Genomic DNA, 72,089 nt, shown 5'->3' on the forward strand with positions numbered 1-72,089 from the left:
AAAATTGTGATGCCCTGATGCAGCATTTCCCCTGGATTCTCCCATTTCAAAGCAGAGTAGATCAAGGAGCACTAGGAAACTTTTAATACAGGACAGTTGGTGTGCAGCAAGCTAGTGCGCTGTAGATTTACATCACAGCTAGCCCCACCCTGTTTGTCTAGACAAACACTCTGTATGAATCCTGAGCAAACTTTAATAATTCAGTGATTTGGTTTGAAACTTGTCCAGTCCCTTTTTATAGCTAAACTGGGCTAGAAAAAGATCATTTAACAACACTTTGGGAAGTACAGAGGCTGCTGAAAATGAAAAAAATACAGTACCCAATGTGCTGGGGTGTCCACAGGACTGACAGGTAGGCCAATTAACTCCACAGGCTGTACCTGGAGGAGGAGCCAGGGAGCTAATGAAAGCTGGGCAGGAAGAGGTGGGGCCTATAAAGCCAGGAAGCTGGCAACAGAATGGGGCTGCTGCTGGGGAAGGGCAGTTACTCTCTGGGAAAATGAAGTGTTTGGAGGCTGCAAAGCGGTATAAGCTGTAATAACTCCCTGGGAAGAGGGAGGAGTGCTTGGTGCTGGTACACCCAGAGAGGGGAGGGGAATCAGAGTGTAGGAAGCAGTCCAAGGAAGAAGCAGTGAGGGTAGAGAGGAAAGCTCAGAATTGCTGCACTGAGGGTCCTTGGAACCCGGAGTAGTGGATGGGCCTGGGTTCCCTTACTAGCCACCCAGGGCATGGCATAGACCAGAGACAGTGAATGGGACAACTGCCTAGGACTCCTGAAGGAAAGACTTTGATATACCCTGGCTAGGTCACTCAGCATTTCCCACTTCCAGGGGACTAAGTCTGAAGAAGATGCTGCAGTTCCTGGAGTGAGAGAGGGAGTGCAGACTAGAGTCTCAGAATGACTGCATGCAAACCAAAGAAGGGGGGGCATTGCCCTCAAGAGCTAATCCACAGAGTACTCAGGAGGAAGTGCCAGACCAGTGGTAAGTGGAGCACCCTGTGACACCAACCATTATGGAATCTCAGAAGAAGTTAGGTCTCAGAGATTAACAAAACAAAAACAGGGCCAAAACTTTAGGCTTCACTACTAATTTTTTTTTAATTCAACATGATCAAATAAAAACAAACAAGGGCAGTTAATTATTAATACCTAACAAACAGAATATTGTGCCTTTGTGTTCCCTCTGCTGGTTTTCAGCATTGTCATTGCCAAGTTTCAGTAGTCATGAATCAGGCCACAAAAATCATGAGCTATTAAATATTTTGGATTCTTTTTATTTGCCTCCTGTTTTGTTAGTGATTAAGAGCACTTGTTTCATGTTTTCAGACTTTTTTCTGCAACCATGAGGGCTAGAAACAAAAGCTGAGACTTTCCTATAATCACATGCTTCCAGGACCTGGGGCTTTAAGAAAACCATCAATTATTGTGAGATAAAATCACTAGAGTTGGCAACTTCATCAGCTATCTGCTGCAGAAACCAAACTCCAAGCCCCATTCTTGCTCTCATTGAAATAAATTTACACAATTTCTGTTGACTTCAGTGGGAGCAGGATCAAATCTGATGTAGAAATAAGTAAATAGATAAAACTGTATTTAACTCCTATATTTATTAGACATAACACCAAGTGTTTACCAACTGGGGAAAAAACCTAAAGGCTGGTTCCTACCCTCCTCTAAGTAAGGTCCGAATCCTGCAACTGTAATAATGACTTGTCCTGATGTCTGCTTTAGATTTTTCCATTTGTCAAATTTCAATTCCCTTTCTCTCTCCTATTTCTTAGAAAATAAATCTATCTTTCAAAGATAAGTACAACAAAGCAGTAAGGACACTTCTATATGAATCCATTGAGAACCAGATTCTCAACTTGCAGAAGTTGCTGTAGCTCCATTCAATCAATAGCGCTATGCTGATTTACCTCAACTGAAAGTAAAAAATTCTCATGGACTCTCGCATGAAAACTTTAATCATTTTGTTTTGTGTCCTGCTTCCCCCAAAAATGTTTTATTGGGGAATTTTGACAACGTGGCTATTTTTTTTCACCCCTGACAACTTGCTAGAAAATTCAAATTTCTGCATGTTTTTCAATATAGAACTACTTTGTTTTAAAAATTGGCCCCAAAGGGCTATTTTTTCCGGTATATTGTACATAAGTGGCAGGTTCCAAAAATGTGTGTATTGTCCACTTATACTGGAAGAAGGATATGAGCCATGGGATGGGGTTTAATTAGGCTGCAACTTTATTCCTAAATGTCTGGGAGTATCTGGCAGATAAAATTGTACAATGCAGGTAAATCCATAATCATTTACCTATACCTGGGGGCAGGCAGGATCCTGTCAGGCTTTTCCCTTTAGCAATCCTGGTCCACAGCCAACTTATGGAATCCTGCCTTCCTGCCCTTCCTCAAACAGGGGTCTATAAAGGAGCAGTGAGTTGACTCCCTGCTGTACCAGTCATAGGAGCCCCAACTGTTTCTGATTCTTCAAAGAGCACCTCCTTTAAATCCTTTACCAATCCATTTTATCTGATCAGTGTATCCCTCCCCTATTGAGTACCTGCACTCCACATCCACCACAATGAGGTGCCAGCAATTACCTTGGCTGCCTCCTCCCCATACCTAGCTGGGTTCCCAGACGTATATTAATGCCCCCATTGATACTGGCCGAAAATGTCAGCTACCAAGTCTGAGAAGTGGACCCCAACCTGCCTAAATAATTCCGGTGCTCCCTATGCTATGTCTGAATAAGAACTAACTGGCTCCTCTCCCACCCCCACGACACCTATGAATTTGGCAACTTCCCTATTCACATACCCTCCTAGTCTTATTAACCTGATGGGGCTTCACAGCTCCCCCCTCTGCCCTGTGTTACAATATATCTGGGAATAGTTCCAGAATCTGCCTCTGGTTCCTCTTAGCTCTGAGGATTAAATCCAACCCTTTACACATTCTCAAATCATTTGCCCCTAGATAAACCACAAAATCATATCTGGCACCAGAAGAGGTGTCAGCTAGTCCCATATCGTGCCCTTCCTCCCATGCTAGCTCAGGACTGTTTCACCTAGGGTGACCAGATGTCCCGATTTTATAGGGACAGTCCCAATTTTTGAGCCTTTTTCTTATATAGGCTCCTATTACCCCCCCCCTCCCCCGTCCCGATTTTTCACATTTGCTGTCTGGTCACCTTAGTTTCACCACAGAGGCCCAGTTGAGAACTTCCAGACAACCTGGAAGGCTGCCTATGTGCCCAGTAAACGATACTGTATCTGTAGATCCACACCTGCCTGGGCTGTCTGCCAGCATCTGGAATGCAAACACAAAGGAAAGTTAACACTGATTCCCCACCTGGGGTCTTGTGTGTTCTGTATGCTCCAGAATACCAATGCTCAATGGCCTAAACTGTGCTAGCCCCTAGGTCCAGCTGGGCTGCTGCTGTTGACACCCCTGTCCTGCAGGGCCGCCCAGAGGATTCAGGGGGCCTGGGGCAAAGCGGGGGAGCTGCGGCGCTTGTACTCACCCAGTGGCAGTCCAGGTCTTGGGCGGCATTTCGGCAGCGGGGGGCCCTTCAGTCGTGCCACATCTTTGGCAGCACTGAAGGGCCCCCTGCTGCCGAAATGCTGCCGAAGACCCCGACCACCACCAGGCCAGGGCCTGTGGGACCCCTGTGGGGCCTGGGGCAAATCGCCCCACTTCCTCCCCCCCCCCCCGGCAGCTCTGCTGTCCTGAATGAATGGGAACCAAATTCATATGCTGAAGCCCCAAAGTTGTCAGTCCACATCTTAAAACTGCAACAAACTGGGGTTCTGTGAGGAGATTCACATCACCGTGAATCAAGAGAAGCCCACCCTCCCAACCATGGATATACTCTGCTTAGCTTTAATGGAATGTGGCAAGAACAGCCCCTCCATTACCTTAAGCGTGACAGTACTATGTAGCAATATGCATTGGAAGGGCCCAATCCTGTTTAGCAGCTATCAGGATTTGATTGTATTTTCCCATGTATTCCAACCGAATGCTGGAAGCTGTTGGCACACCTGCTAGGGAGAACACTTTTCAAAGCATTACATGGGGCTTTAGACATGTGGCTCCCCTTAATATTATGTAGTGAAATTCCAATGCAGTATTTTGAGAATTTACTTCCTCAGTGACTGCCACTATATTTCACATAAATTTCCCCTCAATGTCCCATGGCAAGTCTATCATTGTTTTATACTTTTCAGATTGTTTCAATCATACTTATGCAAAGATTATTTTTGTAAAGAAGCAGTAATGATGCATTTGACAATATACACCTCTACCCTGATATAACGCAACCCGATATAACACGAATTCGGATATAATGTGGTAAAGCAGTGCTCTGGGGGGAGGGGTTTGGGGCTGCACGCTCCGGTGGATCAAAGCATGTTTGATATAACATGGTTTCACCTATAACACGGTAAGAGAGTGTTTATATCAAGGTAGAGGTGTATGGGGAATGTCTTAAATTCAGGGATCCTAAAATGATCTTAAATTGTAGCATTGTTTTATTATGTTGGAATTAAAATGTGAAATTATTAATATGAGAAATCACCAAACACCAATTTAACCATAAATTCTTCTATTAAACCCAAAGGCCAAATGGTACTTTTATAGAGTTGCTCTAAACATGCCTAAAAAGACTAAATAATAAGCAATTTACTACATCCAAACAGTAACAAAATATGTATAAGCATTTGATCAAGATACTCACAAATGAGATAAACCCAGGGGTGCTTAGAACCATATTGGTTGACTCCAGAATGGTCAGGCAGTTTTAGCAATGAACCTTTAACAGTTGACTTTTTATACCTCTTAACAAACAAGTGCTGTCATTGCCAATTACTAACTTCAGTTAAAAACCAATTTGAGACAGTTTACTCTTATTTTCAGTCTTAATCCAGATCAGATTTACAATCTCCTTTCTCCCCAAAGCCTTTCCTCCTCTCCTCCTTGCTGTCCAACAGTTGTTTTGTTTTATTGCACCTGAGCTCACATAGGAGATAGCACTGGTATGTGGGATGGGGAAAGGCCATGTTGGCTCATTTTAAAGCAGATTTTCTGATTCAAAACCATCTGCAATCACCCCTATGAGTCAGAGGCCTTCCTTTTAGAAACTTTCCCTTATCTCATTACTTATTCTTTGAACCAGACATCCTCCCTACTTCATTCCTTTTGGCCTTGTAAGTCATTATTTTCAAGGCCTTCCTTCTACTTGCTAGTCAGGGCCCTTCTTTACGACACACATACATTTCCTTAACCAATAAGCTAACTTTCATTCTTTAATTGTATACTTATCCTGCATTGTGTACAAAGTTCTTGTGGATTCAAGCTGTAAAAACGAGACAGGGTGAAGGTGGGTCCATTCCCCCTTCATGCCAATCAGAAGTTTCTACACATGGAAAAGGCTTAACACCTCTCAAAATGCCACTACTTCACTATGTGATTCACGGGAGCTCCCATGAAGAATATTTTGGAGCGAGCCAGAGTTCGTCACTACTACGGCTGCTGACGTGCATCTCTCTGCAGAAGACAGACTGTAGCCCTGTACTACAATTATACATTTTGAGTTAGTTTTGTAACATTTATTTCTTAATACAGTTGTATTTTTTTTAAATAGTCGGGAAGATGAGAATAGACTTTATGGCTGAAGTCCTATCTTTAATGAAGTCAATGTGAGTTTTGTCATTGACTTCAATGGGGCCAGGTTTTCACCCCAACATTTATTTTTAACCCAAAATAAATAAATAAAAAATTATGCCACAGAATTTTAGCATTTCAGCTGTAATTACTTCAATGCCCAATGACCTTGTATTTATTAATTTCCTGTAGTAGGAAATTGAAAATGTGACAAATATAATTATAAAATGTAGATTTTTAAACCCTCTTTTGCATTAGTTTTGTGTGAGTGACACATTACTATTAAGGCACTTTAGTCATTATTACTATGTGCTCCTCTTACAGTCACCCCCTATGGCAATGAAAACTTTCTGCTTTGAATTTTTTTCTTAATATTGGCTTAGACACAGTATTACAGCAGGTCTGAAGGGAATCGTGTTTTCATTTGGATTTCGGAACAATAATAATATTTAGAGGTATATTATGTGTCTTGGAGGCACTGGAGAAGTCTCCATTTGTTTTATACCTAGACTATTGCAGTTTGTGATGTATATGCACAGGGGGAGATGCAAATAGTTAAATTCAAGTTGTGATTCATTTGCATTGTCTATTAATGTGGCTTCTACGTGGTAGAATCCAGCTTAGCTTGAAGCAGCAGTACAATTCAAAAGTAAAGAGTAGCACCATCATAGAAATGTAATGCTGACAGAGCAGAATTCATCTGGTCATATATATATATATATATATATATACTAACTGTGAACAAAGGTTATTTTAAGTCATTTATCACAGAAGCAACAAGAAAAACTTGATTCTGCTCCCACTGAAGTCAATTGGAGGTTGGCCATTAACTTCAATAGGGGTTGGAGTGGGCCCAAAATCTTTAGAAAGCAGTATCTAATAGTAATAATAATAATTAATAATATTTTGAAGTTCTGTATTGTGACTAGGGTACTACACTGGGTTTTAGAAGACTGGGATTGAATTCTTGATTCTGCCGCTGGTTTGCTTGGTAACCTTGGGCAAGTCACTTCCCGTCTCTATGGTTCAGTTTCTCAAACTGTAAAATGGAGATAATTATATTGACCTTCTTTGTAAAGCCCTTGAAGATGTACAGATGAAGAGCATTATATCGGTGCCAGATTTTATTATTTATTATTATGCATTTAATTCTCCTAACTACTCTGTATGGTATTATTTTATTGCACTGATTTCACAAACAGATTAATTCTTTGGGTGTGTCTACACTGCAATTAAAAACTTGTGGCTGGCCCATGCCAGGTGACTCAGGCTTGGGCTAAGAGGCTGTTTAACTGAGGTGCAGACATTCAGGCTTGGGATGGAGCCCGGGATCTGGGCTCCTGCAAGGGGTAATATATCTTTAAGTTTGAAGATGTGTATCTAAATTCAGAATGGATGAATCTGAATTTGCTATTGGAAATTCAGCTCAGCTCCACTCAGTTTTATCAAAAAGATCCAGTCAAAACTTCATTCTAAAAAACAAGGATCTTAGTAAACACATTGTATGTTCAGCATGAACAAAAATGGCTGTATTAACAGCAATTTGTTGTTGGGAGATTTTTTGAATAGATTATTTTGCTTCTAAATAGTGATGCCCCTTCTGATGATAAATGTAGACAGGAAAGTATTTAGGCCCAGATTCATTCACCTACATTTCAGTTTTAGGCTCCACTGCCATCCACAAAATTTCTGCTCAGCTGCCACCTAACTCTGTAGGTGGCTAAACTCATTCAGCACCTACGTGTTTGCTGTAAAAGTTCCCTAGTTGCCTCTGTTTCTGCTTCTGGGCATGAGCACCAGTACCGGGTTTACCACGGCGCTGAGCCCATGCTCTAAAGGGGCCCCGGCCCGGCCTGCTCTTCTTTCCCCCCCCCCCCCCGCAGGGGTAGCAGGCAGAAGTTTTGATAATGCTTTTTGAGGGGAAAAAAAACTAAAGATAGTTTTAATTGATACATTATATCTCATCATGGGATTATAAATTCTAATTCTATAGTTTGAGACAATATAGTCATGTAATGTGTAAGAAAAGTTTTGTAAATGAGTTCTAATAGTTCATGGATTAGGGACCCAATTTTATGGGGTTCCACAAGCTTTTATATAGATTATTTAGGTTAATCTTTCTATCTATCCAATGGGACTCAGTGCTCAGTCTAGAAGATCCCATCAGAGATGCTTAGTTTTGCAGTTCTCAAACTGTGGATTTGTGTCTCCGGAGGTAACGTGCTTGTTAACAGCAAAAATGTTTTAAATAAATATATAGCGGTGAGAAATAAGAGACCTCAACTCTATTGTCCCTCTGCAAATTTGTGTACACAGAGTCAATCCCTTACCTCTTTCAAAAGAGAAGTTTCAAAAAGTTCAGTGAATAGAAGATTGTTGGGGGAAGAATAGATATGGACAAGGAGAAGTCTGGAGATAAATGTGAGAAGTGAGGGACATGCTTTTTTGTTAAAGTATTATGTTTGCTGTTGAAGAAGAAAACCAGAATACGTAATGTTCTTGTTTTAGTCTGTAATGTCTGTCTGGTGGTGATCTCCTAATACAGCATGGCAAGAAAATCCTCCAAATATTAATGATTAACCTGTTGAATTGGAGATAGTTCACCTCCCAATGACTTCATAAATATCTGCTTCAGTTACCTTTGGTAAATGAAATAACCAAACAATCATTCATTTTCTGATATAGCTGTAAAACTAATCTGAACAATTTTCAAAATAAATCACTGTTTAAAAATTTATAGTGTGTACCTTCTAAAAATGAAACCTACATTTCTCTGAGTTGTGAAGAGTATGTATTAAGGTTATAACAACCAACAAGAATGCACTTTTATGTAGAAAACCATGATTAAATCGAGTCTTCTGGACTAGTGATTTCAATGCTAAATATTTTAAATGAGCTGTTAGTTCGTTGTGATTGGTTGAGTAAGTCACATGATATTTTTTTTCCATCCTGTTTGGAGGAGCATAGTTCTTATAACCAACATGGAGATCTGAAGAAGACTCTTAGGCTGTGAATTATTAATGAAGTTGTAGCAAGTAGTGTATAGACAAGAAGGTTTAGGAAATGTTAGAAGATAGACACCTTTTCCTTTCAGGGTCATACAGACCTTGCTCAAGGCATGAGCCCTAGAAAACCTAAGCTATTGTAAGATACATTGTCTAGAAACTGTTTAGATTTCATTTTCTGCCATCACATTCAGTAATTTCATGTGCATATATAGTCCTAGTTGTATAAAGTGTCTTCAAATCCTTCTGTCTTATTTAATGTCTTTGTATCAGGGCTTTTGATCAGGGATTTGGGGAACTCTGCTCCCCTGCTATGTTAGAAGCAGACTGAGCAATCTGAATGGAGTGCTTGTGTACTGAAGTACTTCTCAACATGAATAAGGATATTGGAATATGGCTAATCAGTGTCCTATCCCCCTACCAAATATTCTCAGACAAACTGCATTAAGATGGAGTTAAGTCTAAGAGTACCAATCAATAAGTGAAAAAGAGAAAAAAAATTACAGGGATGATGTAATTAACCCCAAACCAAGCATTATAAACACAGGAAATTAAATTTTTAGGGTATGACTAAAAGAAATGCAAATGTTTTGAGATCACATGTACAGTTAAGGAACTTGGAGAATCTTAATTTTGCCCTGCTGTGATACCATACTACAACTACACAATTATGATTACAGCATTTTACTGTTGCTGATCCATATTAGATTAAATTGATTTTAAAGACCTATTAGATTTTTTTTTCATATTTTTCTCCCCTCTTGCCATCACTACAGGGAAGAATTAGATTTGTGGAGGATGTGCTCTATTTTCGATACAACACAAAAATTGAATCCCTGTTTTAGTTTAAAACAACACTCAGTCTTAACTATGGAATTGTGACCAGTGCCTCTGCAAAACTACTTTTGATGTGGTTAAGCTTCCACATCTGAGTTTAAAACTGCACAAGTACCTCTTCTGGCTGGCTTGGCATTACCTCTCCCTAGCCAACATCGCCCTGATTTTAGTGTTGTTCTGGGCCCGTGGTAGATTGCGGCTTGCAGGAAGCTTCTGCTGCTGTTCCCATGCTCCAACAGACTCAATCCTCTGGTGGCCTGCAACCTAGGGAGTGAATCTGGTACATTTAATTCAGTCTCCTTGTGCATATTTAAGATTCTGTCTTATTGCATATGCTGATATGTTAAATGTCTTAAAGTATGTGGGGGCAAATTCTGCCCTAAATTACATGCATGAAACTCCATTGAATCAGTGAGGAGTCTGAGTAAACAGTGAAATTAAAATGTGATGTTGTATGTACAGGGGCATGATCCTGGCCAGAAGTAAGCAGGCCAAATTGGCATTTCTTAACTAGCCTGCAGTGTATTGTAACATGTGGTGATCTAGATAAATGCATGTTTTTATTAAAATATATCTTAAAACCTCACAAACCAGTGCAACGAGTGGAAATCATATTACTATTTCTAAATCAAATTTCTTCATTGAAGTCAAAATCTGCAGATGGCTTAAAATGTGATTATAAAACAATATAATACTGGATTTTCAATAGTTTTCTGTGGAGTCATATAACAGATGAGACCCTGTCACAGCCCCTGGGTCCTCTGAAACTATTTACCAGTGCCTTGAGTGCACACCGTTCAAGTGGCAATCCCATTCCACCACGTCTTTTTGGGGTGGGATCCCATTGTGACCAAAGAACCCCTCAATGCCAGAGTTTGAATTAAAACAGGGATTCAAACCAGTTTTATATCAAACAAAAGCTGTTTTTTCACCTGTCTCTCCAGTATGTAAATTAAGCAGTATAAACCAACACAATGGAGAGTGACTTTACATATGAAGTCAACGAGGGGGATGTGAAAACAATAGGAAGGCTGCACATCATAGAATAAGCTACATGGAGGTTATCCTGACTCTGAGATACAGACAACGAACTTTGGGAAATATAAAGAGAAGGCAAGGAAGACATCCTTTTATCCTGCACCTAGGTGTAATTGGGCAGTGTGATTATGTTCATGAAAACTGGATCTCAACCAGGTTTGGTAGAAAACACTGCAAAGGACATTTGGTATGAGATGACTTCTTTAGACAGAATGTAAATCTATTAAGCTAAGTTTAATCTCAAGAAATAGTTACGATTGTTATGTGTAACCCTGTTTCCATTAGCCTTTCTTACTATCTCTTGAATCTTGAGCTTCTGATGATAAATGTATTGTTTTCACTATAAACATATCTCACACTGTGGTGTTACAAGGAGTTGATCCTGAGTTGAATCATTCAGGCTGGTGTGTACACTGTTCCCTCTAAGGACAGCAGACCTAGTATTTCTGTGAGTGTTCAGTGGATAAAGGTTTGGACACTACAGGGTCACACTTCAAAGGGGCTTGGAGAGTGGGGTACACCTATTGTTAACCTGCAAGGCAAATTAAGGGCTGGCATAGTCTAGAGGAGATTGCTTGGGCATCTCACAAACTGGTGGTATCAGGGAGCTGACACCCAGTTAAACTCAAGCAAATCTTCCTCTTGCTGGAGGCAGGGGGGTAACAAGGTGCCTCTCAGTCCTGGTTTCAGAGTAGCAGCCGTGTTAGTCTGTATCCGCAAAAAAACCAGGAGTACTTGTGGCACCTTAAAGACTAACAAATTTATTTAAGCATGAGCTTTCGTGAGCTACAGCTCACTTCTTCGGATGCATAGAATGGAACACACAGACGGGGGATATTTATACATACAGAGAACATGAAAAGGTGGAAGTATGCATACCAACAGGCAGAGTCTAATCAATTGAGATGAGCTATCCTTAGCAGGAGGAAAAAAACGTTTTGAAGTGATAATTAAGATGGCCCATAGAAGGTGTGAGGAGAACTTAACATAGGGAAATAGATTCAATTGGTGTAATGACCCAACCATTCCCAGTCTTTGTTTAAGCCACAGTTAATAGTATCTAGTTTGCATATTAATTCAAGTTCAGCAGTTTCTCTTTGGAGTCTGTTTTTGAAGTTTTTTTGTTGCAAAATTGCCACCTTCAAGTCTGTCACTGAGTGGTTAGAGAGGTTGAAGTGTTCTCCCACTGGTTTTTGAATGTTATGATTCCTGATGTCAGATTTGTGTCCATTTATTCTTTTGCGTAGAGACTGTCCGGTTTGGCCAATGTACATGGCAGAGGGGCATTGCTGGCACATGATGGCATATATCACGTTGGTAGATGTGCAGGTGTATGAGCCCCTGATGGCGTGTCTGATGTGATTAGGTCCTATGATGGTGTCACTTGAATGGATATGTGGACAGAGCTGGCATCGGGCTTTGTTGCAAGGATAGGTTCCTGGGTTAGTGTTTATGTTGTATGGTGTGCGGTTGCTGGTGAGTATTTGCTTCAGGTTGGGAGGCTGTCTATAAGCGAGGACTGGCTTGTCTCCCAAGATCTGTGAGAGTGAGGGATCATCTCTAAGGATAAGTTGTAAATCTTTGATGATGCGCTGGAGAGGTTTTAGTTGGGGGCTGTAGGTGATGGCTAGTGGTGTTCTGTTATTTTCTTTTTTAGGCCTGTCCTGTAGTAAGTGGCTTCTGGGTACTCTTCTGGCTCTGTCAATCTGTTTTTTCACTTCAGCAGGTGGGTATTGTAGGTTTAAGAATGCTTGATAGAGATCTTGTAGGTGTTTATCTCTGTCTGAGGGATTGGAGCAAATACGGTTGTATCTTAGAGCTTGGCTGTAGACAATGGATCATGTGGTGTGTCCGGGATGGAAGCTGGAGGCATGTAAGTAAGTATAGCAGTCAGTGGGTTTCCGGTATAGGGTGGTATTTATGTGACCATCGTTTATTAGCACAGTAGTGTCTAGGAAATGGACCGCTTTTGTGGATTGGTCTAGGCTGAGGTTGATGGTGGGATGGAAATTGTTAAAATCTCGGTGGAATTCCTCGAGGGCTTCTTTTCCATGAGTCCAGATGATGAAGATGTCATCAATGTAGCTCAAGTAGAGTAGGGGCGTTAGGGAACGAGAGTTAAGGAAGCGTTGTTCTAAGTCAGCCATAAAGATGTTGGCATACTGAGGGGCCATGCAGGTACCCATAGCAGTGCCACTGACTTGAAGATATATATTGTCCCCAAATGTGAAATAGTTGTGGGTGAGGACAAAATCACAAAGTTCAGCCACCAGGTTAGCCGTGATATTATCGGGGATACTGTTCCTGATGGCTTGTAGTCCATCTTTGTGTGGAATGTTAGTGTAGAGGGCTTCCACCTCGATAGTGATCCATACAATCCATCAGTGATCTTCCAGAAAACACCATTCTGGCCACTTATCTGTCTTATCTGTGTCCTTGTTTTACCCTTGCTGTGTCCTTTAACAACCCCACTTGATAGCCTCCTTTGGTTTAACTCTATGCATTCGGACAAGAAGTAATATGTAACTGAACTGGGAAACCATGTCATAACTAATATTAATAAAAAACCAGACATTCTCAATTTGTTACAACCATTATAATTTTACCTGAACACCGATATAACACAGATCATAAAATTTCACCTTCTTACAGATATACTAAGCAGAATTAAACTCTGGTGTAATTCCACTGACTTCACTGTATTTACACCAGGCATGAATATGACCTAGTAGCACAAAACAGTTGGGCCTAATCTTTGTCATTACATCAGTGTCTACTCTTCAAGCTGGGGGTCTGCCGAGCTCCAGGAGACATACTCGCACTAGCTTTCATCAAGTTAATATCTTAAAACTAACGTGTAGCAGCAGCAGCTCAAGCGGTGAGGATGGGCTAGCCATCCCAAATACCTGCCTAGGGTCTCAGAGCTGGGGTCCATGGTGGGGTGCCCTCCCACTGGTCGTGCTGCAGCAGGTGCACTCTATTTTAGTGCAAGTCTGTCTCCTCAAGCAGGGAGTCAGACCCCAGCTCTAAGTGTAGACATACCTTCTGCTGAACTCAGTAGAGTTACGGTAGTGTAAAAGTAGTGTCGATGAGATCAGAATAAGGTCTTCTCTCTCTGTGCAGCAAAGAGAAATTCTGTAACGAAGTCAATATCAAAATGCCCATTGACTTCAAAGATATGAGGATCAGGTCATTAAAAAAGAAAGATCTTAAAAAATAAAATAAAATAAAAAAAAAAGAACTTGGACTCTTTCTCCATTAGTCAGCAAAGCTGGGCTGATCTTGTTATTTTATAATATATTAATAGCTCCCTATATCCTCAATGAATGTAACTGTGTGTGTCTATACTATACAGTATTAATCATGCTACTTGGGCATGTGGGGTTGGAGGAGGGGGTCATGTGCTTACTCCATACATAGAACAAAAGCCATAGGAAAGAAAATTCAATGTTCTGAAAGTATTGCTTTGCATGGGGTGTATTTGTTTTATAATAAAAGGCTTTCCAAAATGCCATAACTCTAGCAGGAATGTTACTCCTAATCCCCTTCATATAGTGTCAGTGCTGGTAGTAAATCCTGTCAGTACATATAGGACTCACTGGATTTCAGTACATTTGCTTCCTGCAAAATCTAATCTGAGAGAGGTTTCTTACAGAAGCCTCTAAGGCTCTGTCAAATCGAATAAGAATCTTTGTACAAAATTGTAACTAAACATATTTCATCTAATGTAACTATCTGCTGGTAGCAAAAATGCTAAGATACTTTCAAGGCCTCTGGTGACTCCTAATGGTCTTGGGAGTCATAGAGAAGTTATTTTAGGAAAATCTCCCTGCTCCCACTATTACAGGATATTTTTGTGATGTATTTCATAATGTGCATGAGATTATAGGGCCCCAAGGGATGATTTGTCATCCATAGAGTGAAAATGCACAGCCCAAATTGGGGAAAAGCCAATGAAGATGCATTGAAACCGCATAGCACACAGCTTTAAGCAGAATCAGAATTGTCTGCCAGAACCAATAACCTGGAGCCTGATCAAACTCAATTGCAAAACTCCCATTGACTTCACTGGGTGCAATATCAGACCTTTGGTGTAGCTGTCACAAGTGAAAATAGAACAAAAGTCTGCTAGCTTGCTTGCACTGTGGAAGCCAAATCCTGCCTACCTTAATCATGTGACTTGTCCCATTTACGTGAATAGGACTACTCAGGTAAGCAAGGAATGCAGGCTTTGATCCTTTATTTGTAGTCAAGGCCCTGAATCTAATGTGACACATTATGCATATATTATGTGGCAGGGACCTGGATTCATACAGCACCATTCAAGCCTTCTCCCACTGAGTGTGAACACAAGATGAGACACAGAGCAAGAGTTCAAAAGAGGGAAACTGTTTAATGTGCTGGTAAATGAGATGTGAGGACTCCATGTTTCTTAAGCTAAACTGGATCTCTATTCAGATAGCTATTTACAGTGGTGCTGCAAATGCAGTTTGCATTCAAGCCATGTGCACACAGACTGGCATTCTGATGCTTCCTCCAACCTGTACTGCTCGTTCTTCCCAAGGTCAGGTTGGGATTTTGTGAGGTGGTAGATGTCTCCTTTTGTTGTCAGTCACCATACTCTTTATACACCTTGCACTGCTCCATGTATGCACTCAATTGGGAATTCATGTCTGACATTTCTCAGGCCTGCCTCTATACCCAGGTGTGAAACATGTATCCATCTCATTGGGTCAGCTCTTAAAGCTTCTGGGATTACTATTCAGTCACTTTTACACAAAAATCCCACCTTACACACACACCTCATCCCTCTTCTAGTAGTAGGGGATAATGTCCTGTAGCACTTGTACCTTTTGATCTGGCCAGCCCTGGAGTGAGAATTTGTTTTATTGCCTTTAGTACTCCATCCTGTTTGATGCTTTGTTGGGTTGACTGGAGCCTCCCATCAGAGGCTATATCTACTCTATGAGCTCGTGGACACATACTCGTGCTAGCTCAATGAGAGGTAGTGCACATATGAATAGCAGAGTAGCCATGATAGAATGGGCAGTGGCAGCAGAGACATGGATGAGCTCTATCAAGTACGTATCCACTGTTTTCAGGTGAGTCTGTACTCTGCATGGCTCAGCCATGTCTCTGCTGCCACTACCTATGCTACTGTGGTTACACTGCTATTTATAAGTGAGCTAGTTCTCATCCAGCTAACACGAGTATGTATACACGCAGGGGCGGCTACAGGCCCCAGCACACCAAGCGCGTGCTTGGGGCGGCGAAATGGCTAGAGGCGCCCCTGTATACACGCACAGGGGAATCACACCCCTAGCTCATAGTGTAGACATGGCCGGAGATACAAAGGTATTGTAGCATGCTGTTAGACTGTGTGGTACTCTGGAAGGGATGCTCTGCCCAGTGACCTGCCACCAGTAGTGACTTTCCTGGGTAGGGCCTTAGCCTCACATCATAGTGACGCAGTCTCGATAACTTATTTTGTGGTCACTTCTGGTTTCTTTATGATGTTTGCTATTGACTTACGATCAGACTGCACGTCTGCTGGTAGACACTTTTTGCCTTGGATAAATCAGATAGTATATCCTCAATCACTGATAATGGGTAGTGACTTCTTTTCAATGCTTAGTTCAGTTGTTTTGGATCAGTGCGGCTCCTCAGTTTATCTGAAGGTTTTCTCACCACTGCCAGACTGCTGATTCACTCTGCAGTAGTTTCAAGGGCTATAATGATGCCTCTTCTTTGCAGGACACTTTTTTCTTCTGTGGCTTCACCAGGGCTACTGGAACTCTGCGTTTTAGTAGTCCGACAGGATGCATGTGAGGGTCTTTGTTAGGGGGCTTATTCCTTCTCGCATGAACAGAGAGAAACAATACCCAAAGTCCAAAGGTGCAAACAATTCAATGTTTATTGGGGTGAACTTCCAGCAAGCATGATTCCAGTTTCCTTCCTTAGTGTCCCCCTTCCCAGCTCTGACACCACAGAGCCTTCCCTGTGTCCCTGTTCCTGTTCCCATCCCCTGTTCCCATTCCCCCTTTAGCAAAACATGATCCCAATTCCCCCATCCCTAGTCCCTGTTCCCATTTTCCCCCCCACACTTCCTGATTGACTGCAGACTATATAGTAAAACTTGAATTCTGCTTAGCTATACCTTAACCAGTCATTTTACTGAAATTTAACTAACCAATCCTAACATATTGTAACATGGTTATTTAACCAATTATATTCCACCACCTTCATTGGTTTATACCCAACAAAATTAATTATACAGCAGACAGAAACAATTACAGAACCAGACAGAGACCATGCAAATAAACATACAAAACAATACAGAAGTGAGGATTTCACAACTACATCTATACAGACATAAGGGTTTTCCAGCTGTGTCTATTGATAAGTGAGTTCTTGCCAGACAGGATGCTATCAAACTAAGTTTCCTTTTACATCTACAGGATTGTATTCCTAATAGCCCAATAGCACCTTATTTCAATGTGACTAGTTTGGAATGTGAGGATGTGACCATACACTTCCCAGCTTATGGCTGCCTAACTACATCTTAGCTGACAGCCTTAGCCTGTCACAGTAAGAAAAGGCCATTCCACAGACAGTAATTTTGATTCTTTCTTTTATACCTCTATAACTAGCTAAGTGAGAAGAATACACCTAAATTCTTAAAGTATAGGCCTTTGCAGACAGGCATGAATATCTATATCCTAACAGTCTTTGTCTAACTTCAACTTGCCCTTTAAGTGCCCATCTCCTTTAAATATGTCCATACATTCTGTTCAAATGCTGGACAGAGCTCTTGGTGTCTGTTCTCCTTCCACTCTCACCTTGAGGATAGTCTGGTGTTTTACTGTTTTACCTCCCAACAGCAGCTGGTACTCTTAAATCTCAACTACTATAATCTCCACACAGTAATAACTTTTTTTTCCCCCCATGGGTTTCTTATCGACAGCCTGCCTTCGCTCACTGGCCTCAGAATGGTTTTATTTTCCATCATCAGCACCTGGCCACAGTTCTCCAGACTAATATGCTATTTATCAGTGTTTCTGGTTTCCAGTGCAGATAGCTCAGTAATCCAGATGCAATCAAATTAGTTTTTTTAGCTAATAGCATAGTTGCAAATATGGCAGTTGAATGTGTGACAGCCTTCTTTTGCTGTGAGTATACATTGGAAGTCTTTGAATCTGCTAAAATCAAACTGCAGCTACCCTTGTCTTCATTGGAAGTCGTTACATCCTTAATCACTGTCTATATTGCTGATTTTTTTTCTTTCTGGGGTAGCTGCAATATGGGGACATAAAGTGGTTCCATTTCCCTCACATCTTGTGCTATTGCTCATAGTCTGGGCACTTTTCTTTCTGCCTTCTAGTTTGCTTTCCCCTGTAGATACATTAGACCATAATTAATGCATTGTTGGTTAGTCTCTCTGTCCTGCTTCCTGGATTCCTTTAGCTTGAATCTGTGTATTTGTTCTCCATTATAGGCTGCAATTGTTTTGAACCTTTCCCTGGATAGTTCAACTGCTGAGTCTATTTGGATACATTTCTCTAGGGTTAGATCTGTTTGTCTGAACAATCTCCTGTAAGCTGGAATCATGTTTTCCACAAACCAGGGAATTTTGACTGTCTCCGAAGTTACATATGGATGCCAGAGTAGATCTGAGCAAATAATGGATTTTTCAGTTTGCTGGCAAATTAGCTAGGTGCTAATCCAGGATGTGGGAGACCCAAATTCAAGTCCGTACTCTAGTGACTAATTATTTATAAAAAGTGGAACCGCTTAAAGAGGAAAGACTCTTCAGTTTTGGTTTTTATTTTGTCTAAAATTCCCTGGGAAATTATAGGTGTATATTACAGAAATGTGTGTGGACGGGGGGAGGGAACTGGTGAAAATTGGTGGGGGAAAAAATCAGTTTTCTGGATAAATATCAGGGTTAATACTGTGGAATGGAGAACGGGGAAAAAACTACAAAATAGACATGTAAGACTTTTTTTTAATACTGCGGTTTGTTTAATAAAACTGTACATTAACAGTGTGTACATATGCACATGTATCTTCTGCTATATTGCCTTACGTAACACACATCCTTGCATTTACACTTAGACTAATTTATTATTAACATAAACATATCTACCTAATTAATGTATTGGGTTTTCATTTAACGTAAAAAGTATTTTCCTGTACTAGAGAGGTCTAAAGTTCAGGTAAAAATTGGTATAAACCAAATAGCTTTTGTAAAATCTGGGAATTGGTAAAAATTGGTAAAAGCTGAAAACTGAGGGTCTTACCAGTAGGGTAATGTAGATGATCCCAGTTCCCATCCCTTCTCCACATGAGATAGGGTCGGGGGAATGAAACTAGGGTCTCCCACATCCCGGGTGAGTACTCTAACCCCTGGCTAAAGGTTATAAGGCAGACACATCCTCCTCTGGCCATTTTCTTAACCTTTTTGCTTGCTTTTGTCAAAATGCTTGAAAGTTTAAATGAAATTAACAAAATGTTTCAATTTTTTTCAGTCCAGTCTATACAGTGAACTTGACATGAATGTGCAAGTAACTGCATTTTTCAGTGAATAAAATATTTGTCTAAACATTTTCACCTTGCTCTATGCCAGAGTTCTTAGTTGGGTAACATAAGTCTCCATTTCCTCTTCTGTATTTTTGCCTGAAAACAAGAAGCAGTATCTCTCTACAGCCTCATTCTGTCTGGGGTCAGAGTACTGATCACACATCTTTATCAGCTTTTCTAATGTTGCAAGCATTATTCCTGGCAACAGTATCTTACTCACTCCTTCTTTCCCAGCAATAAGATGGTAAAAAAGCTTTAATTTTTTCTCTTTATCCCCTATGGCCAGTTCTGTGTATAGACTCAATTCTTCATTCACTGTTTCCATGCTCGCACAAGGATTTTTGTCTGGAAATTCAGCATTTCCAGTTATTTGAGTCTCTCCATGCTGCCTGTTTGCTCTGTTTTTAGTAGCTGCTTTCTTTTCCTGTTAATCCTAGTTTTCTCCTTTCTGTGGGTCTCATTAAACCATGTTTCATGCCCCATTTGCTGGCCAATGCCATGAAAGGGCTACTTGTTTCTAAACTAAACTGGCTCTTTGAAAGAGAACTATTTACAGGGATACAGAGGCTCCTGATACCTCCTCCAACAGCCTGGGCTCCTCCCTCCAAGTTCCATGCAGATTGCTACGCAGACCAGTAAATCACAGTACCCTGCTGACTTGTTTGATACAAAAGTAGCATTTGATTTGTTGACAAATTATTGACCCAGGAAGGCTTATGTGAAAAATAGGTCACTTCAGAACAGACACGTGGACCCAGATCCACAGCAAACCACTGACACTGAGCTTAGTTTCAGTGCACTCCCAGGATCAGCTTCGTGAGGGAGAAGGGGGTTCCAGAAACTACATAGAATGTGTAACCTTTTGCATAAAATTAAGGCTGACCTGCTGATTCTTTCTGACTCTTGTGTTCATGATTGAGACCAATATGGTGTGTGGGGTTGCTTTTTTGCTGGCCTGTGATGGGGTGCCTACCCTACCCCAGGCTTGAGTATAGAGAAAGGGCCAGTTAACCCATGACAGGCTTCACCTGGAGGAGAATCAGGGCTGTTAAGCTTTTAACTGATGAAGCCCAGCTAGGCAAGAGGTAGGCTACGCTTCTATGAACCCAGGAAGTAGAAAGTAAGAAGGGGGCTGTAGTGTGAAGGCCTGCAGTCAATCTCTGGATTTAGAGAAGGTAACAGGGAAACCGGGGGTAGAATAGAAGCCCTGGGGTCCTGGCCCTGAGGGAAGGGCATATCCAGTGGATGGTGAAAAAGGAGCCTGATTAAGGCAAAGTAGGAAGCAGTCATGGGAAACAACAGCAAAGTTTGGGACAGTGCAGACCTTGGCCACTGATTGTAGGGTGACTGGGCTGGAAACCAGAACAGTGGGTAGGCCCGGGTTCCCCTACGAGCCACTAGGGAAGTGGCACAATGTGGACAATGGAATGGAAAACTTCCTGAGACAGATCAAGCATGTGGCACTTTGATACCCCAGAAGGGGAGGACTACAGTGACCTGGCTGGAGGGACAAGCCATGAAGAGGTGTGTGATGAAGAGGGAGTAACCAGACTCCAGAAAGAGAGACCATGGGGTGAGACACCAAAGGAGAGGGCATCACCATGAACTAATCCCCAGGTGTGGCCATAAGGAGGTACTACAGCAGTGGGTAGAGTAGTCCGTTACATGGCCAAACACAACATTAAACTCTGTCCCAGCCCCCCAGCTCCTCCCAAGCTATCAACTCACATTCCCTGGGCTAAAGTTCTGGAGGCTCTGTAGCAGGTCATGTGATGTTTGCTCTCCTCAATACAATGCTTTGAAGGTAAATGTGAAAAAGTGAACACAATAATAGGAGCAAGAGTGAAATTCTCTAAAATTCTAATACAATTATTTTCAACATAATTGTCATGTCACCAGGTTAGATGCATAATTTGTATCATATGGTAACACAGCATAGTATATGCATTATGTATACAAGGTAAAATAATGCCAAATTGTGTTATGGTATTTGAGAAATAACATAAAATGATACGACGTTTTGAGGAATAAGAAAAATGGGAGCTGAGTTACAGTTGGGTGTGTGATTGGTTTTTTTTTTGAGTGGCTTCTACAGTGGTAGTTGCAGCCATGTCAGTCCCAGGATATTAGAGACAAGGTGGGTGAGGTAATATCTCTTATTGGACCAACTTTCACCAACAGCAGCTGGTCCAATAAAAGATACTACCTCACCCACCTTGTCTTTTGAGTGGCTTGCATCTCAGCTATAATGGCAGTAGGTTTTTTGCATGGAATTTCCTCCTCTTTGTAAAATGGCATGAAGGATTAGAAGTGGTTAAAACCTCAGTTTAGAGCTCATCTTCAAACCTTTAAAGATCTTCCCTAATATCAAGCTGGAGTGTTAGTTCATTACCCTCTCATATGGAAATGTGTCATCTGATGAACCATCAGCACCATTTCCTGTAACACCTGACTCAGTCTTACAAGTCCTGTCCCAACTCCACTTATGAGTTCTGACAGAAGCACATCACAAGGTGTTATGGCTGCTTGTATACGAGGCAGTAAGATGCATCTCCATAATAAGGCCTTGATTCCAGTATTGTCAAATCCAAGTGTGCAAGAATCATGAGTCAGGCATAAAAAAAAATGATGACATTGTCTTAGAAATCATAAGCTTAAAAAGAATGGGAGTTCGTCTTATGGCTTTTGAGCCTTTTTAGGGTGCATTCTGGGCACATTTCCAAGTTTGTTCTCTGCAACCATGAGGGCTAGAAAACTAAGATTTTTATGTAATCAAATGGAACCAGGAAATGGCGCTTTAAGAATGCACCAAATGTCATAAGATTCATGATAAAGTTATGAGAGTTGGCAATACTGCAGTTCAGAAAGGTACTTAATCCAAGCACTTAAAGTTAAGTATGTGCTTAAGTACCTTTCCGAATGGAACTTAAAGCAATAAAACAAACACTCACAGCTCAAGCGGAGTGGAACCACCCATACCTTATAAAACTGTGTGCAATTTAACGTGCCTCATACAAATATTGGAATCCAAATCTTTGTGTGAAATCAAATATATTTTATTTTAAAATCAATCTCATCTGATATTAAATTGTGACTATAAGTCACTGACAGTATATATAATTGAATTCAAAGTCCTCTCATTTGGTATGCTTAGTTTCCTTTCACACTCCTCTATCTGTCAGCTGGAATGCTCATGAGATCTTATAATTCAATAATTTGTACTTCATAGTCACACAAAAGTGTTGCTTAAAAAGAGTTTAAATAGCACAGCAGAGGAAAACAGCTCAAAATATTTTATTAATAAGGCTGGAAATATTTGTCAAGATCCATGACAAAATTCCTTTTGCTTTTCATCATGGTACTATGAGACCGATTATTTTCTCCTTAAATTCTTTGGTACCGAACTAAAACAAACCTGCTAAACATATTGAGCCAAATACATCCCTTCTGTAACTCCACTGAGGTCAATGGAGTTACCCCCAAGGATGAATTTAGTCCATTAGTACCTATCTTTTAGAGCTGTAATTCAAGTGTGTCAGGGCTGTGGGAACCAGTAGTATTTTGAATGGAAATGTTTGTTTTATATGAAAGGTCTTTCCTTATGCTCAGTCATTTTACTTTTAATAATATATAATGTCTCAAGTCTGTTTTAGTTCGAGAATGCATGGTATCACTCCATCTAACTCTTATACCAAATGCATTTTTACACTTAGAAATAAAGCCTTAAGTGGGATTACTTAAACACTTGCCAAGATGTTACTCCAGACAATCTTCTTGTCAACATTTGACTTTGAAAAATTAAGAGTTCAGAATAAACTGTCTCTGTCTTTTCTGTCTTTCTTTTAGAGTGTAGGCTTTTGTGGGCAGGAACTCTCTTCATTTTGGTGTCTCTTTTGGAAGTGCTTTTGAAATGAATAAATGAAGTACGAATGAGAAATATTAACATTTCAGGGTGAGATTTAAAGGAAGAATCTCTGTCATTTGTTTTGCTCTGGAAACCCTCAGAATGATTTATGGGGGGATAGTTTGTATAAATTTCCACAGGCATCCCTGGATATATAGGCATCCATAACTGAGTGACATTGTCAATGAATTCAGTTCTTAGAAGTCAGTTCAGAAAGATACTTTCAATGGTAACATGGATGCTCTTTAGCAGTGGTCCCCAAACATTTCAGGATCGTGCCCCCCCGTCCCTCTCCGTGCATGCCCCTCCCTTCCCCAGCCAGGGTTGGGAGAGGGGCTGTGGCTCTGGGGGGAGCACATGGACAGGGGCAAGGGGCCAGGAGTAAAGCTGGGTGGCGCTCCCTCCCCACCTCCTGTGGGAACTGCCCCAGCCCCAGAGTCTCTTTCCCTCCCCACCCTCACCCCAAACAGTCCTCCCTGGGGACCTCTGCTTTTGAGAGTAACCCCAAAATATTATCATTTAATATTTATTTATGGTGGGCCCACATTGTGCTAGGCATCTTCCAGACATTCAAAAAGGGATGATTCCTACCCTGAGGAGCTCAAAGTCTAAGGGCAGGTAGGCAAATAGAAGTTATGGGAAGGAAGCAAAAAATGGGGATTTTATGTTTGTCAGCTAGATTCAGTATAGGCAGTGCCACAGATGTAGCTCTTTAAGAAGAACTAACATGGACAGTGTAGGGGGCTTGCAGATGAAATCAGGGAGGTTTTACTAAGCATAAAGGGCTATGTAGAAAAAGGCATGGAAGTGCCTCTATAAATACGTCTACACTGCACACTTTTTATGGCTGTGTGTAGAGTATGTACATGACTAGCCCCCCTAGCATAGATATAAACATAGGTCCTGGAATTAAGGGTATGGACGGTGCTGCTACACCCCCTGGCTTGAAGTGGTTTCCATTATATACAGGGTTTAACAGTTTGGTTCAATGGCTCTCAGCACCCCCACTACAGAAATTGGTCCAGCACTCCTGGGTATAAATAGCAATGTAGATGGTGAGGCACAGCTTAGGCGACTATATAGTAAGACCATAAAAACAGCCATATTGGGTTAGACCAATGGTTCGTCTGGCCCAGTATCCTGTCTTCTAACAATAGCCAGTTCCAGATGCTTCATAGGGAATGAACAGAACAGGGCAATTAAGTGATCCATCCCCTGTCCAGTCCCAGTTTCTGGAAGTCAGAGCTTTAGGGACACCCAGAACATGGGGTTACATCACTGACCATTTTGGCTAATAGCCATTGATGGACCTATCCTCCCCGAATTTATCTAATTCATTTTTGAACCTAGTTATCCTTTTGGCCTTCACAACTTCTCTTGGCAATGAGTTCCACAGGTTGACTGTGCATTGTATGAAGAAGTACTTCCTTTGTTTTAAACCTGCTGCCTATTAATTTAATCAGATGGCCCCTAGTTCTTGTGTTATGTGAAACGGTAAATAACACTGCCATATTCACTTTCTCCAAACCAATCACGATTTTATAGGCCTTTATCATATCTCCCTCTTAGTCATCTCTTTTTTTTAAGCTGTGTAGTCCTAGTCTCTCTAATCTCTCCTCATATGGAAGCTGTTCCATACCCCTAATCAATTTTGTTCCCCTTCTCAGTATTTTTTCAAATTCTAATGTATTGTTTTTGAGATGGGGTGGCCAGTATTGCACACAGTATTCAAGGTGTGAGTGCACCACAGATGTATATAGTGGCATTATGATATTTTATTATCTATCCCTTTCCTAATGGTTCCTAATGTTCAGTTAGCTTTTTCTGACTGCTGCTGCACATTGAGCATACATTTTCAGACAACTATCCACAATTACTCCAAGATCTTTCTTGATGGTAACAGATAATTTAGACCCCATCATTTTGTACATATGGTTGGGCTTATTTTTTCCAGTGTGCTTTACTTTGCACTTGTCACCACTGTAAAGACAGGCCTGAAACCTGTAGGTGTATACTTGGGTACATGCCCTACACAGCTCTCTACAGCCCAAGCTGTGCATCCCTTAACTACACTGCTGTTTTTAGCAATAAAGTGTCCACAGGGAAAAGCTTCATCAGTGGGAAAAGGATTTGGCAGTGGGGAGGCAACGGGGAAAGACTCCAGCAACTCCCTGCTGCAAGGTGAGGCTGTGGCAGTGGGGAAAGGCTTCTGCATCAGGAAGGCAGCAAGGAAAACCTCTGCTAGCTCCCCATGGGTGAAGCCTTCCCCCACTGCCTCCCCTGCCAGAGTCTTTCACTAACACATGTAGTTATACACCACAGTGTGGCCACAGCCAGCTGTTCACTGTGGCATGTAGTTACACATAACCTACATGCTGCTGACAGTGATTGTGTAGATGTAACCTATGAGAATTTGGACTAGACAAAACAGTTTTAAACTACCTGCCCATCTCACTCTCCAGCACTCTTTGAATCATCATTAGAACAAAACTTTCCTAAGGTATGGAACTGTTTATCCCTTCAGTTTCTAACTGGGATAAGAAGCTGAAATGGTAGAAATTTCAAAAGAAAGCCAGTACTCATGAAATTTCCAGCCCGATTTCTCAGACTCAGGTTTAAATATTTTGCCCACTCAAACTCCAGACCCTTTGAAATATAATTATTAGGGCTGTCAATCACAGTTAACTCACGCGATTAACTCAAAAACATTAATCAGGATTTAAAAAATTAATCGTAGTTAATCACACTTAGAACAATAGAATACCAATTGAAATGTATTAAATATTGTTGATGTTTTTCTACATTTTCAATATTGATTTCAGTTGCAACACAGAATACAAAGTGCACAGTGCTCACTTCATATTATTTTTATTACAAATATATGCACTGTAAAAATGATAAACAAAAAAGTAGTATTTTTTCAATTTATACAAGTATTGAAGTGCAATCTCTTTATCGTGAAAGTAAACAAATGCAGATTTTTTTGGTTGCATAACTGCACTCAAAAATAAAACAGTGTAAAACTTTAGAGCCTACAATTCCACTCAGTCCTACTTCTTATTCTGCCAATCGCTAAGACAAAGAAGTTTGTTTACATTGACAGGAGATACTGCTACTGCTTCTTATTTACAATGTCACCTGAAAGTGAGAACAGGACTTCACATGACACTTTTGTAGCTGATGTTGCAAGGTATTTACATGCTAGATATGATAAACATTCATGTGCCCCTTCATGCTTTGGCCACCATTGCAGAGGACATGCTTCCATGTTGATGATGCTCGTTTAAAGAAAAAAATGTGTTAATTAAATTTGTGACTGTACTCCTTGGGGGAGAATTATAAGTCTCCTGCTCTGTTTTACATGCATTCTGCATATATTTCATGTTATAGCAGTCTCGGATGACGACTCAGCATATGTTAGCTTTAAGAACACTTTCACAGCAGATTTGATAAAAAGCAAAGAAGATACCAATGTGAAATTTCTAAAAATAGCTACAGGACTTGGTCCAAAGTTTACGAATCTGAAGTGCCATCCAAAATCTGAGAGGGATGAGGTGTGGAACATGCTTTTAGAAGTCTTTAAAGAGCAACACTCTGATGTGGAAACTACAGAACCCAAACCACCAAAAAAGAAAATGAACCTTTTGCTAGTGGCATCTGACTCAGATGATGAAAATGAACATGCATCAGTCCGCACTGCTTTGGATCTTTATCAAGCAGAACCCATCATCAGCATGGACGCATGTCCTCTGGAATGGTGGTTAAAGCGTGAAGAGGCATATGAATCTTTAGCGCATCTGGCATGTAAATATCATGCAACACCAGCTACAAGAGTGCCGTGTGAATGCCTGTTCTCACTTTCAGGTGGCATTGTAAACAAGAAGCAGGCAGCATTATTCCTGCAAATTGTAACCAACCTTGTTTGTCTGAGTGATTGGCTGACCAAGAAGTAGGACTGAGTAGATTTGTAGGCTCTAAAGTTTTATACTGTTTTATTTTTGAATGCAGGGTTTTTTTAACATAATTCCACATTTGAAAGTTCCATTTTTATGATAAAGAGATTGCACTACAATACTTGTATGAGGTGAATTAAAAAATATTTTTTTTGTTTTTAACAGTGCAAATATTTGTAATAAATAAATATAAAGTGAGCACTCTACGCTTTGTAATCTGTGTTGTAATTGAAATTAATATATTTGAAAATGTAGTAAACATCCCAAAATATTTAAAATAAATGGTATTCTATTGTTTAACATCATGATTAATAGCAATTAATTTTTAATTGCTTGACAGCCCTAATAATTATTAAATAGACTGTTTCATAACTATTAACAAGATACCTTGTTGTTCTTTCTGAATATCACAATGGAGTGTGCTTAAAAATAAGAATGAATAGATTAAAATGAATGTTACAGGATAACATTTCCCAGAACAATACAGATTTAAAAGTAAATTTTAATCCTAATGTGAGGAAGTTATGCATGTAAATCTTTGCAAAACAGGAGAAAGATACATTCTCCAGTATACAGAGTACTTCTCTTTAAGTGGAAGATACAAAAAGTCTTAGGAACTTTACTCAATTCCTCTTTATTCCAGAAGCCAGTGCTCTTGGAGTTTCTTGAGCTGATTTCAGTGTGAAAAAATACACAAATAGTAAGGAGATGGTGCCTCTCTGTGAGAGTTTAGAGAGACTAACTTCTCCAGTTCCTGGGAGGGGGGTTCTTGATCCCCACTCCACCCCTTAGCCCAGGCCCACATCCTCGCCCTGCCTCTTCCTATCCTTCCCCCACCAATTCCTACCCTTCCCCCAGAGCATTCTGCAGGCCTCTGAACAGCTGATTGTGGTGGGCGGGAGGTACTGGGAGGGAGGGGGAGGAGCTGATCCATGGGGCTGCCGGTAGGTGCTGTGCACCCACTATTTTTATTCCTGTGGAATAGTATGACATGAGGCCCTTCCTTTTCTCCTTGGGCTGTGTCAAGGTTCCTTCCCCACTCTGAACTTTAGGGTACAGATGTGGGGGACCTGCATGAGAAGCTCTAAGCTCAATTAACAGCTTAGATCTGGTCTGGCTGCCACCACTCCCAAGCACTCCCTTCCCTGTGTAGCCTTGAGAGACTCCTCCACCAATTCCCTGGTGGATACTGATCCAAATCCCTTGGATCTTAAAACAAGGAGAATTTAACCATCCCCCTTCCTTTCCCCCCACCAATTCCTGGTGAGTCCAGATCCAATCCCCCTGGATCTTAAAACAAGGAAAAATCAATCAGGTTTTTAAAAAGAAGGCTTTTAATTAAAGAAAAGAAGGGTAAAAGAAAACCCTCTGGGAGAGATTAGCATACCAGCTACTCTCACAGACAACAGATTCCAAACACAGAGGATGTTCCCCTGGGCAATACCTTAGTTACCCCCAAAAAATACCCAAATACCCAATTTGATTCTTCCTCTAATTGCACAAGACAGGTTACAAAGAAATAAACATAAACCTATTTATTCCTTTCTAAAACTTACTACTCTGATAACAGGCTGGTTCCTTGATCTTTTTCACTCCGACTGAAACTGAAAACTGACTAAACAAAGGAAACTTCCCTCCTTCCTTTGGAAACATCTTGTTCCCCCATTGGTTCCTCTGGTCAGGTGTCAGCTAGGCTAGGTGAACTTCTTAACCCTTTACAGGTAAAAGAGTCATTAACCCTTAATTATCTGTTTATGACAGGCTGGCTTCCCATACTGGGTAAATCAGCCTTTGTGGAGCTACTATGTCCCCCTGCCCCATGCATGTGGGTCAGAAGGGGTGGGGGAAAGGTAGGAAAGGTAGGTAGTATGTTACCTCTTAACATACTAGCTAGTGCAGCTGCATTACACACCATTGGCTGTATGCTAAGATAGACGTAGGACTGGCACAGGATACACCCCACTAGAGCTGGGGGAAACCAGGAGGCATATTGTGACTCTGAGTTTTATCTTCTTCCCATTCTGCTCCCAGGGCAGTAGCAGAGCCACAACTCTCTACAGAATTAGCAGTGCTTAGAGCAAACTCAGCTAAAAGCAAAGGCTCATGTTTGCCAGGAATAGCTTAAGCATATAAAATAGGAAGCAGCCTTGGCTTAGTACAGCTAAGACTTCTGTAGAAATCGGTGTCTATATAACTTTCTGATACAGATAACCTAAACCACCCACTCTTCTCTCTTGTTTCACTGTAATTTACTGGCCACATGGTTCTTTTACACTATGAATCACTCCCAACTGTAATTAGAAGCCTTGGCTATTCTTTCCTTTAAAAAAATAGTCTGCTCACTTTTACAGTGTTAACACACAAATTTAATAAAGCATGTGTTCTGCAAAATAGAGCCAAATTAATATTAAATGCTTATTCCTGGAAAATATGTTTGCTCATTAAATTTGACAGTCATTGCTTATGTGGTAAATGCTATGAGTGCCAAGAATACTTTTGGCACTGGTTGCCAGGTACAGGCCCATTATTTTAATTGCCTTTCACCTATAATCAATATTGGCTGCTTTCAATTCAACTAGATGCATAGATAAGCACTACCAAAATGGGCTTATTCTATTGCACTTTATATTCTGATTTAATGTCTGGAAGATACAGCAAAACATATCATCACAGAACCCTTTCTATAATCAAAAGTGTACATGATGCTTAGGGAACATTTCAAAATATAAACAAAAACATCTGTCTGTTTCACTACAGTAATTTGGCATGGCCATTTAAGGCCAAATTCTATTCTCATCTACCAGGATGTAAATCTGGAGTGACTGCAGTGAAGTCACTCCAGATTTTCACCATTGCAGATGAGAGCAAAATATGACCCTTAGGGCTAGACTGTATGACCTTCATGCTGGGGGCTGTTAGTCACATAGGTTATCCCGCTGAAGTCATGGGACAGCTCCTGTGAGTAGCTACTCATTAATACAATGAGGAGTCTGGTGACACCTTAAAGACTAACAGATTTATTTGGGCATAAGCTTTCTTGGGTAAAACACCCACTTTTTCAGATGCATGGAGTGAAAAATTACAGAAACAGGCATAAATATATATTGGCACATGAAGAGAAGGGAGTTACCTTACAAGTGGAGAACCAATGTGGAAGGCCAATTTAGTTAGGGTGAATGTGGTACACTCCCAATGAGGAGGTGTCAATACCAATACTCACTAATGTGAGTCAAGATCATACAACCTAGCCCTTAGCATACCTCTCAGCATGTCAAGGCCTAAATGTGGGACCCAGTGTGTGACAACAACCCAAGTGAGGGGGACACAAAAGTATACATGCAGGAAACTTTAAATACTATGGGATTCATCTAATTAATGAATTAGAGGATTGGGCCCACATGGCTTCCAGCATGTCCCATTGGCCTGGAGCAGCCAGTGGGAGCCACAATCAGCCGGACCTGCAGACGCAGCAGGTAAACAAACCGGCCCACCCCGCTGGGGCTTTCTCTACACAAGTGGCATCCCAAGTTTGGGAAACACTGCACTAGTAGGGTGGTGAAGAACTGGAATGGGTTACCTAAGGAGGTGGTGGAATCTCCTTCCTTAGAGGTTTTTAAGGTCAAGCTTGACAAAGCCCTGGCTGGGATGATTTAGTTGGGAATTGGTCCTGCTTTGAGCAGGGGGTTGGACGAGATGACCTCCTAAGGTCCCTTCCAACCCTGATATTCTATGATTAATGGAAGTGACTCTTTCTGTAACCTCAGTTCCATGCATCCAAGACACTATGGAAAGATTGCAGAGTCTCATTGGTCCCTCTGACCCAGGGCTTTGGAGTGGAGCCCAGAGCTGGAGCATGGACCAGTAGGTTTCTGCCCGGAGCTGGAGAGGAGCCGGAGTGGAGCAATTAAAAAATTCAATTGCTCCAAATCCCTGCTCTGACCACTACTCCATGCTGCTCATCCATGTGGGTACTCATGGTACTGCTAGTTATGACCCTGAACAGATCAGCAGTGACTACAGGGCTCTGTGAATGAGAGTGAAGGAATCAGGGGAGCAGGTTGCATTCTCATCCATCCACTCAGATGAAGCCCAGGCTGGGGGACACAGATCCTGGAAATGTATGCATGGCTGTTCACATGATGTTGAAAGGAGGAATAGCTTGTTCTGGAAGGACAGGTGGGAAAAAGAATGAGGTTGCATTATACATAGGATTGGATTTTGGTTGGTAAATGTCAGTAAAAATTGATTTCACCATATACAAAACTACAAACAAAAAGATGTTTCCATCAATAGTAATAGAAATTTACAGATAGACAAAGGAAGGAAAATGCTATTTGAGAACATATTAAAATTTGATTAAAGGATGTTTACTGTGTATATTTTGACAAGTGATGTTGACAATTTGCGTTTTAATAGTTATAAAGCTTTAACTTTTTGAATCTCAAGGTCTACTGTTATTAAATAATTTCACGCCTTCCCCATAATTTCCCACAATTGTGATATTTAAATCAATAAAATCAGAAAAACCTTGTGCTTATCACTATATTTCTATTTGTAATGATATTGTTTTCTATGATATTGATATATTTCTATGATATTGTTTTCTAGTTCTTTAATCACTCTCGTGGCTCTTCTCTGAATCTTCTCCAATTTAACAAATTATCCAATTTATTTCTTTCAAAAACAAATAATGGAAATTTCCAAAACATAAGACCTAGTAGTAATGAGGACATTAACTACTCAAATAACTGTTGGAAAAATAATACAGCAAAAAACAACATGTCCAGTAAATTTCTGGAAGCTATTGAGGAGAACATTTTGTTTAAAAAAAATGGAGGAAGTAACCAGGGGGGACAGCTATTTTGGACTTGATTCTGACTAACAGATAGGAATCAGTTGTGAATCTGAAGGTTGAAAGCAACGTGGTTGAAAGAGAACATGAAATGATAGATTTCTTGATTTTAAGGAAAGGAAAGAGTATGTAGCCTTTATTTTAATTGAAGTAATTGATAGTTCTATGGTAAATTACAGTGAGTCCAGCTCCTGTTGCTACAGTTCAAAGATAATTAGGGTGGGAATCACCCCTAGAGCTGGAGGCTCTAGAACTTCATGAAGAATGAGGACAGTAACCCCAAACATAGTTACAATACAAACAAGATTTTTTATTTGTATGTTACACATACACAAAACTTAAGAGAGTCTATGCACTGGCCAATGCAATATCCATATTCACATACCAAAAGATTTAATAAAGTTGCATGGATCATCGATAGAGCAGTGGTTTGTGCTGGTGCCTTCCCAATGAGATCTTCCCTCAGGGTCTTCCCACTCTAGCTCAAACAGGGAATCTCTTATTTTTCTGACCATGCCTAACACCTTATGTATAAGCATGAGGGTTCCAACCTGCCTTTTCCTAATCTGTACTTCCACACCCCATAAATTTTGAGGTGCCCAGCTTTTCATAATTATCTTTTTCTTATTAGCATCTTATTTACATCAACCTGTTTCCAGGGTAACCTGTGGCTGGAACAGAACTTTATATGATGTTATAATCAGGTGTCTTGCAGTCTGGGCATAGGGTTATTCTTTGGTCACCCACTTAGCCAAGTAGGCTAAAGTTTGACCTAAGCTGAAATCTTATAGGCCTCACCCTGTAGGCTTTGCATTGCAGTCATGCTTTACTTATATACCTAATACACATTCATCACTCCTAAATATGTGTCAGTCTTCTACTTCTATAGTCCTATCTTACTTCTATCTATACCTATAACTTAAATATCTTTAGCACGCATTGGCTACATATGAAATAACATCTGAGTTAACCATAACAATAGACAACACAATGATAAATGAATGCTAAAATTAACTAGTCTATAAGTGAGAGCAGCAGAATAAAGACAATGGAGTAAAAAAAAAAGAGAGAGAGATTTAAACGTAGAACTGGTAGGTGAGGTCCCATGGGGAGAAAACATAAGGGAAAAAGTCATTCAGGAGAGATGGCAGTTTCTCAAAGGGACAATATTAAGGTACAAGAGTAAACTATCCCAATGCAAAAGAAAGATAAGAACAATAGTAGGAGGCCAATATGACCTCATCAGGATCTCTTTCATGACCTGAAATATTAATAAGGAATCCTACAAAATGTAGACAAATAGCTCAGGATGAATACAAAAAGGAAAGTACAAGCATGCAGGGACAAAATCAGAAAGGTAAAGGCATAAAATGAGTTACACCTAGCAAGGAACATAAAGGCAATAAAAGGAGTTCTAGGAGCAAAAAAAAAAAAAAGATGACTGAAAATGTAAGAAAGCTCAGGTGTTCAATGCCCATTTTGCTTTTCCCTAAAAGTAAATGGTGACTAGATTAATGCAATTAATATTAACAAGAGGAAAAGAGTTCAAACCAAAGTAATGAAAGAACAACACATAGAGTATTTAAATAAGTTAGATATATTCAAGTTAGAAGGGCCTGATGAAATTCACCATAAGGTATTTTCAGGACTAGCTGAAGCAATTTTCGGCACCATTAATGATTATCTGTAAAAACTCTTGGAGGGCAGGTGAGGTCCCAGAGAACTACAGAAGGGCAAACATACTACCTATCTCTAAAGCGGAGGGGCGGGGGAGAGGAGCCAGGAATTATAGATCAGTCAGCCTAAATTTCATACCTGAAAAGATACTGGAGCAAATTATTAAATCATTGATTTGTAATCACCAAGAGGATAATATGGTTTTAAAGAATAGCCAGCATGGATTTGTCAAGAACAAATCATGCAAAACTAACCTAATTTCCTTCTTTGACACAGTTACTGGCTTAGTGGATAGGGGAAGCTATAGATGTTATATATCTTGATTTTTGTAAGGCTTTTGATGCAGTCCCACATGACATTCTCATAAGAAAACTAGGGAAATGTGGTCTGGATTAAATAAACTGTAAAGTGAGTTCACAATGTGGTTTGCTGTCAGATTAGGAGGACACATCTAGTGTGGTTCTGCAGGACTCTGTCCAGAGTCTGGTCCCAGTCAATATTTTCATTAATGATTCTGACAACAAAATGGAGAGTATGCTTATAAAATAGCAGGTAATACCAAGCTGGGAGGAATGGCTAGCACTAAGGAGGCCAAGATTAGAATTCAAAACAACTGTGACAAATTGGAATCAACAAGATGAAATTCAATAAAGACAAGTGCAAAGTGCTACACTTGGGAAGGAAAAAATTAAATGCCCAAATGCAAAATGGGAAATAACTGGCTAGGCAGTAGTACTACAGAAAAGGATCTGAGCACTATTGTAGATCACAAATTGAATATGAGGCAACAATGATATTAAATTGCAAAAAAGCTAATATCTTCTTGGGGAATATGAACAAGAGGGTTGTCTGTAAGACACAGGAGGAACAGTCCCACTCTATTCAGCACTGGTGAGGCTTCAGCTGGAATACTGTATCTAGTTCTGGATGCCACACTTTAAGAAAGATATGGACAAATTGGAGAGAGTCTAGTGGCTCTAGCACAACAAGAATTATAAAGGGTTTAGAAAACCTGACATATAAGGAACGGTTAAAAAAATGGGCATGTTTTGTCTTGAGAAAAGAAAATGGGGGGAAGGAACCCAGTAACAGTTTTCCAATATGTTAAGGGCTGTTCTAAAGAGGATGGCGATCAATGTTCTCCATGTCCGCTGAAGGCAGGGCAAGAAGTAAGGTAAGGGGCTTAATCAGCAGCAAGGAACATTTAGGTTAGATAATAGGGAAAACTTTCTAACTATAAGGATAGATAAACACTGAGGCTTCCAAATAAGGTTGTCGAATCCTCATCCTTGGAAGTTTTTAAGAACAGGTTAGACAAACACCTGACAGGGATGGTCTAGGTATACTTGGTCTTACCTCAATGCAGGGTGCTGCACTAGATGACCTCTCAAAGTCCCTTCCAGCCCTATATTTCTATGATTTTTGCCTTTCTGATGTATACAATGTTCAACTGTAAAACCTAGGGGACACCACATTTGTGTGTGATGTAGGTAACTTTGGCCTGAAACGATATTTAAGTGATGCCTCCTGAAATGAGGGTCATTTGAGAGGTATGGCCCTGAATTATTAAGTGTGTAACTCTGTACCCAGCTCTTAGTTATGCCTAAAATAGGAAAGTCAGGACAGAACCCTTCAAATCACCAACTGTTTATATACTGCAAAAGGGGTTAGGGAGATCCTTGGAGGTATAAACAAGGAAGTATTGAGTAGGACCAGGGAGGTTATATTACCTCTGTATTTGGCACTGGTGCTACCACTGCTGGAATATTGTGTCCAGTTCTGGTATCCACAACACAAGAAGGCTGTTGAAAAATTGGAGAGGGAGTAAGAAAAGAGCCACAAGAAACATGCTTTATAGTGATAGACTCAAAGAACTCAAATTGTTTAGCTTAACAAGGAGAGGGTTAAGGAATGACTTGATAGTTTATATGTACCTATATGAGAGCTAAAATTTGATAATGGATTCTTCATTCTATCAGATGTATAACATGATCCAATTGCTGGAAGCTGAAGCTAGATAAACTCAGACTGACAATAAGGCACAATCATTTAACTGTGACAGTGATTAACCAATGGAACAATTTACCAAGGGTTCTGGTGGATTCTTCCTCACTGGCCATTTGAAAATCAAGGTTGTATATTTTTTCTAAAAAAGATATACTCCAGTTCATACAGGTATTATTTCAGGAAGGTTTCATGGCTTGTGTTACATATGGTCACTTCTAGCCTTATCTATTAATCTATAAATTCCAGGACAACTGCTATAGCTGTTGCAATAAGATAAAATTCTGGCCCCATTGAAATTAATGGCAAGATTTCCATTAAGTTCATTGGTACCAGGATGTGACAGATATGGTAATTTCCTGCAATATATTTTGGAGTTCTTACTGTACTAAGTTTATGTATAATTGTGGGCCAGGGATTATATGTAATTCCATGCAGGAGGGTGAACACATGGAGCCCTCTAGGAAATAAGAACAGTGGGAGATGATTAGGCAAATTCACTCAGTTTTTAACACCTCTAGAGGCTCACATATGCTAATTCAGATTGAATTCTTCAGAGTCCAACAGACAAAGAAAGGACTTTTAGATAAATTGCCTGTGTTTAAACTGACTCTAGGCCTTCTTTCTGATCCAGCAAACAGACAGGACCTTCTGTCCAAGAGGGGCCCCCAGTCCTTCCTGGAAAGCTTGAAAGGATTTTGTCCTGTTGAGGCCCCATAAGGCTGATAAGTGACCTCTGGTAAGTTTTTAGCCTACATGTAGGACCATTTATAATTTTATATGTTTTCTCTGTAATGCTTTTATCTTAAGAATAAATATACTTGCTTATAAAGAGCGGTGCAGTAACTTGTAACTGCTGGCAAGTACACAGACAAAAATAAAGCACAGACACTGGCCTGCATAGGCAGTCTGGCTTGCTGGGAATATCAGGGTGTAGCCTGGAATACCCAGTCAGGAGGGAGAGAGATGTGTCTTTCCTAAGAGTGGTGATGGCGGAGAAGCTGGTAGCCTAGGTGCCCTTACTGGACCCTACAGAGGAGGAATACAGGTGTGTTGCTCTGAACTGTGACATATATTTCACTCTCAGAACTTTAAATGGTTCTTATGAGAAATTATACAAGGTGGATATTATTTTATTTTTATGATAGTGTGTGTGACCTCTTACAAACATTAGAAAATGTCCCTGTCCAAGAAATTTTCAATGGGTCTAGTTACTTGAAAAAAGTGAGCAGGATTTGTTACACAAAGTTACATGGTGGAGGAGGGAACACAGAATGAGTGGGTGCCAAAGCAAAAGCAGAGACACTTAAATGAAGGGGACAATCTTTTACTTCCTTTCTATTACCGATGAGTTGCTCTCACTGGGTAGTCTTATTTTAACTTAATGTTTGATGATTGCTTTCAAGAGATTAAGGTTTGTTCTTCTCCCATCCCCCAGGTATACATCACATATACATAAACACACACAGCCCACAGCCTCCTGCTAACTCTCCTTCAGCTTAGAGGAGGAAAATCAGCTCTTGCAGCTGACACAATATTGCTGCTTGGCCAGCTGGCAGAGTATAATTTTACATGGGAGAAGAGGCTCCCCAGAGATCAGAAGTCCATCTCCACACTGTAGCTGTATGAGTGAGCCAGCTCAATAATGTATGCGTATTAATAATACATGTCAATGAATCATTAAAAAAATGCTAAAACAATTGTTTTAAAATTTAAAGGAGTAATATTTATGTGCCATCAGTGAATGACTCTTGTTTATTTCAGCTATCAATATGTAGGGACTATAATAACAAAGATACAGACCCTCAGAGGGACAAAAATGGTATACTAATAATGAGTCCACACCACTAATTACCTGGGTGGAGGGGGGAAAATAGGCTGGATTCTCAATAAAAGAGTTGGAATATGTAGTAAAATGGCAGTTTCAAGAATGTTAGAGCCATCATTTTTATGAGTGCAACTCCCATAGAAATATGAAATTTAGAAAATTCCAATGGAACAAACAGAGACTAGGCAAAAACAAAAGCAAGCAGCATCGACTGGACTGTCGCCTAGTTACAGGATACCCACCGAATGGTTTATTTGTAAGTTGGAGCTGATTTGTTATGTCAGGCAATATTATGCTGAATATAATGACATTACTATGTCCTGTAGTTCTTTATATATCTCCCTAGACTTTTGAATTCTTCCCCATACACCAAGCATCATAGATACAGCAAAGTGCCATTATATACATTTACAATACCATATGATATTTGGTCAGAGTTTAAGCCAGAAGGGACCACCAAATCATACTCTGTTGTTGACTGTTATCACATGCAATAGAATATATATGTGTTAGCCATATCACAACATGATAGCAACTAATATAACCAGCTGTATGCTCTTGTGTAACATTAATGTTTTCAAATACTACCCCTTTGGGCATCTTAGAAATCTAAAACATTTTTTTACACAGTGTATTTCAACACAAAAACAAGTCATTTGTGGTCTGAGGAAATAGCAACCTAAATAGGTATCTATCAGTCCATATATTAAACTGTTACTAGTAATAAACTCCTAGTCTGATCACCGTGTAAGTTAACAGTACAGCCAAATACCCAAACTTTGAAGATTTAAGCTTTCTGGAGAATTGTGATCACTTCCCAAAGGCATCAGCTGTGCAGTTCAGACAGACAAAAAGCTGAGAACACATCCTGTTTGCAGTAGCAATTTTTGGTATGTATACATTGCAACAAAAAAAAAATTCACAATGATTATGAAGACCAGTATAACACAGGCTTTGATTAGAGACTTTATGTGACACTCTGACAAACTACTGTGTAGATACCACACCCAGCAGACAGCTGTAACAAGTATGCATACGTGTGGCTCTGCCAGTTGGTACCAAGCAATCCTTGGGTCACAGCTAGGTTTCTTTTATTTTATTGGGCTTCACGCAAAGCCCTACATTCAACTCAACGGCATGTTTCTGCTTATCTGCAACACAATCTACTGCAGGATTTTTTTAAAAAATGGAACTTTACATTCTTAAATTATTTGAAATACAGCTTTGACATTTCTGTACATATTAAAACGCTTTCTACCAAAATAATGACAACTGTTATATACAGTATGTAGTCCTCAGTTGAGTAAAAGGTTGTAATCCAACTCAGGGGTTTAATAGACTTCATAAAACATGAAAGCCCAGCTTAGCACAGCCCTGTGAGTGAATTAATTAAAAATTATACTCAGTTCAATCTTACTTTTTATGACAGTGCACATAATGCTGACCATATGTATAGTTTTTCACACCTGTAGCAGCTGATCTGATTGTAGGGACAAGAAACTATCTAACTTTCCAAATATTTGTACAGTATAACAGTTTGTAAATACACAATGACAGTGTTATTTCTACAGGACACCTGTCTTAGATGATGCAGAGTGAAAGAGGTAGAGGGACATACTGAGTGATAATATAGCACTGTGTTTCAGAAGTCTGGCTACGGGATCCTGAACAGACTAGTAACCAGAGGTGGGTCCATTGCCAATATTGGACTGGCTTCTGATGCCTGTTTCTGGTCTCTGCTAGGGATCGATCTGGGTGCATTTGACATTCATTTTCAGATCTAGATTTTGTAGGGGGAAAGGGAGAAATCAGACACAGATCTATTTTATTATTTGGACTTGGAAATAGCATGATTGTAAAAGCATTATTAATTTAATGAAGCTAAAAAAGAAAATAAATAGTGCAGCATGGGCAGGGCTGGTGCAAGGAAGTTTCGCGCCCTAGGTGAAACTTCCACCTTGCGCCACCCCCCACGGCAGCTAACCCCGCCCCACGGCAGCTAACCATTCCCCGCCTATCCCACCAGAGGAGCCCCCGCCCGGGAGCCCCCGCAGCAGCTAACCCCGCAGCAGCTAACCCCGCCCAGGAAGCCCCCCCTGTGGCAGCTAACACTGCCTGGGGAGACTTCACCCCCCCGCGGAAGCTAACCCCGCTCCAGGAGCCCCCCCGTCTGTGGCAGCTAACCACGCCTGGGGAGCCCGCCCCATCTCACCTCGGCTCCGCTTCCTCCGCTGAGCATGCTGGCGTCGCTCTAATTCTCCTCCCCTCCCAGGCTTGCGGAGCCGATTGGAGGAGTGTTAGAGCGGGGGCTATGTGCTCAGTGGAGGAGATCTGGAGTGGAGAGCGGTTCCCCTGTGCGCCCCCCCCCACCTCCGTTACTGCAGGCGGCCCTCCCTGCGCCCCAGCTCACCTCCACTCCACCTCCTCGCCTGAGCGGGCTTTTAGGCACCCTCAACCACTAGGCGCCCTAGGTGGCCGCCTAATTTGCCTAAGTGGTTGCACCGGCCCTGGGTCTTTAATGAATGTTAATCAAACCCAACAGTTTGGGAAATGTTAATTTCCATTGACTACATCAAACTTAGCTTATAGATGTGTATAGCCACTGGGTGGCAGCACATTACCCTCACCCTAACAAGCACACTGCAATGCTTCATCTCCCCCGACCCCTATTACCCCTATGTCTCAATCTTCCTTTTATTTGCTCCCTCTCCTAAAATCTGTCTTCTCTGCTCCCAGCAGCTGCCCAAGGCCAAGAAGACACAAACAATGCCAAAGAAAAATATCCATTACAATAGCTAGATTAGCCAAGTTTTGGTTTTGTAGAGCTCTCTTTGCATAAGCAGTACTATTCAGTCACCTGTACATGCCAATGGAGTGCAGCAGTCTGCAGTATGTTCAGGCCTGTTCTTTGTATGCATTTAGATACTCCAAACTTTAGACCTATTTAAATCCAAAAGTGAATTTTGTAATCCAGGCACACCCAGCTGAATTCCTTTCTCTAATCTTCATATATTCTCCCTCTCCTCTAGCTGATCACCCCACATCAGCCCAATCTACCAGTCTGCATTCCTGGAATAACAAATACATCTCAGCCATTCAGCCAGGATACTCAAATTCCACAGTGGAGTTCTGAATACCATGATATTTGTGTCATTTGTTATTCATATTCATATACAGTCCTAATTTCTTTATGGCCCCTAGGCATTTACATTACAACAGCGACAGCAATAAGCATCCAGCTCATAAGACCAACATCCCATTGCTGCTCTCAATCTGTAGAATCACAGTGCATTATGTAGCTTCTATAACAACATCTCCATTAATTAACACTAAATTACAATACAGCACCTATGTAAAGAGATGATGAATGCCATACAAATTCATTTTGATTACTGTTATTACACTGAATACAAAATGAAACCAGAATGATAGGACCTTTTAAGTGTTGGCAGCTGTTTTTGATCAATGTTTATGCTTTTTGATATAATTTAATGGGAGATCATATGTTAATATGCAGCTGGAGTAAACTACCTTTCAAACTCAACAAGCCTGAGAAGAATTTCCAGCTGACATAGCATCTACCAGAACTGTAATTACCAATCACCAGAGAATACATTTTAGAAAGCAAAATACCCAAACTAGAATTTATCCAAAACTATAAGCCTTAATCTGATACATTGTAAAAAAATAGAGAGAGAGGTTCCACTTTGTTTGTTTGATTTTTAATGGAACTGATTGTGCTATTTTATTCAATTGATTACAGTCAGCTTCATTCTCCTACTTCCTCACCTTGTGTGCATTATTTATACTACTCTATGCTCCAGATAGTCTATGTTGCCAGAATGGCCCAACAGGGACAGACAAACCCCTAGAAGGCCATAGAATAAGGGAAGGAATAAATTATACTGATTCGCTGTCAGTAAATCGAATTTTCTGATGAACAGTGTCACAGTTGTATTATATATAAACTTGGTGGGTCAGAGAAAAGGCCACATTTGAACCTAAAACAGAATCTAAGGTTTACAAGTAGCTGTTTGCTCTAGAAAGTCTTTTATTATCCTGCAAATCTTTCAAACGCTATAGATCTAAGACAGATGGTTAGAATTACCCAAAAATTTAAATCAAGAAAGTGTAATTCTTTGAACAAATGTTTTAAAAGGTTTAACATGATGACCCAAGTAATTCTAGGCCTGTCAGTCTGAATTGATCCTGGGCAAGATAATGGAGCTGCTGGTATGGCACTGGATTAATAAAGAATTAAAGGATTGTAATATAATTAATGCCAATCAAATGGGTTTATGGAAAATAGATCCCATCCAAGTAATTTGGTATCTTTTTTTGGTGAGATTACAATCTGGGTGCAAGCAAACAATATGTGTTTTAATATGGCTCAATATAAATGTATACATCTAGGAACAAAGAATGTAGGCCATACTTATGCAATGGGGGATTGTAACAGGGTGCTTTGCCCCATGGACTGGAGAGTCTGTGGCTAAAACAATCCTGATTACTGAATGAGCCCCACCTGAGTGGGATTAGGAAATTCCCTATAAAGGGCAGCAGGTGGCTGCAGTAAACTGAGGGATGTGTAGGAAACAGAAGCCTGAGAAGCAGTGGCATTTTGGACTTTCAACTCTGTCCGTATCTGGGAAAGGGGGCTGGAAACCCTCTGGTGGGAGAGAGAGACAGTGAACTTGGGTTGGGACCTGGAGGACCAGTGTATACTTGAGAGAATATATTTGACCCCCAGTGGGGAATGTTTTAATTTCCTTTGGACTGTCTTGAATTTGTTTCAGGAACCTTGTGAAGGAGAAAACAGGGATGGAGTGCAACAGCATGATCTCTGGCCGGAAAGGAGTGCTCATGTGGCTGCTGATCCTGCTAAAGGGTCTCTGTCTTGGGAGCAGAGACTCTCAAAGAGATTTGGGTTCTGGTGGATAATCAGCTGAACATGAGCTCCCAGTATGATACTATGGCCAAAGGGCTAATGCAATCCTAGGATCCATAAACAAGAATCTTGAGTAGGAGCAGTGAGGTTATTTTACCTATAAATTTGGCATTGGTGTGACTGCTGCTGTAATACTGTGTCCAGTTCTGATGCCCACAATTCAAGAAGGATGTTGATAATTTGGAGAAGGTTAAGAGAGGATCCATGAGAATGATTAAAGAATTAGAAAACATGCCTCGTAATGACTGAGCTCCTTATATCTATTGATTTAGCTTAACAAGGAGACAGTTAAGGGGTGACTTGATTATAGTCACTAAGTACTGGGGTGAACAGTCCAAAGCAGGTTGGAGCGCAGTTGTAGGGACAACTTTCTTTTCCTCCAGGCTTGAGGAACAAATGTTTAATAATGGGCTCTTCAATTTAGCAGAGAAATATTTAACATGATCCAATGGCTGGAAGTTGAAGCTAGACAAATTCAGACCGGAAATAAGGCATAAAATTTTAACAGTGAGAGTAATTAACCATTGAAACAACTTACCAAGGGTCATGGTGGATTCTCCATCACTGACCATTTTTAAATCAAGATTGGATGTTTTTCTAAAAGCCATGCTCTAGGAATTACTCTATGGCCTGTGTCATACAGGAGGTCAGACTAGATGATCATTGTGGTTCCTTCTGGCCTTAGAATCCATGAGTCATGACACACAGGTCTCAATTCCAGGTTCTCAGGATTCCTGGAGCTTTGTCACACTTCATCTGTCTACCCAATGGTTTATTGGCATCAGCTAGAACCAAGACTCCTTGAAACCCAGCTCAGATAGGAGGGTCCACCCCTGGGCCCTGATTGATGGAAAACCAGAGCTCTCAATTGCCCCACTCCCTCTACTGATGCCAGAGGGAGGAATAAGACGTTGTCTATATGGCTGGCTCCATCTTGATTTGGATTGTTCACCCACAGCTACCTGCTCCTTTCTCCTGCTCCTGACCTCTGTTTCCTAGAATTTGACACGTGGTTCCTGACCTCTGCTCTTGACTTTCTGGTTCTGACTCCTGGTTGGTGTGGGGACCCTAGTCCCCCTGTCCTATGCTAACCACTATGCCTTGCCACCTACATCCTATCCCTGACACTATGAAACCATGATCTGCTGTGGTAGAATATATTCTGCTACTGGTGGAAGAGTAAATTTATCTATCTTAGGTACTTTAACTGAAGTAAAATAAAAATCACATGGCCTGTTAAGGAGCCCCTATATAGAAGAAATGTTTTCAGTTTCTCTTTTCAAGAACAAAACAGGAAGTATGTTTGGGTTAAACATTATCCAAGAACTTTCATAAAAACTTACATGTATTGGGGGTGGGGGGGACAGGGAAACCAGCCCTGCAATAGCAAAGAGAAGAAGTGAATCACAGGAATCTCTTCTGTCACCAGGTAAAACCAAAAACTGAAAATACTAGAAACTTTTGAAAAATGCAGGACCTGGATATTATGGTAAGTTTAATATATTGCTATACTGATTTGAACTGCACTGGAGTAGACTGGATAACAAAGACCTTAAAGGATTTGTCCAGATCTCTGAAATGACTACTGAAAGTCAGAGCTATATTTACTCATTTTAACTGGAAGTGGTTATTAAAATACCTTGGAGAGGAATAAATTGGATAATTTTAGAAAATTCCTTAAGATATATTGTGTAGGACCAATAAAAGGAGAAGGTGTCTTCATACAGGCAATCTGGAAATAAAACTAAAAGTAAGTGAATCAGACCAGAGTGCATGAAGACCTGAAAATTGAAGGAAACTGCCAACCAACCAAAAAAAATCATATAACCACATAGCTTGCAACCTCTGTCATTTGTGTAGCTCATCTGCCCGCCCTCCAGTGGTGAGTACTGACATATGCAAATTGTAACCGACTCACAGAATAGAATTAATATTTAATGGTTAGACCATGACATTACAATCTACCCACTGTAAGGGCAGCTCACTATTGCACTGTCCCTAGAACATCTCAGAAGGGTTTTGACTCAAGGAATCACAATTTCCTTCCCAATCTCCCCAGTGCTCCAGGAAGGAAGTATACTGCAGCCGCTCTATATCTGGCATAGCTACATCAGTGGATGTTGTGGGGGTGGGTGAAGCCCAGGTCCTGTTCTCTTAGTCACTTGCACAGGGTTGAGACATAGCAGTTCCATGGAAACTGATTGTCATCCCATGCTGCTGCCTGCCCTGGTGTTAACAGGTTACCCAGGCTAGGATTTGGCCGATCGCACCCACTTGTTAAAGTCAGCTAGCACTGTGTATCTGGACCAGGTTATGGAAATCCTAATGAATGTTCTAATTCTTGTGCATCATTAGAAATTCTTTAAAATTCTTCCAAAAGTGAACCTTGAACAGGAATTGGCCTAATTAAGCAACCTTATTTGAAGAGACCTCTTCAAAGTAGCCTGAAATATTGAGTGTGATTCTGCTCTGTCTTTATCAGAAGATAAAACTCAATATAACAGCAGTTTATCATGGTTCATTGAGTGAATATTTAAGACAGATTTCATTCTGAACAGGGTACAGTTCAGATTTCAGCTTAGGTGAGCTTATGTCTTATAGTGTATAGAACCGAATGAAGTTAATCAATGTAACCATGGAAAAGGAAGAAGTGAGTGTCACTTCTACTCTGCGTGAGAATCCATTTTCTCAAAAACTGGTCTCAGCACCAAATGCTAATAACTGGCAAGCATTCAGTGGAACTACCATGCACTGCTACCTCTACCTAGGTTTCTACTGATTATTCCTTTTTGTATCAGAGTAGTAGTGTAAATGATTTTTTCTAAAACAATATAAAAGCAAAAAGTTTTCTTTAAACTCTGTGGTATTGTGAGCTGTATGATGGATGTCTTACCTTCCTAGCGGATGTAACTAATGTCTCTAGTGCAATGAGGGAGAGAGGTCTGAACAGAAATACAAGCCTGGGGCAGAGGAGAAGAGAATGGTGAAGCTATGGAATGGTGTAGAAGCCTTTCCTGGCCTATGTGGAATGGTCTTCAGGCTTTATATTTTTCTAACAAGAAAAGCATTCACAAACTTAGTTTCTGTGACTGTGATTGTCTTTTTTGTGTGTGGGGGGGAAGCTGGGAGTGGTTAAAATGTAACTACTGTGTACTATCTAGCACCCATGCAGCCTAAATACCAGAATTTTCCTCAGCTTTTAAAATAATTTTTATACATTTTGATAAATCGGACATAAGCAAAGGCCATTCTGGAATTTAAAGACATGTATTCCTTCAAGTTTCACAAAACCATCCCCAGCAAGGCCATGGCCTAGAACACACAGTTACAGAGCTATTCCTTGAGAAGTACTACAACAAACCCATTGCTATTTGCATGTATTTAGCTTCAGTGGTTGAAAAATAGCATGTAACAGAGGAGAGGCTGTGAAAAATGGAAGGGATGAATTTCAGGTTTCAAGGAGTTTCAAGGGATACAGAAACAGAAGCTATTTAGAGAGTGGAGATCAGGATTGTGTCTTTCAGGCCAGATTGCCACAAAGTCTAGATGTGTTGATGGAATAAAAGAATTTATAACTATGAATTCCTTGTTGCAAGCTGACAGCATGCTACGTTGCGGTAGGAGGTGCAGTTACTAAAAATCTCTTCAGTCCAGTGCAGACAAGAATATCAGATGAATAATCTGTATCTGAAGTCTGTCCCAAAAACTGAAGAAATGTTTGAGACATTTCACAGGTACCTGTGCTCATCTTTAGCCAAAATGTCAGAGACTTCAGCAATGAAAGTGCACACAAAATGAAGGTTTTGTGGTCATAACCATTCAGCCTGTGATATGCATCCAGCAAAATATGCAAAGGCATGAAGGAGGCGGCAACCTGTTTGGTTGAAGTGTATGTATTTCATACCAATGGTTACTGCATACACTTCTCTTTGACATAGCGTAAAATCTCCCATTGCTACAGAGTAGTCTTAAATTGTGCATTTTCCTTTGCTAAACTTGTCATCTGCACAAAATTCTCAATACTCATAGACCCATCCAGCTGCTTTAGTCTGATGACATCACTTTGGCACCAGCCTTTTGTTAAATTATGGCCATCGCCAGCCTCGTGTGAAAAACAGGTGTTTCTCAAGTGGACAGTCCAATCAGAATGGAAGCAGCTTTCAGCTCACCTGGTTTTCCAAATCTGTGGGAGTCAGGGTAAACCACATATTTACTTTGAATACCATCAATATATTTCAAATCATATGGAAATAGCTTTTTAAGTGTTAGGACACCCCCAATGAATCTGACAGTGCTTATTTCACAATAGCAGGGTACAGCACTCCATTACCTGAGCAGCATAATCCCAGGACCACAGTTAATGTCGATAAAAATGGGGGGAGAGGGGAGTGAAATGTTCCTGTTTCTTAACTTTATTGCAAGATAGTACATTTGAATAATGGTTTTAATTAACTGAAGCAAGCTTAATTAAGATTGGGCTGCTTCAGGGAAGACAAAGCACTATAACTGGCTTTTTAAATGTTTTCTCTTCCCACAAGAAAGGAATCATTATGGAATTAGGAATGAGTGTTAACTATGCAACACTACAAAGTCTTCCTGTGCATCTCATGCCAATCCAGTCCCACCTTCCCCTAGTTTTACTTTTACAATTGCCGTAACAACTGGCATTTAACAGAGGGAGGCTGCAGTCTCCAGGTTAAAGATAAATGCTTTCCCTAAAAATAAAAGCTCAGTGGCTCCCTACTATTACTGTGTGACTGAAATATGTACATCCATATGCTGTATTTTAACTGTGCTGCTCCCACTGTTGTTGTTGTTCTCCCTTGTAAAATATTAGACATCTTTTCTCCAAAGACATTGTTCCAGCCTAAAATATTTTTCTTTCAAAAAGTGATCTAGTCACAGAAGAAAAATGTGGTTATTGTTTTTTATTTTAAAATATGGATGGAGTATCCTCTGCAAGGAAGAGGGTTTCGGACAGGTACAATAATTGTGAGTGTCAATGATCTAGAAAAATTCCTTGAAGGGAAGACATTCAAGGTCAACCTCTGTGAAGGAAGCCCTTGGCAGCTCCACCTCTGCAGGTGGCAAGAAGAGAGCCAAGGTTGGAGTGTCGGGTGGATGTAGTACAGGCAAGAGGCAAGAATCCTCTTGAGGCAAGTTGCCAAGGAATCTGCAAGTTCAGGGAGTGAAAAATCCTCCCAGGTTGAGGAGTAGGCTGGAACTTGAATGTGTAAATAGATTGTATTCATGATTTTCCACCATCTTGTTTGCACGTTGTTGTTATGCTTCTTCTTCCTGTTTGGATATAGTTTATCCTTCCCTATCCCCATCCTGTAGAGGGACGTTTTTCTAAATTTGTGTTCTATAATAAAACCTTGTGCCAAAATACATCGAGGGTGTTACCATTTACTAAAATAGAGTTACATCTGATATGAATTTGGTGCTTAATATGTATTTGGGGAAAAATTCATTTCTGTTAGTAACACATGGAGTGTACGAGAGCTATAACTTTGATTCTAAGTTGCTGGCTGGTAACGATAGTGTGAGATCAAAAGGGGAATGGAGGCTTGGAACTGGTTTTCTGAAGATTAAATTGTCTGTTTGTTAGCAATGCAGGATGTAAGTTTGAATTTTGACTGCTTAATTAGGTTAAAACTTAACAAGAGGATGTGAGAAAGGTAGTTTCAATATTGTCATACAATATATTATTTTAACTCTTAAAGAACTAGATATTCAGTGAAACATGAGAGAAACTTTATGAATTCAAAAATGACAACAAATCACCCAGTCAGTGTTTGCAGCTGTTATTGAACAACAGGAAAATCAATGAAGAAGCAGGAGGCCAACATTTTCAGAATAGGAACCTGAAGTTCCACTATTAGACCCCTACATAGGAGCCTAAGTAAATGTGCTGATTTTTCAGAAGTGCTAACAGGTCACATTAGGCAACAGTAGCCCCAAGCTCCTAACTCCTGAAAATCTTGGCCCAAACATCTCCGATAGATGATAATATTATGCGGGGGGGAAAAAGCTCCAGCAAAGACTGAACATGATTAATTTTGCTTGGTTTAATTCCCTTGGGTTATGTTGTGATAGCTTGTACCAATGTATATGCAAATTTATGGTGAAGTTCTGATTCTCATTCTTTGTTTCAATTATTTCATTATACATTAATCAGATTTATATTTTTGCATGATTAAAGAAACTTTGCACCCATTTTGCTTAACCTAGCATCTGAAAGTTCAAAAGGTGAAAAGCACTTCTCAGGGTGATTAAACAGTGAAATGGATTCCATTTTTAAAAATTAATTACAGTTGTCAAGTCTAGACCAAGGGCTGGAGGCACCCATCTTACTGAAAATTGTCATTTTGTGACAGTGGTAGCACAGTCCAGTGACACTGAAGGCTAGATTATTTTTGCTTACTTGCGTGCACAATTTTCTGACAATTTGAATTCAACATTTTAGAACACCCAATCACTTGGTAACCCGATATTCTGTGATCCTCCTCACCCACCACAACAAAGAACAGACCAACATTCCAGAATAAGCACTCTATTTTCCTAAGAGATGTTACCTCATCTTGTAGAGTCTTCACATTCACATCAGGATTGTTCTGTGACAGTGTCATAGCAGAAAGTGCACTGAAAAGAGGACACAAAGAAAGTGCATGGGGAATTCCATAAAGCGTTTTCTCCTCCTTCTCTGTCTACAAAACTAAAATGATATACCTTTGTCTATATTCCAGTAATTAGCATATTTATAAGGACTGTCTGCCTGGAAAAATAAAGTTCTCTGGCTTAGTGCTTGGGCAATTCCAACAACTTCTCACCTTCAGTTAATGGTCTCTGGGAAAAGCTCAAGGAGACATAACAGGGTTTATGCATATGAAACCCTGTGTGTACAGTTGCAAGATTTCCAAAAGTGACTAGTGTACCATGTTTTGGTGTCAGCTTGAGACACCTTAATGTGACTTGTTTTTCAGAGTGTGGGTGCTATGTACTTTCTAAAAATCAGCCCCCTACATAGTATCTCAAGTTGGACATGTGATTCTGGCAGATGAGGTGCCAGCTCATGCTGAAGCCCCTAGTTCTTACTGAACACTGACAAATGCACAGCTGGAAACCAGGATGGCTCACCTGCATGTTAGCATTGTTAACATAGATCTTAAGTTTACAGGAATGTATTTAGACTTGATGAAATGCTTGTAGGATGCTTCAAGTATTAATCTCACTTATATATCAATAGTAAAGAATAAAATTCTCAGACACATAGAAGAACATAAATTGTGGGGGGGGGAGTCAACATGGTTTCTGTAAAGGGAAATCATGTTTTACTAATATATTAGAGTTCTTTGAAGGGGTCGACAAACATGTGGACAAGGGGGATCCAGTCAACATAGTGTACTTAGATTTTCAGAAAGCCTTTGACAAGGTCCGTCACCAAAGTCTCTTATGTAAATTAAGTTGTCATAGGATAAGAGGGAAGGTCCTTTCATGGATTGAGAACTTATTAAAAGACAGAGAACAAAGGGTAGGAATAAATGATAAATTTTCAGAATGGAGAGGGGTAACTAGTGGTGTTCCCCAAGGGTCAGTCCTATTCAACTTATTCATAAATGATCTGGAGAAACGGGTAAACAGTGAGGTGCCAACATTTGTAGACAATACTAAACTGCTCAAGATAGTAAAAGCCAAAGCAGACTGTGAAGAACTTCAAAAAGATCTCACAAAACTAAGTGACTGGGCAACAAAATGGCAAATGAAATTTAATGTGGATTAATGTAAAGTAATGCACATTGGAAAAAATAACCCCAACTATACTTACAATATGATTGGGGCTAATTTAGCTACAACTAATGAGGAAAGGGATCTTGGAGTCGTCATGGATAGTTCTCTGAAGAGTGCAGCGGCAGTCAAAAAAGCAAACAGGATGTTAGGAATCATTAAAAAAGGGATAGAGAATAAGATGGAGAATATCTTATTGCCCTTATATAAATCCATGGTACACCCACATCTTGAATACTGCGTACAGATGTGGTCTCCTCATCTCAAAAAAAAATATGGCGGCAGAAAAGGTTCAGAGAAGGGCAACTAAAATGATCAGGGGTTTGGAATGGGTCCCATATGAGGAGAGATTAAAGAGGCTAGGACTTTTCAGCTTGGAAAAGAGGAGACTAAGGGGGGAATATGATAGAGGTATATAAAATCATGAGTGATGTGGAGAAAGTGAATAAGGAAAAGTTATTTAATTGTTCCCATAATATAAGAACTAAGGGCCACCAAATGAAATTAATGGGCAGCAGGTTTAAAACAAACAAAAGGAAGTTCTTCACACAGCGCACAGTCAATCTGTGGAACTCCTTGTCTGAGGAGGTTATGAAGGCTAGGACTATAGCAGGGTTTAAAAGAGAACTAGATACATTCATGGTGGTTAAGTCCATTAATGGCTATTAGCCAGGATGGATAAGGAATGGTGTCCCTAGCCTCTGTTTGTCAGAGGGTGGAGATGGATGGCAGGAGAGAGATCACTTGATCATTACCTATTAGGTTCACTCCGTCTGGGGCACTTGGCATTGGCCACTGTTGGCAGACAGGATACTGGGCTGAATGGACCTTTGGTCTGACCCACTATGGCCGTTCTTATGTTGTTATATTTATATCCTATGGTATAAGGTTATATTGAGTGTTTGCATAGTAAACCTCTGTAACTGTGCAACTCAAACAGCAAAGAAACATTAATTAGAAGGCCCACTGAAACCAAATGAGCCATTGTCCTTTGATATTTCACAAATGCTTTGTGCCCCTCTCATCTTTGTGTGTGTGTCCAGAAGGAACTGTATCACTATGCTGCTTGGAATTTGGAGAAGGCAATACATAAGGGATCCCCAAGCTGCTTGGCTTGGGTTAGGTCTAGAGGACATAGAAAGCTTGCATATTGCAACAGTTTCTATTATCTTTTGGAACCTAAGACTGTAACTCATTTGTTACCTGCTTTAACCTTACAAATAGCTCTTATTTTTAATTTCCCTTAATTAAAATAATCTTTAGTTAATTTATTATAGGATTGTCTACTAGTGTCTTTGGTTTGAGACCTGGTAGTAAGTAACCATTCCTTTGGAACTGGGAGTAACCTTAATATTGTTGTGATTTTCAATTTAAGGGACCATCTCTCAGAAAGCCAAGCTTGCCTGGGTGACAAGATAGTCCGGAGTACCCAAGGTGACTGTCTGTGACTCCATTTTAAGGCTTTATAGTGCCCGAGGCATTCAGGTACTATGCTTGATGGTTGGTTGGTGAAATCAAAGAATAAAACTCACAACCAGCTTGGGGTTTGTGCCCTGCTTCTTAACAGTCCACTTTGGCACTCACAGTTATGAGCCACTCCAGACAGCTTGACACGGCACTGAAAAATTAAGGCACCCAAAATCACTATTCATCTGTGAGAATATTAATCAAACCCTAAATTTGGAGCTAAGTTACGCAAACTTAAAAATTGCAGAGTGTTTAGCTGTCTGATTGTGAAACCACAATTAAAACAGGTTGGAAGCTTATTTACAGTCTTTTTTACTGGGATCTCAGACTGTCATTGTCACAGTCTCATTTTATAGCAATATGATCATCTGCATTAGATTTCAGACATGACAAAGAATATATATTTCATACTTTATTCAACGTGAGAAGCTGTTCTTACCTGAAAGTTCATAATGTCCTAGTGCTGGGGTTGAGCAAAACGGGGACTTTTTTTTCCCATTAAGGCTGAATAGAATAGAAATTACTGATTTTGTCTCTTTCCAGACTTATTTGCCCCAAATGGCTTTTTTAGTGTGGACATGTTAAATACAGGAAAAAAGGGAAAGACAATTATTGTGAATCCTGTTGTAAAATTGTCACTTGAGGCAGAGTTTTAATGGTGTTCATCACAGTAATTGCAAATTTGATATTTTCCCTTTTGTAGGGATGAAGAATCTTTAACTGCACTCCAACAGTAAATTGTTATAGACAATGGTCTTAATGCGTTGTGCCAAAGTGTTAAACTTCTGATTCCATTTTAGAAAATTCTATGGGAAAAGGGTCAGAAAAGCCCCAGACTGGATCTGCAGAGAATTCTTTTGGTGCAGAAACTGAGTAAGGCAGCCGCTTTGCTGTCTTATGTTGTCCATCTGCAAGCCCTGTTGTAGGGCGTATTCTAGGAGTGGGAGAGGTCAGAGGTGTAGTGACACCACTATGGTGCTTCTGGGCAGTGCTGTCCCCTACAGCAACACAATCTGTTGTGCTTATGATTTAGGTTGCTAACCTAGGATTGCCTGGACTCTGTTCAACCCCCACAATACTCCAGACCTGACAGATACAGAGGGGATTTCAAGGGACCATAACTGCCCCCTATCTGCCCTTTGGCTCTGAGTTTTGTGCTGGAGCAGAAAATCTCTCTGAGATTGTCTACCACTGACTTGGACTTTGATATTGCAAAGTTGTATTCTAACTGGATAGTTTAACCTTTTTTAGACAATATCAGAGTTGTGCATAAACAATAAGTACCAATCCATTTTTTACCACATAATATGAAAAAATATCAAACTCACCAGCAGAATAAGCACAGCACAATTGTTTGTTGTAATGACAGGATATGATATACTAAATCAGAAGGTGGGAAAGGTAGTTGTTCCTGTAAAAAGGTGGGAAAGGTACCAATAGTTGTAGCTATAGAAATGATTGTGGCTTCCACTGCAATTTTGCCAGCCAGGAGCAAACAGCAGGAGACAGCTAGAGCTGACAGTGGGAGGCTCAACTGGTGGTGGCTGGCAGCAGCCCCCAAACATTCCTTCATGGAGGGGGTTGGGTCCTGTCACCCTTCCCTTTCTTAAGTTCATTACATTACCCTTAGCCATACTCACTCATAATTTCTCTCAATCAATGCACTCTTCAGATGTTTGGACTGTTATGTCCCCTTCTCCCCACCCTCTTTTGGTAACTCTTATCCCAGCTAAACCGAATTAGTCATTTACCCTTTCCTCATAAGTCATTGCCTCCACACTCTTCATTTTTTATTCTCTCCTCAGAACTTCCTATAATTTCTGGTAATGTGGTACCCAGAAAAGAATGCAATATTTCTGATGTAGTCAAACCACAGGTGAATTCTGGAAAGGAACTGTAACATTCATCTACTGTGACATGCCTCACTGGAATCTGAGTTTCCAAAATAGTATTGGCCTAATCTCTGTTGCCAAAACGTACTCCAGACAAGACTAAAGTATAAAAGGGAAGAACAAGGGCCCAGCCTGGAGGGGAGATTAATGGATGGAAAGACCCACATAATGTTTGAGCGAGAGGGAGTATTACTCAAGATGAAGCAACCTCCTTACCCCATACTACTTCAAAGAAGAATTGATAATGAAGATGGACATTACAGGCATGTCACAATAGGCAGGCGGGGGGGGGGGGGGGGTGAGAGGGAGACCGAGAACCAGCACCTGCAGAGCTTGGAGGCCTCAGAACAGGACACACAATATTTTGTCATTGACAACATTAGCACAGTCCTGAGCTGAGACACAGAAAGTAATGGAGGAGGAGGTTTCATTAGGGAAGATAAGGTTGCAAAGCAGAGTTGTCAAAGATTTGAGGCATGAGAGAGGATAAGAGGAGGAGGAAGATTCCTTGGCCAGGGATGTTGGAAGAAAGGGCAATTTATAGTGAAGGAAATCAACAAGGTGCCAGAATTTTCTCCATTGACGCTCAGCAGAGAGACAGCAATTACAGAGATAATGAAGGTGAGGAGTGGGCATAGGCTGGGGATTGGTTGGGCAGGTAGAGCAGTGAATAAGAGGAGTACAGTGGTGAAGGACAAGAGATAGCAGTGGGGAGTAACCATGAAATCCAAAAAATGAAGGTATCAGGACAGACAGAAGGGGTTGACTGAGAGCAGCACAGAAGGCAAGGCTGGCTTGAAAACTGCAGAAGCCAGGTACTTTGAGGATGGGGGCAGTCTACAAGTGGCATTATTTCTCCTTCAGCTTCTCATGCCCTTCTTCCACATCCACCTCATCCCCAGCAGGGTCCTGGCATTTTTAAAAAATAGATTACAAATTATAATTTGGAGAGATAAGACCATTTCGTTTCATGAGTGTGCCATCTGTGCCTGCAGCCTTTTCCTTCCTTTTGCTAATGAAAACATCAAAGGTGATTCATAGGAAATAGTCCATTCATGGAGACAGTGTATTTGATTGAGAGTTTAAAGATTCTTTTCTGCTCTTTCAAAGTTACTTTGTGTCTTTCCCATATTGCAAGAAGAGGTAGAAACTCTGGGTGTGTTAGCACATTCAACAGCCCTATGACCAACCAGACTGTGAGTTCCCCTTGCAAAACCTACAAGCGGAATAGGTGGTTCACTGAAAAGGGGGCACTGACCTGTAGGAAGATACCTGAAAGAAACACACTTTTCTTTCAAAACTGAAGAGTTGTGTGACCATTCCCTCCTTGTTTTATGAGTGGCACTTCTTGTTTAGGCAATAGGAAATAACATATATTTAAACTGTTAGGGACAGGTTCTCAGCTGTGTATCATGCAGCTAAGGAATCTGGGACAAGTTTGGCTGTATTCCACCTTTAGCCACACCTTACCCTCCTGAAACATTGATCTTAGGACCAGCTGTGGCTGGTTATGCCGATGATGCAAATTTAGTCTCAGCTCAGGGTTGCTGGAAGTTCTGAGAAAAGGCAGAGGAGAGGAAAATATGAGTTGATGAGGGGAAAGGTTCAGCTACCATTGCAGTTAACACCCCTCCCTCTGCCCCCACACACGCCCACTGTGTGTGCTCTCAGTCTCTCGCTAACCTTGAAGGGAAAAGAAGAAAGTCTTTTTAAAAACTTGCTTTTTTCCTTCTTTTGGCTTCAGACATAATGGACAAAGGATTATATATTTTGTTTGAGTGATAAGGTCCCAAATGTGGCCTGCTATGGCTGGACAGCAGGAACAAGCCAATTTGTTGGGCAAGCCAACTAAGATGCGTGCAACTGAATCTGAACTGTTTAATGTTTTTAACGACTTTCTAACTTCCGAGGAGCTGAAGTGGGAATCTGCACTATTGGAGTCCCTTCTATGTCTTGAGGTAAGGAAGGCTTGAAAGCCAAAGTATTTGAAATTGCTCTGTATATATTTTGGACTCACTGTGAAACTCTTGCAAATCGAAATGTGGATCGGCAACTTACTGATGTTCTGAGTTCTGCTATTAAAATCATGAACTTTATCAAGATGCAGCCCACAAAGGCGCATCTCTTTGCAATGCTTTGTGCAGAGATGGGAGCATAGCACGATGCTTTGTTGTTTCACATGGAAGTCAGGTGGCTATCCAAGAGGAAAGTGTTGCAATGTGCTATGAATTGAGAAATGAAGTTAGACTTTTTCTAGTGGATTTGAACTTCAGCAATGCAGACACATGATGTGATCCCCACTGGTTTGTGTTTTTGGCTTACCTTGCTGATATTTGTGACAAACGGAATTCTTTAAATGTTTCATTGCAAGTAGCAGAAAGTACTATTTTTTTGACCTGCACAACAAGATATCAGCATTGAAGAAAAAGCTAGATCTCTGGAAAACAAAGATCAAAACCAGTTTAAGCATTCCATTTCCATTAACTGATGCTATTGAGGAAACAGAATCTGAACTATTGAGTGTTGTGGAGCCAATCAAGAATCACTTGACTTCTCTCAGAGCCAGTTTGGATAAATATTTTCCTGAAGGAAATGCACCCCTGGATGACTGGATTATCCAACCTTTTGTAGGTGAGGCAGTGACCTTGTCCCATCTCTCAAATAACATTCAGGAGAAGCTGATTGAACTTCAGAGTGATAGGACACTGGACATTCAATTAAAAAAGCCAGTCTTGGGGGGATTTTTGGATGAAAGTTTGCTCACTTTGACAAAACTGGATATTCTGTGCCATCAAAGCTCTTTTACCATTTAGTTCATCTTACTTATGTGAGATGGGATTCTCTGCACTGGCTGTGCTAAAGACAAAGTACCGTTCAAGACTGGAAGTAGAGGACAATCTCAGAGTGTTTCTTTCAAAAATCTCCCCACAAACTGATACTGTCTGCAGAGAAACAGGCACACCCTTCTCATTAAATTGCCTACTCCTGTATGTTTCAGATACACAGATACTTTAATTAAAGTTGTGTTAAAGGTCTCTTGTGTTTGAGTAGGCTATCAAGCATACTTTTTTCATGTGTCTGTTTTTGTCTGGGTTGGGGGATCACAACCAAAAATTGTAACTCAAAGGGTGGGGCGGAACTCAGCTCAAAAAGTTGGAAAACCGCTGATCTAGGGTTACCATTTGTCCAGATTTTCCCAGACACAGCCTCTTTTTTGAGCTTCTTTCTCTGTGCAAATTTTTCAAATAACAGGAAATGTCTGGGGTGTTTGCAGAGCAGACAAACTGCAGCTCAGAAAGAGCCCTGACTGGTCCCTCCCCTGCATCCACAGCTGATTGATCCGTTCCCCTGCAAGCCACAGCTGCCAGATCCAGCCACCCAGGCCCCAGCCTCCAGCCCGGGGAAGTGGTCACACGGGGAGGTGCTGACTGATGGCTGTCACTGTGTCCTGAGCTTGTGACAGGAAGCAACACTGCCCCCCACCTCCAGTGAGTACCCACTGCAGGTACCCCCTCCAGTATCCCCAACTATACACTCTTACCCTCCCAGTTTCCCCCCTCCCCTGCCAGTGTCCTCTTTTTGGGAATCTGAAATATGGTAACCCTGGTTCCACTGGAGGGCTCAAATATCTTTGGGTGCCTACACTAAGTGTGTCCTTGTGTCTCTGCCCCAACTGTGGAGCCCTTTATACCTCTGTCCCCCCAGTAACATGTATTACGTTTGTGTGATAGTTGGCAGACGGGGGGACGTACTGGAAGCCTCATTACATTGCTGGGGACATAGACAAAATAGAGTGGTCACATTATTTAAAGTACTGTAGAGGTCAAGCCAGCATTTGCAGGCAGATGGACCAGTTGACCTAGTGGGTCTTATCAAACTTATCAAATGTGGTGGGTTTTTTTTTTAATATATGGAATTAATTCTGCAGATTTTGGCAAAAATTCCCAAGATTTCCAGTGGCCTATTCATAGGAGTTTCCCTTCAGCCAAACCTTATCTATGTAGCTCTATTCTGTATTGTTTTTAATTACAATTTACAATCCTACTCTCCCAGTGAAGGTAGGTCAGATAAGAAAAGGCAAACTATTTTACCTAGTGTTTTTTATTTGGGGGCGGGGTGTTGTTAACTTGCCCATTAAGCCTAAGATTATGTTACCAAGTGCACAGCATGCTGGTTAAGTAGTGGACATAACATGTAATTAAGAATATTAGTTAGGATGCGGGTAAGTGCTGACCTGAAGAGCTCCACTTTGATTCCATACTCTTCAGGATAATATCTATACTGCTACATAAGGATGTGTGCAAGGCAGGACGCTCACATTTGGATTGTAGTTATGAGTGGGAAGAATCATAATTAGGGGAAAACTTGTAATGGAAATAATATAGGTAAATCCAGAAACAACATGAGCAAGACTCTAGATAGTAGTCTAGCATTTATAGAATGGCAGCAATTCATAGATTCCTAGCAGTCAGGTAATAAGTTTTCATGCGGGAAGATCGTATAAAGTAATGCATTATAGGCAGAGGAACATTGGAATGGTGTCATTCCTTGGATGTCAGTGTCAGGGTCTACCATTCAAATACTTAAACATGCCTCATGAGGTACAGAGCCTGGGATCAGGCAAAGCCCAGATGTCTAACACTGCAATTTTATAGCCCCACTGCCAGTGCCTGAGTCCTAAGAGCCTGAATCAGCTGACACCAGCCAGCCAAGGTGTCTGTGACATACCCAGGGTACAATGTTGACTGATGAATAGCTGTGTCACTGAGCCCTCTTATGTGGGGTGCACTTTACACTGCTTTGCTGCTGTAGTCTACAGTCTGGATGGCTCACAAGCAGCCTCCAGAAGTCACTCCCAGATACAGCCTGCCAGCTTCACAGTGGCTCTCACAAGCCTGAATTACACTGCAGGGTGATGCCCAACACATTTTCAGTCTCAGATTTTCCTCCAGAAATGTATGTCTTGTACTGCCCCGGACCTCTCCTGGACAACACACATTTGTATAGGTCAGTTATTTCATCAGTGGAAATTATATGCACAGATCTTGTTACCTCAGTAGAGTTTCCACAAACACTTCAATCTAAACATACTAGATTAAATAAACAATAAAAAAAAGTTTAACTACAAAGAAAGATTTTAAGTGAATGCAAATCATGAGGCATAAAAAGACAGAAATGGTTACCAGAAAAGTAAATATACAAATGCAACTGATGCCTAACTTAACAAACTATGTTAAATTCAAAGCCAGGCTTTCTCACTACATCTTTCAGCATTCTTACTGACTGAAGTTCTTTCAGTCAGGATCCCTCCCCCAGTCTAGCCTGCTTCCTTTGTCCTTCAGGTGCTATGAACCCATGAATGCCATGGGAAGAGAGAAAGGGAAGGATCATTTGTGGCATCTGCTCTTCTTTGAGAAGCATCTCCATCTAAAGTTCAGGAGACAAAAAGTCTGTGTGTATGGGAATCCTGTGCTGTCTGTTAAGATGTAGATTTTCACCATGTCTGTTTTCTTGCCCATTAATGGCCATTTAAGTAGGTGATGGCCCATTTGACCTTTTTTACATCTGGTTGAGACATCTGCTAGTCCTTTGTCTCTGAGGAACTGGCTTGGCTGCTCCCCAGCCTTTGTATGTAAAGTTATAAGATCCATTGCATGGTGTTACTAAGACATGTACCATGTTGCCACACATTTTATCAAGACAGTATTGATCAGGAAATTATGAGTTTTCAAATGATACCTCACAAGGCAGACTTTGTACAAAAGATCATTACAATGGTGTGCAAAGGGTAAATATAAAGGTACAGGCCATTAGTTTCTCTTGGCATCTATACTGCAATATAAACTGTGGGTTGTTAGAACTTGAATTAACAGACCCTGGGTTTGTTAACCTAGAGCTAGAGTGTCAATACTCACTTGTAACCTCAGGTTAGGAATAGCTGAACCCTGATTCCCAACCTTGGGCTCCAGTGCAGGGGCGGCTCTAGGAATCGCGCCGCCCCAAGCAGGGCAGCATGCCGCAGGGGGTGCTCTAGCGGTGGAGGGACCCCAGAGCTGCTCAGCCACTGCCAGCGGCATGGTGGGACCGCCCAGCTCCCAAGGGCAGTGACCCCCCCCCCCCCTCAGCTCTCAGCTGCTGCAGGCAGAGGGCAGGGTGCTGGACCTTCCTCCCTCCCTAACATTTGGAGAAATGTTTCATGAAAATAAGAATGGTCTCTGATACAATTTACGTTTTCAGGGAGTTAAATATTTCTTCAGCATTTGCAACTGAAATGTTGAATTAGCAAGTGCTTCATTGTAGTTTTCTGGATTATTACTTTAAAAAAGAAGAGTTTTTTTCTCAATATTTAAAACCAAACATTTTCAGTTTCTGGTTACCAAAAATGGGTAAAAAATTGTTTTGGTCGATGTTTGCTTTCCAATGAGAACCCCAAAATTGTGGATAGAACCAGAATTAAAAAAAAAACCCTTATTTTATCAAAAATCCATTTTTATTAAAATAAAAGAAACGGATAAAATAGCTTTCAACTCCTCCATTGCCAACTCATTTTTGGAGCTGTTGAAAAATAAGTATCCAGTATGCAGGGTACTTACCTATAAGAATGGTATAATTACATATTTGTGGTGTTGTAGCCTTAAATTACAAACCTTCTTAAAGTTTTGTCATAAAGGACACAATTCTGCTCCCAGTGAAGTCCATGGAAATGTTCCCATTGATTTCAGTGAGAGCTGGATCAGGCCCCAAATAAGCACCAGAAGTGACATCAGAGGGTTAAAAGTAAGTGACAAGAGGAGGTTTCCATTGCAGATGGAGGCAAACAGCCATGATGATAAACACGTTCACATTAGATAGGAGTGTTTCACTGCTTGCAGCTCTGTGAGAATACACAGCCTTTGAACACTCACAAATTAACACAGGGAACCACAGAAGAATTCAGAAAAGCTGTGGTTTCTTATGACTCATATCTTAGAATATCAATTAATCTTTTGCTGATCTTGTTAGCCAATATATATCCTTACAAATATTGCTATTCTCTTTTGTTTTTCTGTATTAACTGGAGAAATGACACCAACAATATATTTTTCTCTGCTTACTTGATTTGGATGTTTTCTGTGTCACATCTGCTCCCATAGTCCTCGGCCATGTTCTGATACTAAACCCTCTGGGATATATTGAGGAAGACATCAGCAAAGGGATTTGTACAGAAAAATATCAGAAAATAGATCACTCACTAAAGCTCTTATTTGAAAAGCAAGTAGACGCTGGACTGGGAGAGAGAGAGAGGGCTATAGCACAGCAAATGTTACAAGTCATTATACTGATTCACAACAGTGGACTTTGGGCTGGAGGTGTGGAGTCAACAGTTTAGAGCCTGCTGCCAGTAATTACATTCAATCTCGAGTGGAAGGGACATCATTTCTAGTTATACCTCATGTGTCATGGATTTCCAGTCAAACTGTTGACTCAGCTTCCCCCTCTGCTTCTTTTACAGGTCGTTTTTTGCTATCTACAAAGTAGATGGATATTGACAACATATTAACATTTAAATTCTGCTTCCTTATTTTAGTCCACTCTAAAGATTCTGCAACTTCAAATGGACCTTTTGTGTTTGATGGTAATGACAGTGTTTTCGGTCCCAGCACTGCAGCTCCACATACCGTATGTAGCAAAAGCCCGAATCAGAAAAGAGACAGCATAAAGATAGCTTTGCCATGCAGCTCCTGTTTTCAACATTCATCTAACTGAAAAATTTGCATGTTGGCATGAGCATGAGTGTATTATTGGCAATCAAACCACATGAGATTTTGAAATGAGAAGAAATTAATGTTATCTTGTTTATAATTCAAGGTCTGTGGTTCTGATCTTCATAAGTCTTGTACCCTGAATATTACAGAATAATCTGATAGGTGTGCATTTGTCTATGGTATTAAATCTGATAATATATTGAGGCATATGGTGTCTTACGATGAATATCTATAATAATTTAGCAAAGGAAATGACTTCACTATATTCTAAAAACTGGTCATTGTACTCCAGAGCTTGTGAATGATAGTAAAGAACTTTTTATTGCTTTATTGACTGTAATATTTCCATTTAGATTACATTATAGGGTGTGAGCACCTATTAGAAATAAGACCATAGGAACTGCCATATCTGTTCAGACCAATGGCATGTCTGATCCAGTGTCCTGTCCCCTTAGGACAAAGGCATCACAAAGAAAACATTAAAATCAATAAAAGGATGCAAATGCTCATTAAAGACACCCATCTTCCACATGGACTCTGGTAGGCCAAAATCTTTCCAACCCTTCCATAAAGCTGAATCAAAAAGAAGGCCCTGAGTTTGTTTAAACTCAGCCTTTTTTACCAAAAGTATTGCTTTGTCTCCTCCCAGCCTCCTGAAAACAGGTAAAACCTGTCCCTCCTCTGATTCCCCAGGAGGTCAAGCTTCATAGGCTGGCTAGGCAGATGGGATTTTTCCAGTAATCACCCCCTAGTGATTCTAGGTTCCAAAAGAAACATTCCCTTCTCATATCCATTGAGCCAGGAACACACATCTCACATCACCTGTATTGACAGACTGGGCTGTGCACATTGGGCAGCTCAAACGGTCTGGCTCATCTCAAGGGAATGGCACATTGAAGTTTTCATGCTTTAAACATAAAATACAATATGGTCCCAAAAGATACTGCATGTGGCTGTGATAGCTTTCAAGTACACTTCAAAGGACAGTGCAAGAATCCCCTTTATGTACAATTATAAAATAACCTTCTCTTTGGGAAAGTTTCTTCTTAATCCCATGTCAATGGATGGTTTATATTCTGATCCTTGACGACTTGTAGGCCTTATAATATATAATCTGAAGTAGTGTAACTGCTCTCATTATCCTTAAAATGACTGATCACTTTTTAAAAATCCTACTTAATTCTTGGCTTTCAGTATATCTTTTGGCAATGAGTTCCACAGATTAATTATAAGCTCTGTTAAAGAATATTTCTTTTGTTCAGTTTTAAACCACTCTTTGAGTTTCATTGATTTCCACTTATGTTTGTGTTAGGAGCAATGGTAAATGTAAAGCCCAACAATGTGTTTGAATAGTTCAGATTGTCCCTTCCAATGTACATTATCTTGCTTGTCGATAGTGAATTTTGTCTGTCAGCATACCGTCTTTCACACAGGTTTGTTAGATCTTCCTTATATTCATCAGTCTCCTCTAGTCCTAGCTAATCAAAACAATTCTGTCCTCTGCAAATTTTGTCATTTCACTATATATTCCCTTTCCCAGATAATGTAATTTTGGTCAGATGAGTTTGTTAGGGTAGGACAGATAGTCTAATGGATAGGGTACTGAACTGAGACTTGAGAAAAGATGGTTCAATTTCTGGCTCAGCCACAGCCTTTCTTTGTGATCTTGAGAAAGTCACTTAAACTACTCTGTGCCTTAATTCCCCATCTGTAAAATGGGGATAACACTGCCCTATCTCAAAGGGGAAAGTGCAAGGGGAAAATCTTTTAATGGTTGTGAGGCACTAGGATATTCTGGTGCTGAGGGACATATTTTTAGGTATATAGTTATTATATAAGAAATCTCAATATAATGAATACAATTAATTAATAAAAACTAAAAAAACATTGTTTGATTGTAATAGAGAGATGGAATTTTTTTATATTAAAGCTTTGAAAAGGCTTCCTTATTAAACTCCTCAACTTCTTTCCTCATGTGGCTAACCCCGTGTAAAGATAGATTATCAAAATATATACCTTTAAAAACACCACAGGGTAACATTAATGTGTTCAGAAATGTAATTGTGAATTCTTGCCTAAACCCTGTGTTACTGTTTCTACCAGCCCCACCAGAAATGTGAATCTCATCTATATGTAAACAGGACCAAATTTTGAGGCTCTTACTCAGTGCCTGATCATACTTGCTTCATTCACATGTACAGGAGGCATTTCATGCAGGTAGCACGCATCCTTCTACATGAAAGGAATGGCCACCAAGATCTACAGAAACATCCCCTTCTTCTCCATACTCCACCAAGGTCACAGTTCATCAAAAGAACCACATGGGGTTGGGAGTAAACAGGCCAAAGAGGAGAGAGTGGGCCAAACTTGGGGAGTTTTTCTCCCTACCAATGCTGCTGAGGCATGTTACCTTTCCATGATTACTGTCTGTTCTACTGATTCTTCATTAAAGGGGATTCCTATGGCAGCCACTGGCTGGGGAAGTGTTGACAACCAATGCAACCAGGTTGGCAGGGAGTATTTAGATATGTATGGTCAGATGCTAGGGACACAAAGTTCATGCAGAGGCACCATGAATACACCAACCCTCTGCAGGTCCCTTGCTACATGTGGGGATTGGGCGGGGTGACAGCAAACCCAGCCTTCAACACTAGTGTGTGATTCCAAGAGAACTCCACAAGAAACATTGTGAAGATATTTCATTCCCTTTAGTGACATTCCTTGGGCTTTTATTAATTTTTTCCTGTGTTCTTATTCAGATCTTCCTCCTAAAAGGGGAGTGTGCCTGAATAAAGGGCTGAGTAAAAACCTAAGGTCTTAATCCTTAGAGGAAAATAAGCAGTATTAGTGGTTATTGGGTATATGTTCACAATGAATGGGGAAAGAATCCTCCCCTAAAAGATACAGAGGGGTAGTGTAGCCAGTATGCATGGGGTATGGGTGTCTGTTAGCAACTCTTAAGAGTTTTTCACATCTCTCAATTTGGAATGTTGTTTTCTTAAAAGCCAAGAACCTGGAGACAGGAGATTGCATAAGAATGTCAGCTTTTATTTGTTTACTTTTTAAACGTAATTTTCTAGCCTTCACGGTTGTGGAGAAAGCTTGAAAACATGACCCCTAAAGGATCAAAAACCAGAAGGCAAATAAAAAGAATCCTTTATTGTTTTAAAATCTCATGAATTTTGAACATGTGGGTTAGCATTACTCAAATGGCTGGAGTAGATTCTAACAAACCTCACACGCCGTGACAATACAGAAGGGTCCCTTTCCTTCCCCTAGATCTAATCATCCCCTACATGCTGTTACACAGGTAGCCCTGAGGGAAATGTTTCTATGCCTGGGTGTGCACACCCTGCTTGGTGTCCCTTTGTGACAATTGGTCCAGACACCACAAGGGGAGAACAGGGGGTCTGAATCCCAAAGAATAAGCAATTGAATCAACTGGTAGTATACAATGTTATTGTATATGAAAATATGCCGGGTTGTACGGGGAGATCTTGGCAAACCAGTGAAGTGCCGGAACCACTACTGCTTATTGCTAAAAGTATCCAAGCTAGCAGGCCATGGATGGGCCTATGCAGCAGCTTTAGCATGACCGAGTCAGGATGGGAGGGGGTTTAGGTGCCACAGGAAGGGCAGCTTGACCCCGCATTCTTGGTAACTTTACTCTGTGATCTCTTTTGAAATCGCTGAGATATGGATTTTAGGAAAACAGGAAGCTTGTCTATATGTGCCCTCAGGGATGTGTCTGTCAGTGCCTCAAGGCATGCAAACTCTACAAAACACATCTGGCTAATTGATGATCAGAAGGAAACCTCTTGCTTAACCTTTGAATTTGCTTGCTTAACAAGTTTTCTTTGAGTGCTATGTTATTGTAATACTAATGAATAAATAAGGGAAGAAAGTTTTGGGTAGTTGGACTCTTCAGGGACTCTCTCTCTGGACACATCTTGTAGTCCCCACTGGCAGATGGAAGATTGGCCATTGGAAGACTGCTGCTGTGCCACTTGAGAGCCACAGCCAACTTCAGTAATTATTCAAAGGGTTGGGGGTGTTTTACTAACCTGTTGCAGATGTGTGTAACTGCTTGAGACTAAGTAAAGTTTAGCTTTAAGTGAAAATACTTTTGTGTTGTCCTGTTTGTGCTAGACATCTATTGGTCGGACAGCCGTGTCTCCCTGGATTTATTTCCTGACACCACCTCGCACAGAGTAAAGTTACCAAAAGCTTTGGGTTGAAAGGACCCCAGCTAACAAGATAAGGTCTCTTATGAAAACTTGTATTGGTCTGAATTTGATGGTCATTATGAGATATGTATGCAGACTGGTTATGAATCTATGTATGAGCAGTATTACAATTTCAAGTACACCTCATAGCAGGGAGAGGCTCCTCCCAAGCCAGTTGTTTACATGAAACTAACTTCAAATGCCCATCCATTTGAGTGGTCCCCAAAAGTCACATGTCATCCTGCTCGCTTGCGTGCTTACACACGCATGCACGCTGCTTCTCTTACTCAGAAGTGGTAAGCACAGGATCTCCTTAATGACTATACCTTTGTTTGAATAGAGATGCCTCAATCTGTGAAATACTTATCCAGGTTCAGATTTCAAACATCCCAAAGTGCCTGGTTGTTCTGATCCAGGGTTTGATTTGGATCCCTCTCTACTTTTGATATACAATAATGAAATGGAATTTGGGAAAGAAATAAACCTTTAAATTCAACCAAACAAGTTCTGTACAGTGTGATTTCCTTAATGTATACAGATACTTTACTATACTATATTTCAGGACAGTGTACTTCAGCTTTACTCTTAAACATAACTGTTTACATTTAATAAGATCTGTAGGGCATGTTAAGTCCTAATTAAATTCTGTGTGATGAAAATTAGCCATCATAGATTGTGTAGATAGCTTTCAAATAGCTATTATGTTCAACCCCAATAAGCACATTTTAATATTTAATTATTCATTTAACAGGCAGTAACTGTCTTATTAATTTTAAATTAAATATGTATCTGGGAACCTTCCCAGTGGTGCTTAGATTTTACAAGCCCAAGACACTAATGTTCACCGCTTTTGGGGAACAGACTCCAGAGTCTCCTACACAGGATGGGCATAGTTTCCATACAGCTCAATTGTTCCTCTTCAGGCCACATCTCTGTGTTCAAGAAAGCATTACTACAAGCCAGTGTACTCATAAAAATCATTACTCTTGGGCAAGGGCTTTTGTTAGAAGGGAAACATCCATGTCTGGGATTTAACTGTTAAGGTCCCATGTGCAGAGTGACATTTTTACTAGAGCTGGTTGGGAATTTTTCAACAAAACTTTTTTTGGTGGGAGGGGTCAAAAAATGCCAATTCATCCAAACCAAAGATATTCACAGGAAAGATTCAGTGTCAATAAATTTCCCATTTAAAAAAAATGAAAAAAAAGTTTCAATATTCTTGTAGTGTTTCATTTCTACATTTTTCTAAACAAATAAATCAATTTTTGGTTCAAAATGATTTTTGTTTACAAATGTAATTTATAGTAAAGAAGTAAAAATAATTTTAAAAATCTAAATTGAAAAGAAACATTTTGCAGTTACTGAAACTAAATGTTTCAATTGACCTAATCTTTTTTTTTTTTTCCTTTTGGATTTTCACTTCACAAACACTTTTGAGACTTCAACTTTCCATTCCAATTCAGGCTAGGAAAAAATGTGAAAAAATCTCAAATTCTTGCGGGATAGAAACCCATTACTGAATCAGCTCTAGTTTTTACATCTTTCTGAGGTAAATGATATGGCTAACAATTTCCATCAATGACAGTCAGAGCCAGAGGAGAAAAATACTTAGCCCTTGTGTGTCACTTCATTGGCCAGATCCTGGCCCATGCTAAGAGCTCTTTGAGTTGTTGCAGTGTACCTGAAGGGTCATGTTCATAAAGCTTCCCTAAATGGGCCACAGAGAGGAACTGGGGACATAGGTGCCGACTCCGTGGAGCACCCACGGGGAAAAATTAGTGGGTGCTCTGCACCCACCAGCAGCCAAGCTCCCCCCTCCTCACCTCCTTTTCCCCTCCCCTCGAGCGCACTGCGTCCCCACTCCTCTCCCTCACTCCCTCCCTCCCAGCACTTCCCGCCCCAGCGTGGCTCATAGGAGGAGGTGGAGAAGCGGGGGGCGGGGCGGAGACTTGGGGGAAAGGGATGGAATGGGGGCAGGGTGAGGGCAGTGGTGGGGCGAGAGCAGTGCAGGGGCGGTGCCAGGGTGGGGTGGGAGTTGAGCACCCACGGGGCAGAGGGGAAGTTGGCACCTATGGCTGAGGATCTTTATACTGGTCCTTCCTAGTGCTTGGGATAGGGCTTTTCTTTTTTTCTTTAGATGGTGTTGATTCTGTAGGGGTTATGGAGTGGAAGGGGATATCAGTCAGTCACTTGAGGGCTCAGTTCATAAGTGTTCCCCACTCTGTTTAACTCAGACAAAATATCACTGAGCAAATGACAGGTACCAAGAGTATCTTTTCCCTGTAGAAGGAGATGTCTGCCGTTTGGGGCTGAAAACTTGCAAGAACAGCTTGGGAGATTTTAGCCCCACTGAATCTCAGTGATAAATTTGACTCAGCCTAAACATAGTCTGGATGCAAACACCACTTACTTGGACAGTTTGTAATCAGTATTGTCACATTCTGGGGTAAAATCCAGACCAGTGAGGTGTTGTGTTACTGCCTGCTCCATACCCCTGGGTGCCTCACAATGCTTTGGTGTTGTAGCTCCCAACCTGGGCTGCTTGCAACCAGCATAACAGCATGCAGGTCACACCCTGAGTGTCTCTGTATAGTTACAGCTATATCTACAGTCCAGCAACTCTGACCCCAGCAGCCAGTCACACTCTGGCTTCCATCAGACTTGGTTACTACTTGCTGGATGACCCCAACACACCCCCAGTCCTGAATTTCCCCCAAAACGTGTGTTCTGTACTGTCCAACCCTGTCCTGGGCAGTTCAGATATTAGAGGTCCATTGCTCTTGTAAGGGATTAATATTCAACGGTTTGCTACTTTAACTGGAATTACCAAACAGTTCCGTTTAAACACAGCACTGGGTTGATTTACATTAAAAAAATTTAACAAGTTTATTCAACTACAAAGAGAGAGGGTTTAAGTTAGTACAAGTATAAAGGTATTAAAGTCAGAAATGGTTAATGGTGAACTAAAGATAAAACGCTTTCTAGTAGCTACAACTTAACAAACTAGACTTGGTTCAAGCTAAAATTCTTACCGTGGATTCCCAACAACACTGCTGACCAAATCCTTAGGTCAGGATCTCCCTCAAAGGCAAAGGGTTGGTTCCTTTTTCATCTTAAGTGAGAGAGAGAGATGCTTTGGGTTGTTTTTGTCCCTTACTTTGATAGTCCAGTCACCCATTGAACTGGATTCTTCTGAGGATACCACTCTAAGCAAAGTTTATTCAAACAGTAAAAAAAAAAGTGACATGGACTCTGGTGATGAAGATGGCTCCATGCTCTTCCTACTCTCCTGTATATGCTGAAATGCAGATTTGCTTGGTCTCCTACCATTTCCCTCTTTTGCTATCTCAAAGACCCTATATACTACTTATTTGTAAATTGAGGTAAACACATTCCTTTGTTTAGGATAAACATATTTAATTTTGTCTAGTCAGGGCTGTGTGGTTTGAACATGTACTAACAATATCTTAAGGGGGAATTCATAACTTTACATATAAAGTTGCTCCATACATTTTACCATATTGACAAACAGGTTATTAGTTTTCAAATGATACCTTAAGGCATATTTTGTACAAAGATTATTACAATAGCATGTAGGGTGTGAATACAGGGGTGCTTTTGATCAGATGTACGCTGTGATGTTGTGTGTCCATAGCATAGCATCATTACAATAATAAAAGATAACCGTGAACTAAGTCCTAGGATTCACATGCTCTCAGACACCGCTGATATTTGAATCTGGCCTGCAGTTTTGCAGGGGAGGTCCATCTCAAATAATGATGCAAAGACATAATGTAAACAATGCATTATCAGGACATCATGCCCTGATTGTTTTGTGGCTTTTTGAGAGTCTTTGAAGATCAAGTAGCTTTCCCTTTTGTAAATGCTTTATTCTCCCCTTGATGTGCATGTCAACTTTGCACAGTGATAGAAGACTACACTCCTTATGCAAGATGTCAGAACTATAAATAGAATTAAATACTGTATTCGGGTATGTTTATAACCATATGCAATATATTCTTTAAAGATATTCTAAATGCCATGTTCCTTGGGAAATGACAGCTATTGTTGCTGTTTTGAAGCATTTTAAATAGACACATTAGAGGGTAAAATGAATTTGAATGACAAGGGACTGTGCAATTGCTTGCAATAGAAAAAGAAACATTTAAATTTTGAAAACTATTTTTCTTCAACTTTAACACTAAGACCAAGAAATCCAAACAAACTGAGCCCTTGTATGCACAAGAAGTTATTTTCTCCACCTGGATAATAGTTGTTTTAAAATAGTCAAAGTAAGTGATTGCGTATTCAGAAGTAGTGAAAGCATCTCACTATATATAGTTTAATTGCATTTAGCTAGTAGGCATCTGAGATGGCAAGAAGTTCTAAAAATAACAAATAGAATCCAATATACTGATCTGTCTGGGTTCGGGAAAAATAGGCATTTAAGGGGGGTATTATTTTCTTTTCCATTAAAAATCTGATGAAATCCTCTGAGTTCTTTGTATTAGCTAAAAATAAACCAACTATAGATAGCTTTGCTAAGAGATGTCAGGTGCTTTTTCTTCATTACTTTATTTTGCATGTTGCAAAATATTCCACTTTATACAAAGTGAGTCTTTATTCCTTAAATTACAAAAGAAAGTTGAAGATTTCTTTCCTTTTTTAAATTAATGGAAACATTTCAAACAAGGGTTTTGTTTCTTTAACAAAAGCATATCTGTTTTAAAAAATGAAGAGACCTAAAAGTCCTAAGAATCCAAAATAAGTTGTGTTAGGATATCTTAAAATAGTGTTATAGTAAAGGTGTTAACTTATTTCAGATACATGGTCAAAATGGAGAATTGCATTCTGAACAGGATGTTGATCCAAATTCTGCTCCTCTTATGCTTGTACTCCCCCATCTGTCTGTATCCATCTGATGTCTCTTGTTCTATACTTAGATTGTAGGCTTTTTGAGCAAGAGATTCTTTTTTTCTGTGGTTGTACAGCGCCTAGCACATGGAGCTTCTGCTCCATTACTAGGGCTCTTAGGCACATAATACATATAATGAATAATAAAAATAGGGAAAGAGAATGTTAAATGTTTAACTCCCTTGGAAAATCTAAACTTTGTGGGATATTTTTTTAAATTTCTGATGACATCCATATATTTTATTGTTCCTGATTAATCCAAAGGGGGATTCATTAGTTTCTTATTGTCATGTTATTTTATAGGTTTGCTATGCAATTCCAAAATCAAAAAAGTATATTTTGCCTTCACTTACTCTCTGTGATGAGTTGTTGTACCCAAGGGGTACATTTTTTTTCCTGTGCCGACAGGAGGACATTAATGCTACCAAATAATAAGATTAAGATGTCAGCCATGATGTTCAGTTACAGCCAAATGGTTGATATGATCTCAGGTTGCATGAAAAGCGTATTAAATACTAGGGTATTAAGTATGGTATTGATTGATTAACTCATTTTTGTGGGACTACTTGCAGATGAATAAGGATGACAGAATATGGTTCGTAATGATTAAACATACAGTGACTAATCTAAACATTTAGGCCAGACTCTGATCTCATTTGGTAGAGGTTGATAGAAATCTGCAGTAATGCCTTTCATTTTAGTGATATTAAACTGGATTTGTAACCTGTCCTTTAAATCGGCTTCGGTGCCCAATGACTGGAAGTTAGCTAATGTAACGCCAATATTTAAAAAGGGCTCTAGGGGTGATCCCGGCAATTACAGACCGGTAAGTCTAACGTCGGTACCGGGCAAATTAGTTGAAACAATAGTAAAGAATAAAATTGTCAGACACATAGAAAAACATAAACTCTTGAGCAATAGTCAACATGGTTTCTGTAAAGGGAAATCGTGTCTTACTAATCTATTAGAGTTCTTTGAAGGGGTCAACAAACATGTGGACAAGGGGGATCCAGTGGACATAGTGTACTTAGATTTCCAGAAAGCCTTTGACAAGGTCCCTCACCAAAGGCTCTTACGTAAATTAAGCTGTCATGGGATAAAAGGAAAGGTCCTTTCATGGATTGAGAACTGGTTAAAGGACAGGGAACAAAGGGTAGGAATTAATGGTAAATTCTCAGAATGGAGAGGTGTAACTAGTGGTGTCCCCCAAGGGTCAGTCCTAGGACCAATCCTATTCAATTTATTCATAAATGATCTGGAGAAAGGGGTAAACAGTGAGGTGGCAAAGTTTGCAGATGATACTAAACTACTCAAGATAGTTAAGACCAAAGCAGATTGTGAAGAACTTCAAAAAGATCTCACAAAACTAAGTGATTGGGCAACAAAATGGCAAATGAAATTTAATGTGGATAAATGTAAAGTAATGCACATTGGAAAAAATAACCCCAACTATACATACAACATGATGGGGGCTAATTTAGCTACAACGAGTCAGGAAAAAGATCTTGGAGTTATCGTGGATAGTTCTCTGAAGATGTCCACGCAGTGTGCAGAGGCGGTCAAAAAAGCAAACAGGATGTTAGGAATCATTAAAAAGGGGATAGAGAATAAGACTGAGAATATATTATTGCCCTTATATAAATCCATGGTACGCCCACATCTCGAATACTGTATACAGATGTGGTATCCTCACCTCAAAAAAGATATTCTAGCACTAGAAAAGGTTCAGAAAAGAGCAACTAAAATGATTAGGGGTTTAGAGAGGGTCCCATATGAGG

The 72,089-nt window shown here is 40.4% G+C and overlaps 3 long non-coding RNA genes across 3 annotated transcripts; 2 read left to right on the forward strand and 1 right to left on the reverse strand.

Moving 5' to 3' along the window:
- Nucleotides 1-481: 481 nt before the first annotated feature.
- LOC120396807 lies at nucleotides 482-37,161 on the forward strand. Its single transcript, XR_005593401.1, has 3 exons — nucleotides 482-983; nucleotides 36,138-36,242; nucleotides 36,942-37,161. It is a non-coding gene; the product is annotated as an uncharacterized LOC120396807 (long non-coding RNA).
- Nucleotides 37,162-38,405: 1,244 nt separating this feature from the next.
- Nucleotides 38,406-40,241, reverse strand: LOC120396806. The gene is made up of 2 exons (XR_005593400.1): nucleotides 40,189-40,241; nucleotides 38,406-39,111 (listed from the first exon to the last, which is right to left on the reverse strand). It is a non-coding gene; the product is annotated as an uncharacterized LOC120396806 (long non-coding RNA).
- A 1,681-nt stretch (nucleotides 40,242-41,922) lies between these two features.
- LOC120396808 lies at nucleotides 41,923-48,813 on the forward strand. Its single transcript, XR_005593402.1, has 3 exons — nucleotides 41,923-42,003; nucleotides 43,709-43,768; nucleotides 48,749-48,813. It is a non-coding gene; the product is annotated as an uncharacterized LOC120396808 (long non-coding RNA).
- The last annotated feature ends 23,276 nt before the right edge of the window (nucleotides 48,814-72,089 follow it).

Source organism: Mauremys reevesii, linkage group 2 (genome assembly GCF_016161935.1).
Source record: "Mauremys reevesii isolate NIE-2019 linkage group 2, ASM1616193v1, whole genome shotgun sequence".
NCBI lineage: Eukaryota > Metazoa > Chordata > Testudines > Geoemydidae > Mauremys > Mauremys reevesii.